General features: G+C 38.5%; 1 long non-coding RNA gene across 1 annotated transcript; it reads right to left on the reverse strand.

Annotated features, from left to right (window-relative positions):
- Window positions 1-22,106: 22,106 nt before the first annotated feature.
- Window positions 22,107-52,002, reverse strand: LOC121400395. The gene is made up of 2 exons (XR_005965711.1): window positions 51,300-52,002; window positions 22,107-22,284 (listed from the first exon to the last, which is right to left on the reverse strand). It is a non-coding gene; the product is annotated as an uncharacterized LOC121400395 (long non-coding RNA).
- Between the last annotated feature and the right edge of the window lie 20,087 nt (window positions 52,003-72,089).

Consider the following 72,089-nt stretch of genomic DNA (forward strand, 5'->3'; position numbering starts at 1 on the left):
TTAAAAATCATTTTATGTCCTTGTTTTTTATTTGAATCCGCCAGTTTCACATTCAAAGGGGTTTTTCACCTTAGCATTTCCTTTTATTATGATAAAGACAATGGGTAATAGTCCTTCATATTTTAATTTCTGAAGCCTCAGAGTCTATAGGGTCATGTACAGAGTAGAGTGCAAAGGTACTAAGGGACACAAAATGCAGCGTTTAGTAGTGATGGGCGAATTTGCGGCGAATTTATTCGACAGGCGCGAATTCGCGGCGAATTTTTGCGATTCGCCGCCAGCGAATAAATGCGCGGAATGCCCACAAAAATTCGCCCGAAAAATTCGCCGGCGTCAAAAAAATAATTTTTTCCGCGGCGTCGAAAAAAACGGACGCCGGCGTCAAAAACGGGCGTTTCGCAAATTTCGCGTGAAATTCGCAAATTTTCCGGCGAAGCGAAACAGAAATTCACCCATCACTAGGTTTAGTAATCATTCAATGAGTATCAATGAGTATGTCAGGGGTCTGGCTGCTCCCCCCACACCCAGCGCAGTGCTGGTGGGTGTCCTTACCATCTAACAGGGCTTTGTTGTCCCAGGTATATGGGGGTTACTTATGTCCCTCCTCCAGACCAACAACTTTGCTGAACACAGGCAGAACTATATCTATTGGGGCAAGCAGTTCTCTTAACACCATTGCAGTCAACAACTCAAAGCTCAGAAATGATGGCATGGCCTGTGTTTTTGCACCCTACTCTGTACTGGATTAATGACCACTTGTAACAAAATAAGTTGATTAAATCCATCAAGTTAAACCTTTGATGCCTATATAAAACCTGTCTGCAAGCTGATCGAGAGGAAAACAAAACATATTTTTCTGAAGCTTCTCCAATTTGTCTCGGAAGGGGAAAAATTCTTCCTGACTCCAAGGGGCAGATTTACCTAGGGTCGAATATCGAGGGTTAATTAACGCTCGATATTCGACTGCCGAATTGAAATCCTTCAACTTCGAATATCGAAGTCGAAGGATTTAGCGCTATTCCTACGATCGAAGGAATAATCGTTCGATCGTACGATTAAATCCTTCAAATCGAACGAATTGAAGGATTTTAATCCATCGATCGAAGGATATTCCTTCGATCAGAAAATTGTTAGGAAGCCTATGGGGACTTCTCCATAGGCTAACATTGGTCTCGGTAGGTTTTAGGTGGCGAACTAGCGGGTCGAAGAATTTTTTTAAAGAATTGAAATCCTTCGACTTCGAATATCGAAGTCGACGGATTTAGCGCTATTCCTACGATCGAAGGAATAATCGTTCGATCGTGCGATTAAATCCTTCGAATCGAACGAATCGAAGGATTTTAATCCATCGATCGAAGGATATTCCTTCGATCAGAAAATTGTTAGGAAGCCTATGGGGACCTTCTCCATAGGCTAACATTGGCCTCGGTAGGTTTTAGGTGGCGAACTAGGGGGTTGAAGAATTTTTTAAAGAGACAGTACTTTGGCTATCGAATGGTCGATAAGTCGAACGATTTTTATTTAGAATCATTCAATTCAAAGTCGTAGTAGTAGTCGAAGGTCGAAGTAGCCAATTCGATGGTCGAAGTAGCCATAATCGACAATTCGAAATTCAAAGTATTTTTTCTTCTATTCCTTCACTCGAGCTTAGTAAATTGGCCCCCAAAAGTTCCTGTAAGTATGAAATTCAACTTTTGAGCCAGTCTATACATATATATTTACATATTAGACATATTTAAAAATATTTAAGTGAAAATACATGAAACTCATATTCTAATGATTTCATTGGGTTGAGAGCATGTATCACAATCTGTGCCAGTGTGTAACTTACTGCAATAGATTCGGTGTTGGACTGGCCCATCGGGATACCAGGAAAACTCCTAGTGGGCCCAGGTGTCAGTGGGCCTCTTGCTTCTAACCATTTAGCCTATCTCATGGTCATTCCTTATTTCTTAATGGGAAAAAAAGCTTAATAATGGAAGAATATAGTAAGTAGATATAAAAGACTAGAAGAATAAAAAGGCTGAGTGAGGAGAGGAGGAATAATAGTTTGGAGAGTGGGCCCACAGTCTAAGGTTTTCTGGTGAGTCCCTGGCATCCCAGTCCAATACTGAGTGGGGAAATGGGGAATAAACCCGGTGGGCCCGGCCCTCATGAGCTCCACAAACCCAGGACCATTGCCCTACCTCCTTGCTGGACACATGGGATCTCTGGAGATCTCTTACATGCCGCTTTTCAGATCCTTTGGCACAGAGTATTTCAACTGCTCAACCACTTCTATCACTCTTGTAATTCCATCCCTGTCCCCCCTGCTGCACTCTATGGAGGAAAGGAATGTGGCTGATTTACGGAAAGAAGTCAGAAAAATATTGCAGCCAAAGCTGGTGACAAGACATCACAGGAGGCATACTTAGCCAAGGGGCATCTTTAGATTTTCTCATGAGCTCATTATGGTAATTTATTTATTAATGTAGCTCCATCCAGTTCCAAAGTCTTTACCACTACAATATTAGTAAAAAGGGTGCTCAGAAGGAATTAACAAAGGTTACAAAATTAAGTCAAATGACTTCTATAGGGATCACATTCTATCTATTGAGTGAGCGGAGATATTAAACCACTTAGTTCCAAAACTAAATCTATGAGCAAATACCAGTTATACCGCACCCTGTGCTGCACTTTCCCATTGTGATCAGGTACCAGAAGCATTAATTACCCCATTCCACAATTTAGCAGAATGATACACTGGAGTCCCCGTCCCTCCCCTCAATATTCACCATAAACATATTTATATTTATTTATTTAATTAACAGCTGATGATCCAGAGGAAGGCAAAAAAAAACCCTCCAGTGCCAATGGCCAATCAACACATAAGGGAAAATAATCCTTCCTGACTCCAAATGGCAGTCGGTTTTACCTGGATCATGACCAGGAGGGATGGCAGAAGAGGGATGGGACAAGCAAGGAGCAGGAGGGACTGCAAAAGAGGGATGAAAGATAAGGAAAATAGGGATGGTATGATAAGGAGCAGGAGGGATGGCAAAAGAGGGTTGGTACAATTTAGGAGCAGGAGGGACAGCAACAGAGAAATGGTACAAACAAGGAGCAGAAAGGATGGTAAAAGAGGAATGGTAAGATAAGGAGCAGGAGGAACGGTAAAAGAAGGATGGTAAAATAAGGAGCAGGAGGGATGGCAAAATAGGAATGGTAAGATAAGGAGCAAGAGGGATTAAAGTGCAGGATAAATATGATGAGATGGTGCAGATCTTGTGATATTAATCTCCCTAAAAATGCCAGCCATAACAATACTTATATCTGATAAGGCCAGGACCTGATGAAAGCCATAGACTTCATTCTTGGGATTGTAGAAGAATTCCAAGCAACTCAATCTATTTTGCAGTTTTTCAAAACTTTCACAACAGGCAGGAGAGTTTCTCACAAATTGCCGCATTTATTAACACCTATCTGAATCCTTGCTCCTGATGCATATCACATGGAGGGAGAAGAGATTCAGCCACTGGTATGACTCCTTGGCAATTAAACTTACTGGCACTTGAAAACTGGCCCCTATTAACTCTATGGAGCTGGAACTCACTGTGCTTAATATAAATCTGTGTAGTTCTGGATGTTGTAGTTTAACAGTTGATGCGCCACCAATTGGACAACTCCGAGTTGTAGTCCAGCAATAGATGTATGGCCTCAGGGTGAATATCCATGATGTAAATATTATGAATAGTATAGAGCAGGCAGTCAAAGAGCAACCTCCCATACAGACATCTAGTGGGTTATTTACTAAACTCTGAATGCAAAAATGCAAAAATCCCCCAAAAAAATTTGATTTTTTTCTTATAAAATTGGACTTTTAAAAAATCTAGAATTATTCAGAATTTATTAAACCCAGAGGATGGAAAAGTCAGAATTAGAAAATCTGGCATTTGAAACCTGTCGAAGTTGCATATAAGTCAATGGGAGAAGTCCAAATGTTTTTTTGTTATGCACTGGGTTTCGTGCAATACCTGGAAGTTTTTGGCCAAAAAAGCATAAGAAATCGTGGAAATCTGATTTTTTTCCCGCAAAGCAAATTTTCGGCAAACTGTAATAATAAATAAGCGTAAAATACCCGAGCGGATTTGATAGGAGTTTGTAGCAGAAAATGTTGAGATAAGATCGGACTTTGATAAATAATATGTAATGTAAAATGTAATATCAAGATGCCATTTATATACAGGAACACCTCTAAATAAACGACACCCTGATTTACATGGCTGTGCGGGAGATTGCTTTTTGAGTGTCTGCTCTATATCTATATGGTAAGATCCACTCCCCTGAGACTCATAATGGTGTTCCTGGGCCTCCTCCATTATGTGATGAGTTATGTGAATTGTTTATGGACCTTTCTTATGTTTTTCACTATTGTGACTGGATCTTGCGTCAATAAATTCCTTAAACATCCAGTTAAACCGAAGAAGCTGCTTGGATGAGTGATGAAACATTTTCATGAAAACACATAAAATCCAGTTGCTTTAGACTTATCACTACTGGATTCTAAGAACTATAATCATTTTATTGTATAGAATTTGAATTGTTCCAATGACATGTTCTCGCCAAGGTTTGGGGGGGCCCAAGGAACAAGTCCTAAAACCCAACCCAACAACTCAGAATAAATAAAAGAAAAACAGATTTGCAGAAACTGTAGGGAACATGTTGTGTATCTGTAGGAAATTGATATTCCATTTCTGTGCGGTGTTCATAGCTCAAACAGAAATAACAGCAATTTCCATTTTCTATATCACCGCCCAGTAATCCAGGTTCTGAGAATAGGATATGGAAACAGAAGTCATTCTTTCATGATATGATAAGCTGGGCCGGATGACAAAAATACAATATTTCTCTGTCTTGAAATTGACATTTTTTCAACATTTATTGAGTGGGTATAACATATTCCACATACATCTGGCAATTTCATGCTCACACACAAAACAATTAAAGTCTAACAAAAAACCAAGGGCATCTCAGGTAAGGTACATCCATATCTTGGTCTTTAAGCAACAAATCTTTCCATCTGCCATTTTTGGTGTCTTTGTTACACTGACAATAAGAACGGTTTCATTTTATCTTGCTCTGTACATCACTGCCATAGAAGATATTGCAAATAATGGGGTACTTGTACTATCATCACACATAATATTTTAATAGTTTAGAGATGCTGAAACCCTGCATTTTATTATTGCATGCTTGTTTTCATCTTGGCATTATTTATTAGAATGACACAATAAAGCACACATTTGAAAGTTCTTGTAAAACATGTTAACTTTAATGATGTGTTTTTATTACATTAATGCTATGCTTTATTAATATAGCACTGACACATTATAAAAGAAAATGAGTACTCATCATTCATAATCATATTCCCACACATACAAGGGTCAGTTTAAGCAGGAGTAGTCTATTAACCAACCTACAAGTAATTAAACTGTTGAAAAATCAGGGGACATTCACAGAAACACTTGGAGAACATACAACCCCAAGCAGATAGTGTTCTGGCTCTGCAACTGAGCAGAGGACCCCATCACCACTTTTCAGATGCTGCAGGCTTTTTTTTTACCCTAGGTGCAGTTCCTAGTGGGAGGTGCAGGAGACACTGTTATCCTAAGTTCTCAGTAGTGATGGGCGAATTTATTCTCCAGGCGCGAATTCGCAGCAAATTTGCGCGATTCACCACCAGCGAATAAATTCGCAAAACGCCTGCGAAAATTCGCGGCAAAAAACGACCGTTTCGTGAATTTTTCGCCGTTTCGCGAATTTCGCGCAAAATACGCAAGTTTTTCGGCGAAGCAAAACGGCGCAAATTCGCCGATCACTAGTTCTCAGCTCTATTCCAGTACCTGTTTCCTGCAAGTCCTCAAAACCCTACATCAGTGGTCCCCAACCAATGGCTCTAGAGCAACATGTTGCTCTCCAACCCATTGGATGTTGTTCCCGGTGGCCTCAGAGCAGGTTCTTATTTTTTAATTTCAAGCTTGGAGGCAAGTTTTGGTTACATAAAACACAGATGTACTGCCAAACAGAGTCTCCTGTAGGCTGCCAGACTACATAGGGGCTGCCAAATAACAAATCACAGCTCTTAATTGGCACCCCAGAAACTTTTCATGCTCATTTTGCACCCCAACCCTTGTGTGGGATGTGAGCGAAGCCGTCGCTGGTGTTTTTCCTGGAGCTTAGTGAATTTGCCCCTATGTAACTTTAATACAAACAAGAATTTTCAGGTAGGGACTTGGATCATTAGTTTTAAAAACATTGTTGTAAAGTTAGCTCGAATCACAACCAAAAGGGTGGAACAAGTTGAACAAAGTAAATATTACACTTGCATCTAATCTCAAATATAAACTTAGTACTTAAACTTTGTATTCTCCTTAGTGTTAGATTCTTAAATATTGGTGGTGAAATAGGCACTTTGATTTATTTTAAAGCCCATTGAATTTAAAGTAGAAAAACACTAGATAAACTGTACCTAAATAATTCACAAGGGTTTTGAATAAGCCATAACACATATACATATTAATGGTCTTTGTAATATCAATTGGGTCTTTTATGAATTTTAAAAGTGAATAAATCCCTTGAGCATATGAAGTCCCCTTGGATTTCCTTGACCTGTAGAAAAGGACCTGACCTGTAGCCTCTTCCTTTTATAAGGTCGTGGAACTTATCGATTTCTAAAGTTCTTAAATTTCAGGGGTACATTTTCACTTTATATAATGTGTCACATTCCAACAATCAACTAGACTGCATAATAGATTAATAAGCACAGGTGCAAATTTACACCAATGTAGTAACTCACTGTGGGCAGTTTATTAATTATTTGCATTTAATTTGTTTAACTGCACAGATTCCAGCTTGCATAAATTCCATTTACAGTAAGTGATCCAAATATGCAATGAGAAATAAGAAACAGAGCCAGGAACAAATATACTGTACATAATACAAAATGAAATACTGTTACTGCTTTTAAAACTATTAAAAAAATACAAAAAACCTTTGCCAATAACAGAATGCATTTTATTTAAAGTAAAAAAGACAATGTGGATTAAATATTGCTGTCTGCTATTGATTAAATGCTTCCTGGCAGCCTTCTCATGAAATAATCATTGTGCTTCCCTTAAGTCATGTCATTAAATAAAGGAAACAAAGCTTTGCTCCTTAAAAGAGAATTAACTTTCAAATTATTTTAGTCGTTTGTGTTCTCTTCTTATGAAAAGCTGTAAGATATAAATGATTTATTTTCAATAATGTATAAAACTGGTGCCAGACCAGCTGCTGGGGTCTGTTGCACTGAGCATTGGAGATGCCCACTAGTCTGGGCTCTTAACAGGTAGATTTGATGGCCCCAACTGATGGATACAATTGCATCTTGTGTATTCCCATTCTTGCTTCCACTTAACAGGTTTGTCAAAGTTATTTAAAGAGCCAAGCAATAACCAGGGGTGCTTCGCCAATGAGGCAAGTTGAGGCTGTCGCCTCAGGCGGCAGCGCCCCACTAGGTAACAGGGGCAGCAAAAATGCTGCTCCTGGTACTTTAAGAGCAAATTTCCGGCGGAGGGGAGGCAGCAGCAACTGCTGCTGCCTCAGGTGGCGGAGGGGCCAGGATCACCCTTGGCAATAACTCCAATGATACAAATGGTCAATCTAACCAGCTTCAGACTGGCCCATTGGGGTATTAGGACCAACTTTGATGGGCCCTGGTAGCCTGGTGTTTGTGGTAGCAGTTGTGCGTGACTTGGTGCCTAGACTCATCATACTGGCTGCTAATGAAGAACTACAGTTGGCTTGGTGATCTGATGCTCTACTCCTAGTCTCCTGCAGTTGGCTTGTAGGGAACTACAGGCAGCTTGGCTGATTGGAAATGTGAGGTGGGAATTACCTTCTGTCTCTGTCATTCTAGTAACCTGTTCCTTAAGTGTATACCTCCAACATTTTGGAAACAAAAAGATTAGGCGCATGGAGCGGGGCAAACTTGTTTGACCACGCCCATTTTGTGGCCACACCCCATAATTACCATGTTCATTTTACAAAATTTGCCAGGTTATGAACGTTTGAACGCATTTCTGTGGTTTTAATGTGTTATTACACTTTTGCTAATTAAGGTGAATTGCCCTTTAAGATGTGAGTCCATGTTCTCCCAAGAGACCTCCTTATCTTAAACTGTTGCAAAAGTATCTATTCTGGGCTCTCTTCCAAAAGCCAATTAAGTTAGAAACTTTCTATCTTTTTCTGGCTGTTCAGTGCAGGATATCAAAGAGAAAGTCAGGAGATTTCAGTAACAAACCCGGGACTGCGGGCTGAGCTGTAAAAATCTGACTGTCTCACAAAAAAAGGTAGGTATGATTAAGTCGGTAGCTGTAGTCTATAAACCTAGCCAGAGCCAGCTAAGGTCTATAACCCCATCAGGGGCACCTTAGCCCTAAAAATTCCTTAGGAGCACATCAGGCCTATATACCTCTGCAGGGGAAACTCAGGCCTATATAACGCCTTAAGGGCTCTATAAACTCCTCAGGGGAACTTTATGTGTATAGACCTCTTTAGGGCACCTCAAGTCTATGCTGTCTGCAGGGAGCACCTCTGGTATATACACTCACATGGCAGGGTTGGACTGGCCCACAGATGTAACAGAAGAAATTCCAATGGGACCCGGGACTGGTGGATTGGTATTGGCCAGAGTGGTGGGCTCTTCATGTCAAGGTTCTCTGGTAAACCCCAGGTAGTCTGGCACTGCATCTAATATCTGGAGATGTCAACATAAACAGAGCTTGATGAAACCATTTTTTTAAATAAGCTGGAATGCAAATTGTTTTTTTTTTTTTTAAATTGTGCAGGGAGTTAGTTGACAAAAGCCAGCAAAGACCAGTTCATTTGGAATGTTACTTTTTATAGAAGTGAGTCAGCTTGTGATAGGCAAAAATATTAGCAGATGTTGTTTGTAGCTGGCTTTAAATAGGTCTTCTTGGATTCTGTTGGACAAGTGTCTGTTATGGCCCAGCTGTAAACAACAAACCCTGCATCTATCAAGCTATCCCTAACAGACATAAGCCCTAATGTGACCATAAATACTGATCAGCTGATGAACCTAACACCTGCATTTTGTGTGATTTTGTCTTTAAGGTGGATGAGCGAAGAACGTGTGCTGTGGCACATACAGTATGATATTTTAATAGCTGTAACCTGTAGCAACATTCTCCCTAAAATCACATTCAACTGACCTGAATGGGAAGCATTACAGGTCAACCAGCACCTGCAGTTATTCCTTCACATCCATTAAGCCCTCTTTTCCGAGCCTGATTGCAAGTTCTGGTTGGCCAGAGTTCCACACATAATAATAGTCTTTGTTTGTTTATGGATCTTTATGGGCCATCAAAATTCCATGTGTCATAGCACTTTCATACCTCGGATCAGTCAGGAAAAGAGATAAAAAAAAAATAAACATCTCTATAACTGTTTTGCCATTTCCATAATTAGAATTTCCTTCGAGAACCATCCAGGTGCCATATATTGTCTAAACAAGACATTTAACGACATAATGTATTTTATTCTAAAATGAATTGGTCCATTAGGTTAATGTTTTACAATGACAAGTGCCTGCAGCTCGTAAAAACCTTATCTGCTCAGTGTATGTAATGAAACGGAAAAAGTGCTTTCAGCAAATGCTCTTGTTTGAATTATTTCAAAAGTTTTCTTTACAGTTCTAAAGTATTACCTTGTCAGCTCAAACACAATGCAGACATATACAGATTGGAAATCAGCGTGTGGTTAAAAAAACATGACGTTAAACAGATGTGCCGTATAAAATAATGGCAAAGATGTGAGTGATGGGGGTTCATTAAAGAAAAAAATGGTTTCTGGAACAAAATACTATAAACTATTATAAAGGTATCTGATTTTCCAGTTATTTTACTGTAAAGTTGGTAAAGTATGGCCTGTAACTTGATGGTGTCCAAAGTGTATTTGATGGCAATTTGAGCATGTCCTTGTCTTTTCCTGGAAACCTTCTGCACGCCCCTGCCCCCCCATCAGAGAAAAAATTAAATAACAACAAATTCAACAAAAGTAAAATCAATTTTATGTCTCTTCTGTGCAGAGTAGGCAAGGGGGTGATGGAACACAGTGGTTTTCAAAGTTCCTAGGTTAGGGCCATTTTGCTATCCGCCATTTTTTGTCCATTGACCCTTAAAGGAAAATTCAACCCTTAAAAGGCATGTAAAGTCAAAAAAATAAAATCCCATTTTTACTTTCTTTAATGAAAAAGAAACCTATCTCCAATATACTTTAATTAAAAAATGTGTACTATTTTTATAAGAAACCTGACTGTATGCAGTGACATTCTCCCTTCATTTACTGCTGTGGATAGGAATTGTCAGACGGTCCCTAACTGCTGAGCAGGGAAACAATCATACTTATGAACAGCAGGGGGAGCCCCCGCCTTACTTCCCAGCCATGCAGAACTCAAGCAGCTTTGTTTATGACGATCCCTAAGCAGCCCAGACCCCACTGAGCATGTGCACAGTCTTGGTCTTGCAAAGATGTTTATTAAAGTTACAAGATGGTGACCCCTTGTGGCCAACTTTGAAAGCATAAATCATTTGTTTGATTAGTCTTGTGGTGCAGTAAGTTCATGTTTATGTTTAGTATACAAAATACAGCATTTCTAGCCTTATTCTATTTTAGACTTTACATGCCCTTTAACTATAAAAAAAACCCTACCCCCTACCCTACATAGACCCCCTCCCCCCATCCTAGCTGCCCCCCCCCCGGGAATTACCCCTAACTGTTTACTTACCCCTCGGTGCAGATTCAGGGATCACTGTTCACGGCAGCCATCTTCTGGGTCTTCGTGTCTTCTTCAGGTGCTTTGTCAATTTCCTTCTATTTCGGCGCATGGGCAGTTTTCTCAAACTGGGACATTGTCGGAAAGAGTACCTGGTTAGCCCATTCATGGCTGCTTTAGCAGTTATTGTTTCCTTAAAGGGATTCTGTCATGATTTTTTATGGTGTAGTTTTTATTTCTAAATGACACTGTTTACACTACAAATAATTCACTCTACAATATAAAATTTAATTCCTGAACCAACAAGTGTATTTTACTAGTTGTTATATTTTTGTGTAGGTGCATCTCAGGTCATTTTGTCTGGTCATGTGCTTTCAGAAAGAGCCAGCACTTTAGGATGGTACTGCTTTCTGGCAGGCTGTTGTTTCTCCTACTCAATGTAACTGAATGTGTCTCAGTGGGACCTGGATTTTACTATTAAGTGTTGTTCTTAGATCTATCAGGCAGCTGTTATCTTGTGTTAGGGAGCTGCTATCTGGTTACCTTCCCATTGCTCTGTTGTTAGGCTGCTGGGGAGGTGGCGGAGTGTGATATCACTGCAACTTGCAGTATAGCAGTAAAGAGTGACTGAGTTTATCAAAGCACAAGTCACATGACTGGGGCAGCTGGGAAACTAACTACATTTCTAGCCCTATGTCAGATTTCAGCTCTTTTGAGAAACGGATTTCAGTGCAGAATTCTACTGTATCGGCACTGTTAACTGATACATTTTGAACAACACATGTTTCCACGACAGTATCCCTTTAAATACAAATGTATACAAATACCTATATTTCACTTGAAATGAGTTTGATCATTTCAGTAGTTGGAAAAAGTTAAGACACCAACTGGATTCATTGACTTGCGTAATATCTACTTAAATATGCCAATCAACAAACAAACCAAAATTGTTCTCGCCCAACTTCATTCCCAGATTAATTGCTTGCAATATACCTTTCTGCATGGCTAATTTCCTTATTAATTGCAAAGCAATTAAGAAATAAATCACGAACATACAGGATGTCACGTTACAAGCTTGTAGGAAATCATAATAACTTAGTCAAGGATGTGTGAAGGCAGTAAGCAAAGGAAATATATTTATGAAGAACCGAGGTCTGGTAGATATCTACACAGTATAAACCTATTTCTTGGAAACTTAAGGGACGATAAACACATTTATTAAAACATTGTACTTGAATATCATAAAAAAATTTATAGGCTACAAACCTCATGGAAAGCTTCAAAATGAAAACACTGGGCAAGTATATTGTTGGATGGCGGGGTACCAAGCTACATTGGGCTGAAAGAAAGCAAGTCATTATTTAGAGCAACAAGTATCAATAAGGGATGGCAAGGGCAACATAAGGGCAAAGATTGGCCATGAAAGAAATGTTAATTGCTGGTGATCTTAATACCTGTAGTCAAACTGCTGCTTGGAATATTCACTTAATATTAATGTAACAGCAATGATAGTGCAAATAGAACCAGAGAAAAACAAAATGTTATCTATAAACCATCCATATAGTAATAATAATAATTACTAATTACTAACACATCCAGCAGGTTGGGGTTAATCACATTTTGGGCCAGATTCAAATTTTGAGAAAATCTTATGAGTTATCGTATGAAAACTCTATGGCGAAACTAGGGACTGAATTGGAGAGTTGTATTACAGGTATGTTATCTGGAAACCCATTATCCAGAAAGCTCAGAATTAAGTCAAGGCTGTTTCCCATTATAATCAAATAATCCAATTTTTTTTAAATGATTTCTTTTTTCTGTGTAATAATACAACAGTAGCTTGTACTTGATCCCAACTGAGATATAATTCATCCTTATTGGAAGCAAAGCCAACTTATTGGGTTTATTTAATGCTGACATGATTTTCTTATGCCCAAGATGGCTCCTAAAGCGAAGAAGGAAGCTGTTCCTCCAAAGTCTAAGGCTCTTAAGGCTAAAAAGGCTGTTTTGAAAGGAGTAAAGAAGGTTTAGCCAAACAACACAGGTCAGTGTAGCGGGGATCTCCCCTGCACGTTTATTTCGTCAAATGATGTAACGTTTCGGGGGCGTGCCCCTTCATCAGACATGTTTTGAAAGGAGTTCACAGTCACAAGAAAAAGAAAATCAGGACCTCACCAACTTTCAGGAGGCCGAAGACATTGAGACTGAGGAGGCAACCCAAGTATCCTAGAAAGAGCGCCCCCACAAAGAACAAGCTTGATCACTATGCTATTATCAAGTTCCCACTGACCACTGAGTTGGCCATGAAGAAGATTGAAGACAACAACACTCATCGTTGATGTCAAAGCAAGCAAGCAGCAGATCAAGCAGGCAGTGAAGAAACTCTATGACATTGACGTACAAATAGTGAACACCTTGATCAGGCCTGATGGTGAAAAGAAAGCATATGTCCGCCTGGCTCACGATTATGATGCCTTGGATGTTGCAAATAAGATTGGCATCATCTACACCTGCATCATCAAAAACTGTAATTTGGATGAAAGATCCATTATCTGGAAAACCTCAAATCCTGAGCATTCTGGATAACAGATCCCATACTTATATTTGAATCTGATATTTAGGACCATGTTCAGCTCAATGGAAAAAAAAACTTACAGGTTCATTGAGCAAGATTCAATTTAAGGAGAAAAAATCTCATGATTTACTTGAAAACTCCTTTGCAGTGTATAGAAAAATTTGGAATTATTTCAAATGAATTGAATGTAGCAAAATGTAGCCCACTGGGCCAGTTTCAGTCCAATGAGAAAACCTCAATTCCAGATTTTCCCTTAGGGCAGAGACACGCTGCTATTTCGGGATATTAGTCGCCCAGCCACAAATCGCTTCTTCTTCGGGCGACTAATCTCCCCAAACTGCCTTTATGAGGTAACTTCAGGCAACTCTGGAAAATGAAACATTCTTCATGTGGGATGGCACTCGGAACGCTTAGTTTTCCAGAGTTGCCCAAAAGTTGCCTCATGAAGGCAGTTCGGGAAGATTAGTTGCCCGAAGAAAAATCGATTTGTCGCTGGGTGACTAATCTCCCAAAATAGTAGCATGTGTCTCTGCCCTTAGACTTGGAGCTGTTGCTTAATAACCCTTGAGATGAGCCAGATTCAATTCAAGGAGAAAATGTATCTCCTAATTTAGACTTTTATTATTTTTCATGACATAAACCATGAAATAGCTTATCTCCTAATTCAAATCCAGATTCCCATAGAGCCAAATGAAATTCAATGTGCAAAACTAATGTCACTGTTTATTGCATAAAATCGTTATTGAAGTTTATGGAAAAAAAAACTTGAAGTATATTAGGAAACAAGTTTTTTCAAACTGAATCTCACACATACATTTTTCATGGAATAAACCTTAAAATGACCCAAATGGACACAATCAAATCAGTGAGAAACAGTTATCTCACTATTTATCACGTGAAGACTCATTGACAAGATTCAATTTGAGGAGAACATTTTTCTTCTCCTAATTCAGTTCCAATTTTCTCCCAGACTTCAATAGAGTTTTCAGGCCAGTGAGAAAAAGGTTTATCACGTGAAAACTCATGGACGAGATTCAATTTGAGATGCAATTTAATTCTCATGGTTTATCACAAGTAAACTCTACTGTATTGAAGTCTATGGGAAAAACTGGAACTGAATTTGGGGAATAAAATGTATTGGATGCTATGAATTCAGTTCTCTGTAAAACAGATTTAATAAGAGCTTTGATTTCGCAAAGATGAAGAGATAAAGAGATGTCACTGCAATTCTAGAAGGGCAATTGTCATATTTTGTACTTGTAGACAAGGTAATACAAGTTGCTTTTAGGAAAAGGTACATAGATTTCAAACAGATTATCACTTTGCACATATTAATACTCTGGAAATAAGTATTTGGGGACTTATCCACAATGAATGGGGAGTTCTGTCTTATTTCAAGATCTTTGCCCTTCCTGTGCTTTGGAACCACATGCCTAGGCAGTAGCAAAAGCTTTGGCGAATTGCAGCTTTTGGAGAGACAGTTAAGGTGACCATAGACGTAACAATTACGATCTTTCTTGGAAAAGATCTTTCCAAGAAAGATCGTAAGTTTCAATACACACGTGTAGAGCTGAATCATCAGATATACAGGTTGATATCCGGGAAGAAACAATATAATTCCACCTGTATCTGACGATTCAGCACTAACAATGGCCGATGTTTGGGTCCCTTCAAAGGCACCCGATCAAAATTTTCCGTCCAGCCCAATCGACGAGCCGACCAATATCCAAGTCTTCTGCCGATATCGGTCGGCTCTTTTTCCACCATACACGCAACGAATATCGTACGAAAATTCGTTTTGTACGATATTATCTGTGCGTCTATGGCCATCTTTAGGAGCCACAGCCACATTACTAACAGTAAATACATTTTGATGCTTATGTTCCTTTAAATACCTGCAACAGTTCTTAATTTTTACTGTATTGTGGTCTGAATGATAGAGTCTAACTTGCGATATTATCCCATTTATACAGTCTTGTATTTGCTCCGAGCTCTCCTTGCCACTTAATATAAGCATTTCATTTCTATGCAGCAAACCTAAGTGGCATTGTGCCGGTTTAAGATCATTTTCACCTTGGTTTTCTGCAGAAAATCGGAGTCTTGATGATTCTCCTTTATATTTGTATGCAGTGCCAATCGCAGGCCAGCAGACAGTAGTGTCTGGAAGTCACAAAGAGGCCCTGCACGTGTCAAAGAGATGGATTACATCTGCAGTGTCTGCTTATCCCAGCACCAGCCTCACCTTAATAATGAGAGGTTTAGAAGCTTTTTAGAAGACAAACATGTTCCAGAACGCCAGAATTCTAATGGACTGAAAGTAATTCAACAACGTTGTCTCTATTTGATAATTTAAAGTGTTATTTGCTTTTGACTAGAAGGTGGTTCAGGGTGTTATCGAGTTAAGGAAAAAGATTCTGTTGTTATTATCCTTTTATATAGTGTCGACATATGTATGAAGCAGAGATAATATTTTCACTTCAGTCCCTGCCCCATTGAAGCTCGCAGTCTAAGATCTCTATCACATACTTGGATCAATTTCAGTAGGAGCTATAAAGTATTACCCGGAGAGCATGTTATATGTTCAAATCGTCATTCTGTATTTATTGCAGGAAAAGCATGCACAACATGTTTCAGCATATTTGCACCTGATGAAGGTGAATGTCCCGAAACATGTTGTGCATGTTTTTCCTGCAATAAATACAGAATGACGATTTGAACATATAACGCATTTTCCAGGTACAGGTATGGGACCTGCTATCCAGAATGCTCGGGACCTGGGGTTTTCCGGATAACGGATCTTTCTGTAATTTGGGTCTTCATGCCTTAAGTCTACTAGAAATTAATTTAAACATTAAATAAACCCAATAGGCTGGTTTTGCTTCCATTATGGATTAATTATATCTTAGTTGGGATCAAGTAAAAGCTACTGTTTTACTATTACAGAGAAAAAGGAAAGTATTTTTAAAAATTTGGATTATTTGGATAAAATGGAGTCTATGGGAGACAGCCATGCCGTAATTCGGAGCTTTCTGGATATCGGGTTTCCGGATAAGGCATCCTATACCTGTAATACTTTATTGCTACTTGGAATTTTTGAATCCTGACATGGGGGCTGCAACCTGGGACACAGAATTGGAAACACAAGGACAATCCATTTTTCAATATTGACATTCAGTAGGAGCTAGTTAACCTGCCTGTTTGCTTTTGGAATAGGTATGAAAGCCTACACAAGCATAGGAAGATAATCCAAACCCTAAGCAGGTATAACGCAAGCTGGAATCTGACAAGAGGCCCACTGACACCTGGGCCCACCGGGAGTTTTCCTGGTATCCCAATGGTCCAGTCCAACACTGCAAACTTCTTTTCTGAGGGACCATTAAAAACCATGAATTTTAATGTTTAAATGTTTTTACAATTAGTAAGGCATGGTTCCTGGAATTGCTGAAATATTCCTTATTGAGAAGCCCCAGGTCCAACGCATTCCATATAATAGTAAGTGATCTTTGTAAACACAGGAAAACTCATATACGGTTATGAACAATAATTCCTTTGTGGCAAAAAATACTTTGAAATACATTGTTGTTTACTCTATGAACCAGCAAACGAGAACAGGCAAGACTGAACCTGATGTGAAAATGTGACCAATCCTATGAAATAAAAGGGACATTTTAGTGACGAAAACCAGTGGAAAGTGGAGTTACAGGTTGAAAGAAGAGATATGATGGTAATCATATGTACTGTGTAACATGTTATGCTCTGTGTACAGGACTACACGCAAACAGGATTAAGTGGAATTGTTCCGTACAAGGGTTTAAAGGTCAGCGATAACTTGGAAAGCAACTTGTTGGCACAAAATAAGTGTAAGATTTGAAGAGACCCTGAAGTTTAGGTATGGTTTTACTCAGGCACCTTGTATTTGGGCACCTAAGTGGTCCTCTGATTTACCCAGGCAGCTACGCCCCTTTCCCTAGGTCCATAGTAGTTCAAGGTTTTGCCCAGGAGGTGGCAGTGTTTAAAAGTTTAGAAGAGAGAACACACACATGCTCAGGGTTCTTTCTTCCTGGATTCGACCTTGCAGGGTGGTGGGTACCACAGTTAAAGACCACACAGACATCAGCAGCACTAAAAATGGTAACCCCCCCCACACATAAGTTATAAAAAGCCATTGATGGTCAGGGCCCCCCATAAATTAAAAAAAACTGTGGTGCCAGGGCCCCCCATAAAATTTTTTAAAAAAATCATTGGCTCCAGGGACCCAATAAAAGTCTTTTAAAAATAATTTTTACAATTTAAAAAAACATTGGTGGCTTCGGCGCTACCAAGGGGGGCCCAGCTATTGCAAAATACAGGAGAGGGTCTGAGCAGTGACAGACCCTGGTTAGGGAAAGTTTATTTATAAGCAGTAGTTAATGAGCAGCTTTCTGGCTCCAACAATGAGAGTAGTTGGGGTTAGTACCCTTGCGGTGATCAAGTCGCCAAACAGGGACATGAGTGGGTGAGCTCACATACAAGGAGCAAGCCCCCCCCCCCCGTAGAATCCCTAGTACTGGGGAAAATCTCCAAGACAGGTTGCACAACCCCTGAGAAGGATCTACTTGCAATACCTTAAGATGTGAAGGTTTCCCCATTGCTGTGAATGTACTTGAAGATCTATATTGCCTTGATTGCTGTGAACAGTTCCACTGCCTGCCTGTTCAATAAAGAAGATTATCTGTTTGAAGCAACCCCTGGACTGCTGTTACTGACACATCCAGGATCCACCTGAGGATAAAGTGCTTAAAGGGGCCACTACACACTGCTGGGAGTTGCAGGGTGCCCGGCAGCAAGTCACACTATTTCCACACATTTCTGGCCCACCCACGGGTGAGCTACAGATAATTGATGTACTGTACAAATTTCCATGGAGACAACAGTATGAATCTCTGAGTTTCCTGACACTCATTTTGTGCCAGACATACTCCTCTGCCAAATATATGTGCAATTCTGTATTTGCATGTGTACAGCAAGCTTACCCAAAAAAGAGTGCTTGTCATAGTGTATGTGTTGATTGATTGTATATCATATTAATTTTCTTTAGTAGCTTTTCATACTAAAATATGTCCTTTGTACTACAAGACCATCCTTATACAGTATTTACTAAAGATTATACCTTTTTTTAAATTTCACCCCCTTTTTTATTGAAGTGAACTATTTTTATATCTGTGGTAGTAAGATATGTTTATACTGGATATTGCTCTGCCCTACAGAATCAGATTAGATACATTTGGCATACAGAGAACCATAGAATCTACCTATACAGACTCCTTGCCGGTCTACTGAAAATCTGGGATCAACTGCACTGCATTATACAGGAGGTACAGCTCATTGACCCCACTGCTCCTTATCTTTAAGTCTTTTAGTCCTTCCCCTGCCATTGTCTGTTCATCATTTCTCCCTTCTCAGATCATGCTATTGGTATACCTTGCTGGTTCTTTCCACTTGTCGGTCTGGTATTCTTGAGCTTGGCCTAGGAGGCACAACACATTTTTTTCCCAAAGCCTTGCATCCTTATCATAGTCAACACCTGCCTCATCTATTTGAAATAACGTTACAGGGATAGCAATTTTATACTGCATCCAAAGATGAACTCCTATACATGACAGTTAAAGTGAAATAGATTGAAAACCTCAATTGGCTTCATAAGTAAAATAGCAGCAGCTATTGAGGAGCATGAAGTCATCAAGGACCTCACCAAATCTGCAAGCTTTCCTTACAAGTCAGCCTGGTTTCCAAGATAAACACCAGGCTCACAAACCGTATTGTTATTTACCATGAGTAATCCTTTGGAAGAGATAAGTTTGTTGAATTTATTTTTATATAAGGCACAAGCTAAAATCAGCACATTAGTATCAAGGCACCAGTGGCTGTAGCTAACGATTATCAATGAAGCCATTCTTATTGAGTTTATTTGTTGTTACCCAGTTAAAATCCACTAGAAGGATCAATTCACCCACAAAAGAACTCCTACCATGACAATTAGTGTGCAATAGCTTGAAAACCTTAATTGGTTTCAGTAGGAAAAGTGGCAACAGCTATTGGGGCGCAAGATGTCATCAAGAACCTCACCAGATTTGCAAGTTTTCCTTACAAGTCAAACTGGTTTAGAAGATAAACAGCAGTTTTATTGTCATGCACCATTTGTAACCCCTTGGAAGATAGGGCAGGTTTGTTGAATTTATTTGGAAATAAGTCTTCAATCACAAGCAGAAATCATCACTTTAGCATCAAGGCACTATTGGCTTTAGATAACTTTTAATCCATTCTTATTGAATACCATAGTTCTCAGGAATACCTTAGTTCTCAAGATTAGTACAGAACACTATATGTAGCTTTGATCTATGGGTCTTCATTGTCATAGAGCTTCACGTCACCGTGAGCGGATTCAATTTATGATATATGGTAACTTACCAGCAGTTGATCCATTCTTCTCTGCACTTATTTATGAGACTGACGGCCTCATCTCCACCGATGTCCCAGTGATATAACATAGATAAGGCTTCACTTTGCACTAATTAAAAATGCTGACTTGTGGGGATTCTGTATCCAAAAAACATGAAGCTCTGTTTATAGGGTTAGCACAAAAAAAGTAAAGAAAAACACAAGAGAAATTTCAATAAAAGCATTAAAAGGAGGCACCATGGGGTGTACTTTCAAATAACAAATAAAAAAGGGGTCTAGGCTCCCAGCCAGATCCTTCCAACAACACACAGAACAAAATAAATAATCTGGATGTCATGCAATGATGTGTCTCTTTTTTCTTTGTATTTATTTGCCTTCCAACCATCTGGCCTGAGGTCCAATATGGTGAACCCACACATAAAGATTTAGCGTGATAGGGCTGTATATTCATTTATGGAAATATTATAGATGAGAACATGCTGTAAGCCAATTCTATGCAAAAGCAGGGTTGGTCTTAATTAGTTGTTGCTATAGGCCATTACAGAATATTGTGCCCCCAGCTGTTGGGATGTCATCCAAATTCTTATCCAGTCAGTCTAGCTCCACATATATCTCTCATGTCAGTCCTAACCTGAATCGTGATTCCTGCAAGATAAAAAAGTGTTATTAAAGACAATAAAATATTTTATATTACTACCTATTTAATAGTAAGTATAGCCATGGTTGACAAGGCAGAGTATGGCACACACAGAGTGCAGAAAGCAGGCAGAGTATGGCACACACAGGGAGCTTAGGGCAGGCAAAGTATCGCACACACAAGGAGCATAAGGCAGGCAGAGTATGGCACAAACAGGGAGCATAGGGCAGGCAGAATATGGCACACACAGGGGAGCATTGGAACCAATGGCAACCCCGGCAGTAGTCACAATTTGCACTCTACACCACTTTGTTATTTCCACAGCAAGTGTACCCATATGCTTTGCTCTTAACTCTTCATCGGATATATAATTTATTTGGAGCCATTAGGGTACCTTTACTTCCATTCATTTGTCTGAGCAGAAACCCCCAAAGAGACTGAATCCAAAGTTCTTGTGTTTAACGTTTACTGTAATGAAAGCTCTTCCCACTATTACGTTCAAACAAAAAATAATAATTAAGGTTTTCAGAACAAAAGCAGCATTATATGCAGATAGTCATGTTAAGGGACAAATGTCAGCGTTTACAGTAAGGATCAAATGAAAGCATTTGTTATTTTGTCACGCATGGGGTCTACACAATGGTTGAGCTAAGCTATAATCAGCCTGTTTTACTTTTTATATTGTCATTTCTCTTAATTATAGAATTACACCAAAGGACGCGCTCATGCGTAAAAAATAGCAATGTGTCAGAGAGCCAAGTCTCAGAAATAGTAGGACAAGTCTCATGTATTTCTTTTCATACTGGGAAAGTATATTATCTTCATGTATAAGGGGCCAGGATAACAGCCATGGTTGCCCTATGGGGGGTAAGAAAACTATGAAACTTGAGTAAAACTCCCTCCATGCTGGCAATACAATCTACAAAGTGGAATATACAGCAATTTTCGGATATATTGCCTGTTTTCTAGGAACTGCCTGATTTTTAGACATGTGAAACCATTCTCATGTTCTGAAATCTTCCCAATATTAATATCTCACTGCTGGCAAAACAGTTTGCGGCCGCACGCGAAAATGTACAGGCATTTTGCAATCCATTCAGTGAAATAATTTAGAGTTAGGAGACTTGCTGCCTTGAGTTGGGTTTCAGTATGGAATTTCTTCCCCTTGGTAGGGTTAAAAAATAGTGAGCGCAGTGAAAAGGTGAACCATGGGGCAAATGAGGTTAGAGAAGGAGAGATATAGAAGTGGAAAGTATAGGAATTGTCTCTCTGTTGTTAGGGGCCCAAGTCATACTTTAATCTCACCTTGGTAACCCAATCGTGGTTTGGTGAGAATTAGACTTACACAAGCACAGTAGAATAAAGTCTTGACCTTTAAACTTTTAGATTTATAATTTGAATTGATATGTTACTGCCCATACAAGGGTAGTATCTTCTACATTGTAATAGACTTGAGCAGATTGGATTCACTTATATATGAAGATACAAAGGGCACTTGTGTAAATGAGGCTTTGCTTTAGCCATCCTTACTCTATTTCTATAATCTGAGACCTTAACGTTAATTATATCCCAGTGCTTTAAAGGAAATCTGAAGTCCGATTGTCTCTGTGTCAGATGATTTGAATGCACAAGACCCAGCTGGATAAGCAAAAACATCAAGGAACATTTATTGGATTCATAGTTCATTGGACATTAGAGCATGACTTGCAATCTATTGGAAAATGAGGCTCTTAGTAGGACGTTTATAGCCATGCTCCCTTTCTCCTGCTATAATTAAACAGTAGCCAGGCGGGGATATTCATGAATTGGCTCTTGATGAACCTGAGGAAACAAAAATAAGGAAATGTAATAAGCACTTACATTTTTATAAAGGCTGAGAAGCCTAGCGTAGAAGACAACCTTCATATTTTTTCATTTACATGCACATAATTTATGGCCAGGTGAATCTATATGGTTTTGATGATACAGGGGTGGAACCAGGCTACTGTTATCCACCATTACTAAATGTGTATAATAACTCTTTCCCAGCTGGCATACCTCTTCTCCTTCATTTGAGGCTTTTCACTGCAGCCCTCTGGATATATGTACCTGCCAGATCTAAGGCTAGATAAACCCTTAGCGTAATAATTAGGGAGATGGTGGTAGCTCCAGGGTCCCCCAGCCTCAATATGGGCACTTGCACTCTATTCATTCAGGCAGACTTGATTTACAAGAGGAGGTGTGGTTTTCAGGAGGAGGCGGGACAGACCTCCCCCCCAGAATTGCACCATAATTTTGACCGTAAGGTGTTGATTAGCCAGATGCCTTTGCGTCCAATGTATTCAAATATATGCAATTGTACAGTCGTAGTAGGAGTTAGTTTTCAGGATATTGTCATTTCTGGCAGTTGACTTTAAAATGATGCCTGTGCCCAAAGCTTTAGCGCAGGGGTGCCCAAAAGTTAGATTGGGATCTACCAGTAGACCTTTAGCTGATGATCAGTAGATCTCAAGACACTGTCAACAAACAGCTTGTCTAAATCATCCTAGTATTTCCTACTTTTCATTCAGATATTTATTATTATTATTAAGGTTACATAAGAACTAGTTGTTTGTTAAATATAACAATATAAATTTTCTCATAAATCAATATTTAAGTAATATTTTTCCATGAAACAGAATGCTAACAATGCTTTTATGGATGTACAGGGCCTCCATCAGGGGGGACAGGGGGAACTGTTCTCCTGGGCCCGGATGGTTTGGGGAGCTAAGGGGGGCCTAGCCGTGCTGCACTTACTTGCATAGCCGGGCCCCTGCCATCAGTGAGCTGCAGACTTCGGAAGGCAAGGCTGGGTGGAGTTTCGATGGCTGCTTCTTGCTTTGTACTCTGATTCACCAGTATAAGTCCCGGGAAAGCTGCATGGGGATTGGATGGGTGAAGTTTGAACCTCCCCTTTACTTTATCCAATCGCCATGCAGCTTTACCAGGACTTAAATTTCACTGGCGAATCAGATCATAGTAAACTGAAGATACCAGCTTTTGAGTTCCCTGTCTAAGGTAAGTGCAGTTTTCTTTTTAACTTATAGGGGCCCTGGCCAATTGTTTTTTTTAAATAACTTGTAGGGCCCTGACCGATTGTTTTTTTTTTAAATAAATTTTAGGGGCCCTGGGAAATTTTTTCTTGTTTTAATAACTTGTAGCGGGCCTGACCACTAATGCTTTTTAAAATAACTTGTAAGGGGCCCTTGCCACACATGTTTTTTTTTTTAAACTTGTAGGGGGGGGGCTGGGCACCAAAGTTCTTTTTTTATCTTAAGGGGGCACTTAATGTTTTAACATTTGTGTCTTGTGTGGCCTTAATACTGATGGGTGCCCAGAAAAAAATTTGTTGTGAGGTGCCCTGTGATTTCTGATGGCAGTCCTGTGGATGTAGATCATAATACGTCAACATCACTAAAAGTAGACCCCACATTAGTAAAGTATGGTCACTCCTGTTTTAGCGGCAAGTTCATTGTGTCAATTGATGCAGATTGCTGGGGGAACCCTGGTGCTACAGCCATCTTCAAGGATTGGGGTATCTCCATGGCTTCCTTTCATTTCCCCTGATTTTCGGAACACATGAAAAGCTGCACAAGAATGCCATTTGATCATGCAGCAAAATGTGCCCACCTGGAGCTTCACTTGTAGTTATAAACCAACCCTTATATTTTCTAAAGGTCATTTTTTTCATATATAGGGGTAACAATTTTATAGAAGCAAATTCTAAAACCAACCATAATAGGATGTTGGTTCATACAAGTAGGCATCAAAATATGTTTGGATAGGATTCATAAACTCTTCCGCTACATGCACTACATGCACTGCCAATCATATATATGCTAAAACCCCTTTTTTTTTGGTTGAAAATGGCACAAAATTGTAACAAACTGGTGAAATCAGGATTGCTGTTTGTTTAAGTGCAGCTGGTTTATGGCATTTTGTTTGTGTATATAGATATTGGTTGAGTATCTCACTCATGATCCCAGCATTGGAAAATGATCCCAAGGTTAAACAATACTGGTTCCAGTAATATGTTTTTTGCATGCAAGGCATTACTCAGAATGCTAATTGAGTTTGAACCATTGGAAAGAATACATAGTGGAAATTAAAGCAGTGGAGAAGACCGTGGCAGCATGCCCTTATTGTTCCTACTTAGCTTTTGTCATACTCTGTATACATTAAAGAAATGAAAACCAAAATTTAAAAACTATTTACTTTGACTCTGTCTCAAATATTTATGATTAATTCAATTGAAAATAAACCATATTAACTGGCCATATTTGCACCATATCCCGTTTCAGGATTTAGAAATCTTTAAAAAAAAATACTCCTTTGGCAAATAAACAAGGCACTGAATACAAAATCTGTGACTTTCCCCAAAAAGTGTGATCAGTAAATGAGAGCACTGAATAATGAGTATTTTGCCAAATTTCTACAAAAACAAATATAACTAGCTTAAACATTTCCAAAGAAAGGGGGTAGTATTAGAAACACAATATTTAGATTCCTTTTGACTAAAGACATTTCTATTTTATATTATAGACATGATTGATACTATTAGAAAGAGTTTATCAGAAGGTAATTTTCATAAACCATTTTCTATGTTGATCCAAAATGATGGAGACAACCCTGCTCCTCAAAAACAGCTGGCAAATTAACCTCACAAGGGGGAAATGCCCCCAAGTTGTTTTTTTAAAGATAAATATAGATAAACAAAGCCTTAGGCTAGAAATGTTGTACCATATCCATACACTACTACTCTAGAGGTATATGAACCCTTTGATGGTGAATAGTTATACTATCAGATTTGTTCCTGGAGATCTTTCGGAATCATTGGCTTTGTGTTAAATTCTCAGTGGTTGTATACTGATTACTGACTAAGAAGGAGCCAAAAGATGGGGAGCGCAGAGAGCAGTGTTACATCCATCTAGCACTATTTTTCTACTCCTGAAAACTCCATTAGAGCATGTGTTATACTGGAATCACTTTCATAATAACTTTGCTCTTAATTTAAGAAAGCAGCACTTTGTTTCTATCATGCACTGGCTCCGCTAATAGGACATGATCTGGAGTAGTTATGTTTCCTTCTATTATAATGTATCTAGGCAATTCTTCAAGGAATTCACCACCACCCTGAGAAAACACACTTGAGTCCATATACTGGTTAAAGGAAACAAGGGCACTAACTGTCTACACCATCTACTCTGTAGGGATTCAGGCTTCTGTATTGAATAGTCCTGTCTAAGCTACTCATAAAATCTAGTCTCCTACTGGCTAGTCCTCATTTATTTGCCCCCTCTTGTAAAACCTTCCAAGAGGTCTGATTTATTTTTTTCTTAAGCCCATTATACCTAAGGGTTATGTTACCAACAACCTACATACATGAGAGGAAACCCAAGTTAACTAACATGGCTACCCACCTTCCTTATGTAACACAAAGTTGAGGTGGGTAAGAAAAGACTTGTCTTTAAGGGTTTTTAAGCTAGCTGGGACAGACAAAAATTAAGCAGGAAGGGGTGGAACCCATAATATCAGAGGGGGGTCAGCTGGTTGATGAGAACAAAGAAAAAGCAGAGATTCTAAACTACTATTTTCCATCTGTCTAAACCAGGGATCCCCAACCTTTAGAACCCGTGAGCAACATTCAGAAGTAAAAGAAGTTGGGGAGCAACACAAGCATGAAAAATGTTCTTGGGGTGCCAAATAAGGGCTGTGATTCGCCATTTTGTAGCCCCTATGTGGATTGTCAACCTACATTGACGCTTTGTTTGGCACTGCACCTGGTTTTTATGCACCAAAACTTGCCTCCAAGCCTTGAATTCAAAAATAAGCTCCTTCTTTGAGGCCACTGGGAGCAACGTCCAAGGGGTTGGAGAGCAACATGTTGCTCACGAGCTACTGGTTGGGGATCACTGGTCTAAACGAATAAGTACCAGCTAATGAAGGTTTCCTTCTTTATAGCCCCATTACTTGTAATAAAACAGATGATACATGGTTCGCGCAAGGGGAAATTCAAAAGAGATTAGGACATGTAAAGATAAACAAAGGTCCGGGACGGGATGGTATTCAAAATACTAAACAAGCTTAACTCTGTAATTTCCAAACTTCTTTACTTCATTTTTCAGGATTCATTGAGGTCTGACATGGTGCCGAGAGACTGGCGAATTACTAATGTGGTTCCGCTATTCAAAAAGGGATCCCTGTACTTGGTCCTTTGCTTTTCAACTTGTTTATTAATGATCTGGATGTGGGCATTGAAAGTACTGTTTCTATTTTTGCTGATGAGACTAAATTGTGCAGAAATATAAGGTCCATGCAGGATGCTGCCACTTTGCAGATTTCACTGAATCGGAAAACTTGGCAGCAAACTATAAAATGAGGTTCAGTGTAAGGTTATGCACTTTGGAAGACATAATATAAATGCAAATTATACACTAAATGATAGTGTGTTGGGAGTTTCCTTAATTGAGAAGGATTTAGTGTTTTTTGTAAATAATAAGTTGTTTAATTCTAGGCAGTGTCATTCTGGGCTACTAAAGCGAAGTTCTGTCTTACATAAAAAAGGGCATTAACTCAAGGGATGAAACATAATTCTGCCTCTTTATAGCTCCCTGGTGAGGCCTCATCTGGAGTATGGGGGCAGTTTTGGACTCCAGTCCTTAAGAGGGATATAAATGAGCTGGAGAGAGTGCAGAGACTAAGTGCAACTAAACTGGTTAGATGGAGGGAAGAGTTAAATTATGAGGGGAGACTGTCAAGGTTGGGGTTGTTTTCTCAGGAAAAAAGGTGCTTGCGAGGGGACATGATTAGACTTTACAAGTACATTAGAGGACATTATAGAAAAATAGCAGGGGACCTTTTTACCCATAAAGTGGATCACCGTACCAGAGGCCTCCCCTTTAGACTAGAGGAAAAGAACTTTCATTTGAAGCAACGTAGAGGGTTCATCACAGTCAGGACAGTGAGGTTGGGGAATGCACTGCCGGGTGATGTTGTGATGCTGGTTCTGTTAATTCTTTTAAGAGTATTTATTTTATCCAAATAATCCAAATTTATAAAAACAATTTCCTTTTTCTCTGTAATATTAAAACATTACCTTGTACTTGATCCAAGCTAAGATATAATTAATCTTTACTGGAAGTGAAACCAGCCTATTGAGTTAATATTTACAAGATTTTCTAGCAGACTGAAGTATGAACATCCAAATTACAGAAAGATCTCATATCAAACAAGTGAAAACTCTGCTGAATGGTTCTACTTTTATTAAGAAGCAATATACTCATGGCTGGTTAGATATTTCCTATTTTTCCAATTTCATCCATCACAGTTCACCAGACACCATCCTGCTGCCATGTTTGGAAAGGCACAAATTTTTAAGACTCACTAATCAGAGCAAAATATGCCTATTTTATAAAATCAGCCAGTGACTGTGAAAATGGTTGAAACATTTATGACTTAATTGTGAATATACAGTTGTATTCTCAATGATCTTTGTTGTTGCTTGTATTTGTGTGTACCATAGTAAAAAAAAGTCAAAAAATCCGAAACAGATTTCATTATAACAGCTTCACAGTTGGAAAAAAATACTCAGACACCTTAGCTGACCTTGACTGCAGATGTTACAACAGATTATAACATCAGAGAAAATGCCTGCTCAAGTCTAATAATGATAAACAATGAAAATGCAAAACATAATTGTCAGCATACTAAATGCAGCATCAAACTAAGTGGTTAAAGCTGGCAGCTCATAGATCACTATGAAGTACTGTACCACACAGAGAGCTTTGACAGATGCAGTTATTATTTTTTAGAACTGAAAACTATTATACATGATATGGAATTGAGCTTAACCTTATATGGTCTGGGTGGGATCTGGGGAGTGACCAAAAAGGTCCTAATTTTAAATTCTGCAATGCTGGGAGGAGTTTTTTGGCTGCCAACTTGTTCTGGTGGAAAAGAGAGGGTCAAGATTGTGTACAAGTGAGGACACATATTTTAATTTATATGGCATAGTGTGTTTTGCTGGATGTTGTTGTTGTGTAGTAAATTCCAAAGGGACCAGATGTGATCAGTAAAGACGCTCAATATGTATGGGAAATATCCTGATGAGCCCCAATTGTGTTGGAACCTGCCACCTGCCCACAAGTCAGCCACCAGCTTGCAATTTTGGAATGATTTCTAAATTAAGATGTGGAATGCATGGCCATCTTTAATTTTTTTCTTCTGGAGATGGAACAAAGTAAGTAAGTAGTGGAGCGGGAGTGGGCAGGATAGCGTGCAGGTGGGTGATGGGCCCTTGAGTCGGGTAACTGGTGGACCAGGTAGTTTTACCTCTTTGTTTTCTACACCTTGAAGCAAAACCTTGTTCTTTGCCGACAATTGTGCCATACAAAACTAAATGATGACTATCGTGCACAGAAACTCTGGACTCTTCCCAAGAAATTCTTTAAAATGCCTGTTTATATAGCATGAAGATAACGTATGAGTCCCACTGCTCGATTTCAGTTTTTTGGTTTTATCATAAAAAGCAAAACTGAAGATAATTCAGGTAAGCAAAGGAATTTGCTTGAACTCATTAAAGGGCCACTATGAATGCATAATTATTCTCCATTTATTTTGTTTACCAATTCCCCGTGATGTTGTCACTAAATCAACCAATAGTTCTTGACTAAGCTGACACTGACTGCAGAAAACCAGCCTTATAACATTCTAGAGTTCTCTTTCATAGTTTTATAATATTGTCGTGGATCAGGTAGTGTGGCCTTATATTACTGAGTACTGGACAACCAAAAGTAGTTGGTAATGAAATCATACAGGCCCAGCTACAGCAGAAATAACATCCAGCCATATGTTAGGGTATCAAGGCCATTTAGGCCAAAATGTTTCGGATCTACATGGATCCTTTTTCAAGGTCACTTGAAAAAGGATCCATGTAGATCCGAAACATGTTGTGATCCGAATAAAATTTATTGCAGCAGAGTCTGCTTACTGTGTGCTCCATCCTGTACTATTTTGAGTGATTACATGTTGGTCTGCTGGTGTGGCCCGGTTGGAAAGTGAGCACTCTACACAGGTGGAAGAGTTGGACTAAACCTATTGTATTAACCAAATTTAAGGGGCAGTTATGTGCTGCTACATGTACATCGAAGTATGGCCTGGCATCTTGCATAATAATATTGCTAAAGGCCAAATTGGAGCCAACCTTATATGTATTTGTAGTAACCACTACTTACAATTCTGAAAATCAATTATACATATGATGGGCTAAATTAATACACACATTTTTATAATAAACTTTATAAATTGTCGTAATTGTTTGTTACATTGCTAGTCTGGTTAGCTTTAACATAAAAACACCAACATCAAACCACTAAGTCTAATAATTTTTATTGTGTTGTGTAAATTATTGTAAAAATAGAGGCAACTCACTATGCACTGCACACAAGGCACTGTTATTTACCAGAATTCTATCCTTATAGCCGAGTCCTGCTTTTGTGATTACAAATTTGAATGCATATTAGCTTCCACGTTGTTAAGTGATGTGCAAGTTGCATTTTGCTGGGATCAGTGTGGATACAAATAATGTCATCTCTGTTTTGATGTTAGCCGTACATGAGTTCCTTGCATGCCAGCAGTCATTCCAATGCTCCATTGCATCTATGTACCCTGTCCTTTGCCTCTTGTGCCTAACAAAGTAAAGTAGGAGCAACCAGCATACTGGTGCAAGGGACAAGTATAGCAGAATGTGTATTGAAGCAAGTACCTTTGTGAATTCTATTTTAATGAATACAATGTTGTGAATTGCACTGCACCTGGCATCAGTAAATGTGCCCTAATCTCTCCAATAATAAGGCAATTTTCAATGTTTCATTTCTTCCTTCCTTTTATCATTCCTTCCGTCATTCCTTCCTTCCTTTGTACCTTCCTTCTATCACTCCTTCTTTTGTTCTTTCCTTCTATCACTCCTTCCTTCCTTTGTTCCTTCATTCCTTCCTTCTATCACTCCTTACTTCCTTTGTTTCTTCCTTCTATCATTACTTCCTTTCTTCTTGTGTTCCTTCCTACCTTCCTTTTTTATTCCTTCTATCACTCCTTCCTTCATTCCTTCCTTCTATCATTCCTTGTCCCTTCCTTCCTCTCTTCCATAACTCTTTCCTTCCTTCTATCCTTCCTTCTATCCTTCCTTTCTTCTATACTTCCTTCCTTCTTTTTTTCTTCCTTCTATCACACTTCCTTTGTGCCTCCGTTCCTTCCTTCATTCTATCACTCATTCGTCCCTCCCTTCTATCCTTCCTTCATTCCTTCCTTCTTTCCTTCCATCTTTCTTTTTTCTCAGTCTCCTCTTCTGTGGGCAACTAATCTTATTCAAATGCTTCCCCACTGTTGATAATGTAAATCGCCTGTGGTAAAACTTATGCAACACTTTGTTTTTACAAAATCAGACCCTCACCTCAGACGAGATTTAACGCAGTTGACTTTGCCTTAAAATAGTGATGAAAAGTAAAAGTGTCTGGGGTGAGCAGTTGCATCATTGCATACCAAGACTATTTACAAAGCAAGTGTGATGTCAAAAGTACCAAAATTGTTAAAAAGGACCCTGAGATGTCTTGTTATCCCACCAAAGATGTACAGAAAATGTGTCAATCTGTTAAATAATACCACTTATTAAAAGACAGCTGTTGTTAATAAGCTGTTAATAATATTCCATTGTATACGAGTAAAGGCTCCATTTATTACTCAGGCATTTCATAACTCATTGGAAGGGGGTTAAAAGTACTACAGAAAAAGCATGTATTAACATTGTCTGTGGGTATTTGCTATCTGTTTCTGTATTTGTCTTTCCGAGATATACTTTGTGACATTGAGCGTACATTTCCCTCGTCTGCCTGTTTTTATGGATATGCATGAGATCACATTTGGAAAGGCTGCAATGCAGTGTTTCCAAAAGATGATCTGGCCTACACTGTTCTGTGCTGCCGTCAAGAGGTGGACGTGTTCACATCATAAGGCCCTTGAGGTCCATATTTTATGGCTTTGCAGTCAGGCCATGGAGCAGTGAAAAGTGTGAAGTTTCAATGAGGGTAAGGAAAGGCCTCGGGATGTTTGACAAATATGATAAGCTTATGTTAAAGTGTATTAATATTATTATCTGTGTAATGTACTAAATGAGACAATATTCTCAAAGCCCAGGCTGCTTCTCTTGGGCAAATCGTTCCCATGGGCTTACTATATTAAAAAAACAAAAAGACAAGTTGACAGTGCCACAATTCCTTAAATCTATGGGTCCCGTGAACTATACCAGAGATGAATGCACATACTGTAAGTAAATATCTGTCTAAAGTTCACAATACAATATTATCCATTCTTCCTTCTATTTTAGCAAGATGACCAAGCCCTGCTGAAAAGAAGCTCCACAGCACCACCCTACACTGCCATACTTCACTGTAGTTATGGTGTGTTTTCTTTGTCATGTGGTGTGTGTTAAATTTGAACTTGTACAAAAAAATCTATCTTGGTTTCATCTGACTACAATGACTTGGTCACGCTCAAGCTTTTAGGAAAACAATATGGTCCTTTTAAAGTGCCATCCTTTCATAAAGGCAAGTGTTATGCATAGATCTCGATGCTGGTGATTCATATTTACAGTTAATGTAGGTGGAATTCACTTGGAGCTGTTTTATCAAAAGATATAATCTCTTTTAGTTTGCTAAAAACTAGTGATGGGTAAATCTGACCTGTTTTGCTTCGCCAAAAATTCACTAAACTACGAAAATTTTCCAAAAAGCATTCGTTTATAGGTGTCAAAAAATTTTTTTTATCAGTTTTCTTGTGGCGCAACACATTTTTTCACCATGTGGGCATCATTTCTAAAGTGAAACACGGCAAAAACTAAAAATGGAAGCTTGGGTGACAGTGAACCCAAGCACAAGGCAAATGTAACCCTGGAGCAGCTCAAAAACAAAAAGAAGAATATTGACATGGCTCAGTCAAAGTCTTAATTAAAAGAACTTGCCATGATATGTACTGTGTGGTGTACCATTAGTATATAGGAAGACTCATCACTGGTTTTTCCAAAACAGAAAGAAGGCTGGTTTATCTTCAGTTGTATCAATGTGAGGTTCCTAGTTGGTTTATCTTCAATTGTACTGCTGGTTTTGGGGTTGAGCACAAAGAGAAGTTGCTCTGGGGCATCTACAGGGACTGCTCTACAGGGAAACAAACAAAGCTGCTTGAGTTCTGCATGGCTGGGAAGTAAGGCGGGGGCTCCCCCTGCTGTTCATAAGTATGATTGTTTCACTGAAGAGCAGTTAGGGACCGTCTGACAATTCCTATCCACAGCAGTAAATGAAGGGAGAATTTCACTGCACACAGTTAGGTTTCTTAAAAAAATGGTACACATTTTTTAAAGTATATTGGAGATAGGTTTCTTTTTCATTAAATTGGATTTTTTTTTTTTTGCCTTTACGTGCCCTTTAACTAACTGTATTTCTTTTCAGATCCTCTCTTACTCATCTTCCATTCTAACTTCCAAAATTCTACCTGGTTGATGGAGAATAATTAAACCCTTGCAATTAAAGATGGAATTCTAATCCAGAGAGATACAGACCAACAAATGTTAATGTTTCCAAAAAAAATAGACAAAGGGAAGACTCGTTTTGCTGGTTATCTAAGAATCCTGTTGATGGCTACATCATATAAAAAGTTAATTTTACGATGAATTATCTATTTAATGTGCCTGGTACCTGGATCTGCTTCTATATCATAATATAAACTGTATATACATTCTGTGGCTACCTGTGCTTCTAACAATATAAATCAGCATAAATAACATGATTGTACTTATTATTAATTATTGTATATTAAGGTTATGTACAAGCACATTCATTATGTTAGCATTTAAAGAAAACCATTAACAATCAGAAGGTTCTGTGTTAAAGAAACCTGCTTCGTGGCCTTTTGTGGTGTGATTGCAAAGCAGGCAACATGTATAGATCATAATTACCGCTGACACCCAAATAACATTAACAAAGCCTATTGGATTTCTAGAAGTAATCAAAGGTCATATTGTTAAATGCAAACAAAACATTCTTTGAGCACAGTAATAAATCACATCCAGAGCACGGGGAAAAAAACAAGGTCTTTCAAGGAAAAAAAGAAGCCATTTGGAAATGGCTTATTGGCTAGTGTCTTCTTCTTTAAGAAGAAATAAACATAAGTAAATCTTATTTTAGCTCCCTGGATAACATATTACCATTACACATTTGGCCTTTCTATCTGAGTATATTTATTGCAAGCAACAAAGAAACAAGTGTATCCATTCATTATCATGGAATAAATATTTTTACATCATAATTGGCGGTTACGTTAGGAGTTCAGACGGCACAAAGTAAACAGAAGAGAGTTTTTAAACACTTTAAATCTTATGTATCAAACTGTTCCAGGATCTTCAGTCTGTTCTGTTTCTGCCACACTGTGGAATACAGAGGAAAAGTAATTTTCCTAAATCAGCACTTTATAAACATTACACCAGTTACTGCAGCTTTTCTTATAGTCCAGATTTGCCTATTCCCACATAAAGCAGAGGGCAATGCAAGTATCTCTAGGAATCCTCAGCAAACCATTGGCCACCATACGTGCAGGGGGAGACACCCTAAGCAACTGAAGGGTAGATGCCACTTCGCCAGGCGAAGATTTGCTAAAACAACAATAATTCACTAAAATGTGGAGTTTCGTCATGGGCGGAGTAACGACCGTTAGCCAGAGAGAATTCTTGCCTGACAATAGAGTGCGAATGAGCGCTAGCGGCTATCTCTTTCACTAGCAAATTAATGCCTGCGCCCGTTAGTAAATCGTCAATGTCCTTGCGTATGGTAGCTCTTGCGAATTGTCGCCAGCGTATGGTACTTCGCCCTTCAGTAAATCTGCCCCTAGGGGTTGTCGCCAATGGTCAAGCAGAAAATAAAGTTCACCTGTCAGAGAAGCTGTTGCAACATGGCTAGTTATTCAATTCTGATGCACATTGCACTGGATTTTCATGAGAATCTGAAGTAATCACTAATCTGCCTTCGATCCATTTATTTTCTATATATACAGTATAATGAGAGTTGGTCCCTAAGTTCAGGTAAGAAAAGGAGATGGAGACTGGGGCATCTTTGGAGACTCAGATCTTCACTGCTAATGGGCTGTGGTCGCCTTGTGCTGGTACAGAACCTTTCAAACATAACATGCAGCACTTCTGGCCTTGCTCTTTGTTACGCTTTAGTTTTCCTTTAAAGATATTAAAAACATTCCATTCCATTGTATCTTCATCTTTCTGCGGCCATCTTTGCTAAAATGTATTTTATAGCTCATTTTCAAGTTTATTCAACAGCTAGTATTAGCAATGACAAGCCTGACAGTAATTTTCTGTTTCCTTAAGAATGTATTCCCAGTGCTACTACACAACCATTACTCATGACTTAATATAGGACAGGGCTTATATTCATTATTCATTATTCATTAATAATTGCAAACTGACAATCATATAGAATTTTTCTGAGAGCTACAGCTGTTCTCGAAGTCGGGGAAATGTGTTGGTCTCTTGGAATCTTATACATTGATGTTATGGAAACGTATTATAATTATTTTAACACCAAAATTAACACAGCACCCAGATCCCTAATTTGCCATGAGCTGCGGAAATGTAAGAGTAACGTGAATGTTAAATTGGGTGAATTGTGATTTTTCTTGGCATGAAAAATCCTTTTGGCAATAAAATATAACATTTGCGAAAGACAATGATTAATATATATACAAACGTTTAATCTATAGAATGACTAAAGTAATTTCCGTTATGGTATCTCTTATCCAGGAAACCCATATCCAGAAAGCTCAGAATTACAGGAATTCCCAAAGATTTCATTTTAAGCAAATAATTCTGATTTTTCAAAATGATTTCCTTTTTCTCTGTAATAATAAACCAGTAGCTTGTTCTTGATGGTAACTATGGTGCATAAATCCATAGTGGCGGCAAAACAATTCTGCTGGGTTTATTTTTTTAAAATGATTTTTAGTAGACTTATGGTATGGTGATCCAAATTATGGAAAGATCTCTTATTGGTAAAACCCAGGTCCTACGAATTCCAGATAACAGATCTCATTCCTGCTCTACTTAGTCTTGTAATATCATATTTTTTTACTTTCTTTTTCCAATTTTGTCTTTTGCTTCTCCCATTTGTTTGCATTATAGCATTTACCCACAAGATGGCTCTACCAAGCCTGACTTGATTCACATTTTAATCACTGCACAGAAGTAGGTTTGATGTTATTCTCATTAACTAGTATAAAATTCCCCAATCAATGGTGATTTTAACAACACAATGCTATGTTAGTTTAATGACATTTATGAAGACATATTTGCCAAATGTTGTTTATAAATGACATTTTAGGCCTCTAGCTTTTATAAAATACAACTTTGAGCAAGCTCATTGAGCCAGTTCTAGCATATCATGGAATGCACATTTCCTATTTAAGCAAAATGGAACTGACTTGGGCCATGGACTTTAATTAAATTGGGGGGAATTCTTATAACACAGGGCTGTAGTCTACTTCATGCTCAGCAGAAAAGTCTCTCCAGGTTCTTTCAGTTTTTCAGTATGCAACATGGTTTTTTCCCACCAGGCAAAACATCACTATTTTATTGGACTCACAACATGCAACAGGGTCATTACCAACTAATACCAACAGACATACTCACACCCCCTCTAGGACAGTGCCTTAACCAGAAGAAATACATGGATCCAGGTAAATTAAGCTACGTCAGTAGATAGGGTTGCCACCTGGCCGGTATTTTATTATTATATAATGTTGCATTATTGCAATGTTAAGTATAAGGAAAAACCATAAAAACATAGGATGACTGGTATTTTTTTCTAGAAAAGGTGGCAACCCTATCAGTAGAGGAACACTTGTTTTAATTCACATCTTGCACATTCACTAAGGGGTAGCTCACTTCTTGGTGGAGCACAGGATTGCTCATTCCACAATGACTGTATAATAGTTAAGCCTAGACATACACGATGAGCAAGAGGCTATGAACAGAATCAAGAAGGAGCTGTGGCTTCTCTTATTTGCTTTTCTACAGATACCCATCTCTATTTACCAAGAAGGGGTATTGGAAGATGTGATTTTAAGCTTGGATAGACTCAATGCAATTCAATAGGTTTGTCAAAACAGCCTCTTAGGTCCCATACATACTAAGATAGACAGGCAATAATGCTGAAATACTCTCTAACTGCCCTATTGAGTTTAACATGTACAACCACCTTAGGACTCTTTACTTGATGGTGTCCCTAACTTGGCTGACTACACACAGACAGATTTATAATACAGTCCCTTCTGACCAGGTTAAAAGTGTATGTGGCTGTGTATGGGCCCTACCCAGCTGCAGGTTGAAAATCCCAGTTGAGTGAGGACCACATAAGCCTTCATGGGTCCCCTATTTTAATCCAATTCTTGGCACAGGAGCCAAACAATTGGATCAGCATGGTTTGGTCCATTTGCCTCACCGAACAAGTAGATCTCTATGTGTATGTCCGGCTTCTCTACTTAAGGAGTGGCACAAGGCAACTGCCAAGGTCCTAACTATAAATAGGTTCATTTTGTGAAAATGTTCAGTAAAACATATTGGCATACGTTGTATCGCACAGGCAGTTTTATCCATCAGCATAGTTATGCTTTTTTTTCGGGAACCGCAGCTGACATTTTTCTCCTGACAACGATACCTCTTGTAGATGCTCATAAAAAGCAGAGAACGATGGTCACAATTTCATGAAGATTGACAGAATGCTTGTGTGGTCTTACTGAGCAATAACTAATGAACCAACCTTCAGACATGGTGGGGGATGGGGTGGCAATGTTTGCTGGTCAAATAAAGCACGATTGGCTGCTCTAATGTACTTTAAACTTCCATGACGAAGGTGAAATTTTAGTACTAAGGGAATGCATGAGTAATGCACAAATGTAATCTCTGGCTCCAATTCCATTGTATAAAATATGGCCATGACTTATAGCCAGTACATTCATATAGATTTTTTTTAGAAAGATAAAGTATTTATTTAGTTAAATCATTAGGGGCAAGCTTATCTTAACATACATTTCAACAAATTTATTTGTAGGATGAATTTAGGCTGCCTGAGGCTAATGTATATATAAATATGAAAAAGTTTCTTTTTTTTTCTAACTCCATCTAATTATCACATTACTTTCATCAGTATGATCACAGCATCGTCGCTGCCAATTACTATGCTGCAGATGCACACAATGTTCTCTATAATAACATATATTATGGGCGAATTTATTCGCCAGGCGCGAATTTGCGGTGAATTTGCACGATTTGCCGCCATCTAATAAATTTGCGAAACGCCCGGGAAGATTCACCTGAAAAAATTCGCCGGCGGCAAAAAATTTTTTCGCCTGTGTCGGAAAAAATGAGACCCCGGCGACGTTTCGTGAATTTTTCGCTGTTTTGCGAATCTCGCGGGAAATTCGGGAATTTTCCGGCTACGTGAAACGACGCAAATTCGCCCATCACTATATATTAGTATATTATTATTATTATTATTATTAATTATATTAATATTTATTTTCTCCGGTGAAGGTTATCTGCTAAATTTGTGTTAGAAAAGTGTAAATTCGTTACAAGAACTATAGTAGTTATGAAGTAGTCAGACATGGTACTAAAGTCATTAGAGATTTGGAAAATAGTGGCGTAATGGAATAAAAGGTACAAAATTTCCCACTGGTTTAATTCAGGAATGCACTGAATCCACTATTTTGGATTTGGCAAACCCCCAGATCCTTTGCGAAAGCTTCGGACAAATACCAAAGCGAATCTGAATCCTAATTTGCATATGCAAATTGTGGTGGGAAGGGGAAAATACTGCAATATGTGGACAAACAATCCCTGTTTTGTTTAAAGGGTAAGGGATTTTTAGTAGCTTAAGGCACACAATGTTTCAATTTCCTTAATATATTGATAATGGGTTGAGTGCAGAGGACTCTTGTCAAAGTAATTATTTTACCATTTGCAATTTCGTCACAGGGGGCACTGTCTCAGTACTTCCATTGATTTATAAAAACAAGAACGTGGATAGTGGAACATTACAAAGTAATAGAAAAAGTAGAAATCTGAATTAAAATAAATGATTAGTGCTAGTAGTAAATGAGGACATTTTAGACTTGAAATATTCTTTCTGTAGCAATTCTAGTCATGGAATGGGATAGGGAAAGCAAATGCCTTTTATATCTCTACTGTAATTACTCTTGCACTTCATGATACCATCTCCCAGTGGCAACCATTCTTGTGCTGGACCATCCCTTGTCTCATCTGACACAACCAGCTCTTTTTTAAATCCTATCATGGCTAAGGATTATATATGGTATCTTCTAGGCCCTTATTATACCCAGGACTAACCAATACATATATTAGTACTTACAGGTCTATATAATTCAATTCATTCTTGAATTACATCTGCTTTCATCCAGTTCATAAGTAAACATGAAAATGATGGAATAGCGAAACAATCTTCTGGATGAAACTGATTTAAGGGCAGGGGCACACATAGGTACTTGGGGAAATTAGTTGCCTAGCAACTAATCGCTTCTTCTTCAGGTGACTAATCTTCCCGACCTGCCTTCCCGGTGGCTAGAGTGTAAATCCACTACAATCGGAATGCTTTGGTTTCTGCAGTTGCCCAAAGTTTCCCCGTGAGGCCATCGTGCCGGCGATTTAGATTCTAGCCGGTGTGGAGGCAGTTCGGGAAGATTAGCTATTGGGAATAGAAACGATTTGTTGCTGTAGCTTTGTGTGCCCGTGCTCTAAACTGTGAAATTTGGGGAGATTTAGTCACCCGGCGTCAAATTGCCTCTTCTTCGGGCGACTAATCTCCCTGAACTGCCTTCTCGCCGGCTAGAATCTAAATCGTTGGCAGGATGGCTCTAGGAGCACTTTATTTTCCGAAGTCACCCAAAGTTGCCTCATAAGGAAACTTTGGGCAACTTCAGAAAACTAAACACTCCAAGTGCCATCCTGTCGCGATTTAGATTCTTCCCGAATCTTCTCGTATGTCTCTGCCCAAATGGATATCTGGATGTCTGCCATCTGATACAGGTGTTTTCTGTCATATTGTCAGTGCCGGTCAAGCAAACTTTGTATGATGTCAGCTCTATGCATAACTACTATGCAGATACACAGACAAGCATTTATATTTTCTATTTAATAAGGACCTATAATGAACTCTCAAAACTCTGAACTCTCAAAGCAATTGCTTTGAAAAGATTGACTTTTATTGTCAAAATAAATGTACCTATTTATAAAGCACTTGAAATGAAATTAATATCAGAAGTTACATTAGAAATTGCTTTTACTTTTATATCATTTTAAATACTTTTAGTTTTTGATAAGTAGTAAAAACAAATTTGTTTAGAAAATCATGGGGTTTTCTTCAGGTATGGAATGCAGAATACATTTCATTGAAATTTTGTTTGAAAAGTATCAACAATTGTTATCAATGGGCTTAAATGAGCTGAAATATTAATTTTGCCAAAAAATGTTGGGGAACTTTTTTTTTTCTTAGGAAACTTGATGAGGTTTCACCAAATTTGATCAGTTTTGCCCTTTTGACTAATCATAATTAATGTATTATTCTTAGTCATTATTTCATGGTATGACATAAATTATTACTTTACATTTTTTTAATGAAACCTTTATTTTTTCCATGGAACAACACTGTAAGCTGTTTTTTATTTTACTTAGTTTTTCACTCAGCTTATTTCTAATTTAGAAAAACAAATGCCATGCGTACAGGGTCTACTGAAATAATTGCAGCTTCATAATTGATTTTAAGTCCTTTCTAATTCATAAAACCTAAATACATGTTTCATCTTCTCTCTTCCCGTTCTACCCTTTACTTAATCCACACAGATGTTAAACGTATTCTTTGTATTTGCTTCCCAAAGCCATTCATTAAGAACAGCAACTGCTCAATAAAATTTTTATAGAATTCAATTTTTTTAATTCTTTTATCCAAAAAAAAGTCACACCTAGTCTTAACGATGTCATTAACGTAATGAAATTAGCCTTTCTGAAATGTCGTCTTTGTTGTTGATACCATCTTCATTTCTTTATAAACTTTTCACAAACCAATGCTACGTTATCGTCTCATGTGCCCTTTTTGAACATCTGCAATAGAACGAGTGTTGTTTGTGATGGTGAAGTAAAATATAAACTTTTCTAGCTGAAGTTTCTATCATTTCAGAGATAAAATCTTCTGACATCTAGGGGCAGATTTATCAATGGTCGAATTTCGAAGTGATAAATACTTCGAAATATGACCCTCAAATTGAAATACTTCGACTTCGAATATCGAAGTTGAAGGATTTTTCACCAAATTTGGTCATCGACCAATCGATTAAATCGTTCGCATCAAAGATTTTAGCGTACGATCGAACTATTTTACTTTGATGTGTAAAGACTTAGAAAAATGGTCTAGAAGGTCCTCATAGGCTAACATAGCACTTCGGCAGGTTTAATTTGGCGAACTATTGAAGTCGAAGACAGTACTTCGATTATCGAATATTCGAACTATTTTACTTCGAATTGAATTCGAACTAAATTTAAAGTCGTAGTATCCTATTCGATGGTCGAAGTATCCAAAAAATTACTTCGAATTTTGAATTTTTTCACTTTGAAAATTCCCTCTAATTCACTTCGACCCTTGATAAATCTGCCCCTAAATTTAAAAATACATATTGGCAGTTAACTAATCAGGCAATGAGGGTTCTTGATTAACAAGTAACAGTTTTTAACATTCTTTAAATTGACTTATGAACCATTATTAACATTTCTAATTTTATTAACATTTCTACATAATACATCTTTGCTATAATGAGATTCAATTTATAAATTATTTATTTAAAATATTTATGAGGAAACAGAATTTTATAAAGCTTTTGTAGATATCAGAAATGATTATTAAAGTTATGTTATGTTTTACTAGTATAATGTTAGTAAAATTCCACAATGTTTTAACATTGTCACAGTATTCTGTGTGTTCTTGGCTTTTTTTTCTTTTTTGCCAAAAGCACATTTTTTAGTCTTCCATAGGAAATAATTTTATGACAGTTGAGAAATCTGAATTTTTGTTTGAAATATTTGCTAAAATCAAAAGTCATCAAATGAACTAACCTAGCAGAGCAGACTGAATGACATGCATATTTCAAATAAAGGAATGGGTGCGGCTCACCAAAAGTCTTTGTTGGTTTAATTCCACTGTTTATCCTGTGTTCGATATCCCAAATCAATGTATCAATAATGCAGTTGGTTGTGAAACAAACCCAAGGCAGCAAGTTGACTGCAATACTCTTTATTGGGAGGTAGAGTTACACAACATGTTTCGGGCGGAGCCCTTTGTCAACAATAACAACCTCCCAATAAAGAGTATTGCAGTCATCTTGCTGCCTTGGGTTTGTTTCACAACCAACTGCATTATTGATTGATTGAATGACATGCATGTACAGGTATAGGATCTATTATCCAGAATGCTTGATACCTGGGGTTTTCTGGATCTTTCGGTATTTTGGATCACAAGTACTGTTAGTAAATCGGCAAAGTGCCAAAATGACGTCCTGCTGGCGAATTTTCGCTAGTGCCCTTTAGTAAATTTGCCCCTATGGGAGATGCACCAGTAGTTAAAAAGAATGATAGAAAAAAATACAATTTTGGCACATGAATATTTCAAACAAGGTGTGAACATGTTGTCAAATATTATTAAACAATAAAAGAATCATAAAAACACGATCTAAATATTACAAAATGAATACAAGGAATGAACAGAATAGTTATCAAGCTGCAAACATTGCTTGTTCGGTCATGAGGGGAAGAGCCTGTGTGTTCCTACGAATCAAAAGTGCAAAAGGTATTCTGCGAAGTCTGGAACACAATGGACTAAGGGCTAAGGGTACAATAACTCCTGAAAAGAAATTGTGATTGTGAATGAATAGAAATATGACAAAACAAAGATGTCAATGTATCATTCAGGCTTGAGAAGTGTGGAGGACAGGCGGCACAGCAAAAAGAACAAAGAATTGAAAAAAGGAGATTCTGAAATATAAAAATCAATAATATCAATTAATAATATAAATTACATCAAATTTACAGTATGTTTGCTATAATTAGGGCCTCTTTATTAAGCCTCAGATTATTCTGGTGGAGTTTTTAAGGGGAAAAATCCACACTTTTAGAGGGGAAAAACCTTGAATTTTTCAAGATTTATTAAGTTGCTAAAAGTCAAAATTCGAAAATACTCCAGTTAAAACCTGTCAAAGTCATGTAAAAGTCAATGGCAGATGTCCTTTCTGTTTTAGAGGGTTTTGGGCAGTTTGACAATGGTTTTCATTTGAAAATTCAAGTTGCACATTTTGAATTGTCGCACAATTTTTTCTAGATTTTTCCCAAACGTACAATTTTCATTCAGATTTTTTAGTAAATTAAGCCAAATTTTAGTATGAAGTGAAGTAATTTTTTTTATTTTTAAAATTATGAGAAAATGTTGTGCATTGTGAAACTGTAACTGATGATGAAAATGTTTCACTAGACAATGACTTTTCTCTGTGTATAATGAACTTTGAATCTCTGCATCCCCCTGAAAGCAGAAAAGGAAATTGTGCATCGGAAACAGCTGAAGCATATATTTTTTAATTTTGTAAAATATAAAACCATTCATGTGTTTCGAATGATCTACATTCAGAACGGGTCTTGAGGATGTACTGTCAGGACCCAAGATAGATGAGTTACACTAGGGGGTGTATTTATTAATATTGGAGACAACCATCACTGGTGATGTTGCCTATAACAAATAGTGGACTGATGGACAATGTAAGGCAAATTAGGTTGGGCACCGGTGGCCTGTCTAAGGTACTGCCAGGGCACTGGAAGGGATATGTGAAAAAATATAATAAAGTATCATGCACAGATTATCCATGGCTTTTTGTAGAAATACAAAAAGAAAGCAGTGCAGTTGAATCTATCAACAACTTATTGAACAAAGCGCACTTGATTCGAGAATGGAACATATGCACCATCTTCTCCAACTGCCAATATAAACCAGTGTCCAGTGTTGGGAAAGATCTGCATATTTATAATAGGGATGCATTTAATTGGGGACACGATGAGGGAACCCTCAATGAGTAGTTTAAACCATTTTGTCCAGCTCTTGGTGTAACTTTGTGTAATTATAATAAATGCAAACTGCATATATACACATATTGTTCTGTGTAATGTATAGTATTGGCTATATCCTAGCAGTTTTGTTATTGGAAGATTTCATATTGGATCAAATTCCTTGGGTGCCCCACGTAGACACAAAACACATCAGTCTTTTGTTTACACTATGCTAAAGGGTGTCAGAACCTTTTGATAAAATAATGTAGAGCATTTACTGAACTAAGGTCCACTTTGTGCTGGCTCCTTTATGCAGGAATTGTTCAGTTCTAGGAGACATCTTTGAACCAAGTAACACAATTTAGGGGGTTATTTACTAAACTCCGAATGCAAAAATCACAAATTTTTCTGAATTTATTAAACCCCGAGGTTGGAAAAGTCAGAATCTGAAAATCCGGCATCTCAGACCTGTCGAGGTTGCATATAAGTCAATGGGAGAAGTCCCAATGATTTTTTGATGTGTGCTGGGTTTTTGGCAATACCCCAAAGTTTTCGGAGTTTTCGGGTGAAAAATCCGAAAAAATCGTGAAAATCAGATGAAAAATCAGAAAAACCCTGTGAAAATCTGATTTTTCATGTTTTTTTCCCCGCAAACAAAATTTCCAGGAAAGTATATTAATAAATAATCCCAAAACCCAGCGCATATCAAAAAATCATTGGGACTTCTCCCATTGACTTATATGCAACCTCGACAGGTCTGAGATGCTGGGTTTTCAGATTCGGACTTTTCCAACCTCGTGGTTTAATAAATTCGGAAAAATTCGGAAAAAGTCAGATTTTATTAAAAAAAATCACAAATGTTTTGTGATTTTTGCATTCGGAGTTTAGTAAATAACCCCCTTAGTGTAAATGATCTGATATGGGCTAAATGCAAACAATTATACATAAACTTACCATATGAGCTCATGGAAAGTAAAAAGACAAAGTCATTAGCAGAAGAATGAGCAGAAGGCTGAAGAAAGACTTGGACAATTTGCAAGCAGCCCAAAAAGCATTCTAAAAAAAGTAATAAAAGCTCTGGACATAAAACAGATGTCTGTTCCACTTGCCCAACAAACCTGTCTGCTATCTGTCTCTCCGTTCCCTAGAGTTCTGTCCTTATTCTTGTTCAGCATTTATTACATACTTCATAGACATCTAAGAATCAGTTTAATACAGTTGTCGGAATATCAACCTGATTCTCCCCAAAGTTGGTACTAAAACATCATCATAATTTATTTGTATAGCGCATATAAAAATGACATCCCATCAATAACGGTATAGTGTTATGGCATACATAACTGTGCTCAAGGTAGCCTTCTATAACAAGCATCGTTTTCAAACACTATTTTAAGATATTGTGCCAAGACTTTTCACACAAGCAAACTATAGACATAACAGTTTTTTAAGCAAAAGTCAGAAATTGTCTAATGACATTGCCTGTTACAATTATTGTATAGGCCAAAAAGTCAGTTTACATGAAATTCTAAAGGGTAGATGTCTCAGCCTTCAAATCTGAGCTCTGCTGCAATTCAACATTCTTGCAGGAATAATCTTGCGACTTTCAATGACATTTTCAATTTTCAAGCTATTTTCCAATCCGAGTTTTTGAGAATTATTCAAAATACATAGTAACATAGTAAGTTGGGTTGAAAAAAAAGACACACATTGATCAAGTTCAACCTGTTAAGTCTATATATAAAGTGTCTAACTGCCAGTTGATCCAGACGAAGGCGAAAAAAACATTTGAAGCCTCCAAGGGGGGAAAATTCCTTCCTGACTCCAAAATGGCAATTGGACCAGTCCCTGGATCAACTTGTACTATGAGCTATCTCCCATATCCCTGTATTCCCTCACTTGCTAAACACCATCCAACCCCTTCTTATACCTATCTAATGTATCAGCCATTACCACTGATTCACTTCCCAGCTCTCCCTGTAACAAACCCCTTCCCAATATTTAGTCGGAACCTCTTTTCTTCTAATCGGAATGGGTGACCTTGTGTCAGCTGGAAAGACCTACTGGTAAATAAATCATTAGAGAGATTATTATATGATCCCCTTATATATTTATACATAGTTATCATATCACCCCTTAAGCGCCTCTTCTCCAGCGTGAACATCCCCAACTTGGTCAGTCTTTCCTCATAGCTAAGATTTTCCCTTTACCAGCTTAGTTGCCCTTCTCTGTCCCCTCTCTAATACAATAATGTCCTGTTTGAGTGATGGAGACCAAAACTGTACGGCATATTCTAGATGGGGCCTTACCAGTGCTCTATACAGTGGTAGAATAACCCCTCCTACTGCAAATCTATGCCCCTTTTAATACAGCTCATGGTTTTGTTTGCCCTTGCAGCTGCTGATTGGCAAACTTATTGAAAATGAAGGCTATAATGTGATGTCACTGTGTTTTAGTTGTTTTGTTGATGTTTTTAAGCCAGAGTTTCATTTTTCTCTTAATTATCAAAATTTCGAAGTTTTTCGAATTGTAAAGAAATAAAATGCAAAAATGTAAATATTGATCAATCTGCCCCAGACTGTCACAGGAGAGGATAAAATTGCCTAAATAGGTAGCAAACAAGCTACTTATGTCTAGCCATATTAAACAACTGTAAATTTAGTGAAATGCAGTTCAAGTAAAGTTTTTGGTTTGGTAATTATAAAATATCAGCAGTTTTGTGTGGCCTTTCTGAAAGATGAACTACAGTATGCATGTTATAAATTCTTCCCCCTTTGCATTATGGGTTCATCTAGCAGCTTGGCACAATCATATTACCCTCCGGAAACCAATATCAATAAATCAGGTCTTTCAATTGGTTGTTCTGAACCAGCCCAGTCCATTCCTGATTACTGACGACTATGGGGCTAATGTACAGTATTCACCACTTCATTGTATTTACAAGTTTAGTAGGAGAACATTCAGCAAAACAGAAGCATATACTTGTGTTAAGACAAACATTTAAGTATTTTATATGAACAAATCCAGGAAGCATTAGTTACATCTAGTGATGGGCGAATTTGCGCTAAAAATTAGCAAAATGACAAAAAATTCGCGAAACGGCGCCGGCGTCTCGTTTTTGACGCCGGCGCCCGTTTTTTGACGGCGGCGCCGTTTTTGAGAAAAAAATTTTTTGACGCTGGCGAATTTTTGCCGCGAATTTTCGCGGGCGTTTCGCGAATTTATTCGCGGGCGTTTCGCAAATTTATTCGCTGGCGGCGAATCGCGCAAATTTGCGCCTGGCGAATAAATTCGCCCATCACTAGTTACATCTAGTCGCCTCTTTTTCATAATTTGGGCGCAGTTTGTTAACTCTTCAGCGAGGTGATTGTGAAACTAAATTGCCATTACATGCAGCATAGATTTTTATAGAGAACCTTATGAGCTGGATGTATCATGGTTTAGTAGGACACTGACCTATTTATATGGTGGCATGTAATTGTAGGCACGGAATGCATCGCCCTATTTTGCTTGGAAGCATTATGGACACTGGCCTGAATTTACACTTTAATTGTGTTTACATTTAACAGTCGTTTAGTATTTTACCAGCTGTAAGAAGTACCCCAAGATAACATCAGTTACATTTACTTCATTACTCAGACCCCAGTGTTCCTTTCTCAGGCCTCGTTTCACCAGCAAAATGAAAGGAAATGTTCTCTGTGATTACTATGGCAATCACATGCTCCCATTCAGTCTATTCTTCCTCTTTCCTGGTTCTCCCCCTCCGCCCGCCTGGTGAAATTATAGATCTTTTGACCAAGAGTAAGGTTAGAGTATCATCTGCAAATACAAATCTGTTTTACAGCAGAAGGAGACTTGTTTTATAGCATACATTTATTCAAAAATCTGCAATACATTTATAATATATTATTTTTATCTATCTTGCCATGATTGTTCTTTTATTGCTAGTACAATTCTGGCAAGCTATCAAGCAGTTCAGGGAAGCCCTACAGCGATGCAAGCTAAACAGATGAAGTCTAAAAAGATATAGATTAGGTTTTAGACGCCGGCTGTAGCTATACATTACTGCATATACAACATACAGCAGCCATAATGTCAGGAGCGCTTCGATCCTGGCTTCAACCCTACAAGAGCCGCTAGGCCCTAATAGTCAAAGTCCAGGCAAGAGGTTTAGGCAGTCCTATATATTGTCCTACACATGAGCCCAGTGTATAGTTTATGTGCCATATGTTAGGAAATGTAGGGGGGAAGCCGGGTACCCCAAAAAAAATTTACAATCTTTTGCAGCCTATCACCCTGGAAAATGTAAAGTCTCTAGCAAAATTAGAAATAGAAAAATGTTCAACTATTTTTTGAGGAACTCCTATCTACTCTATTGCACTTCACCTGGTCTGAGGTGGTGAAGGCAAGTCTGGCACAAGAGGTAAAATCCACATCTTAGTGAATTTGCGTAGTTACGTCCCTTCGCCAGTGCGCAAATTCGCCAGGCGTAAGGGAGCGAATTACCGCTAGAGTCTATCTCCTTCGCTAGCGGAGTTACACCTGCACCCATTAGTAAATAGGCAAAGTAACAAAATGACGTCAATCTGGCGAATCTTCGCTAAGCTTAAGCAATTCGCCCTTTAGTAAATCTACCCCATAGACCCTTAAAGGGAGCCTTTAATGATAAAGTTCTTAGGCAAAAGGTTGAAGCATATCTCATTGCCGTTTTTCCTGAAACTATGTGCAATAAGATGTTTGTGGCAATATAATCAAGTGTTATGACACAAGTCCTTTAAATTATTTACATTTGGTAAATATGGTATTTCACTATTTCATACTACTTTCATACCCCTGTTTTCTGAAATGACATGATGAATAGTCTTGCTTGAAGGCCCAGATTTGTGGAAAGACCATGGCCTAGGGCAGAGGGGGATGGCATGCTGCCCAACCACACCCGCATTAGTTCAGAAGCACTGGGGATTCGCAGGAGATATAGTTTTTAAAACCTCCTGTGCACCAATCCCCAGTACTCTGGACCTGATGCTGAAAATTTGTGCATGTGCACTAAGGAAGGTGATGGGACGGGGTCGATGAACGTCAGGGGCCTAGGGGTGCCTGCTATGTAAATCCAGCCTTGCTTTCTTGAATAATTTTGTTGTAGTTCTCATCCACCTATATGCTGGCGAACCCTGGAGTTACCGCCACCTATAAACCAGATAATAGCTCCAGGGTTCCCATAGTGACCTGCATCAGTCGCTGCATAGCAGTTGCACCGGAAGAACAAGTCACATTCAACACTTTGTACAACTGTAAATTTTTTATAACTGTGTTTTTAACCCCATTGCTGGGCTTTGGTTTAGAAGGGTGCACCTCAAAGAAGATGCATCTCAAAGTAGATGCAAATGCCAGTGGCGTAACTAGATGTTGCTGGGCCCCACAGCAAATTAATTTTAGGGCCCCCAACATATGCAGTGTTGGTCCTGTTTTACCAATATATATTCAAATTGCTCATCAATGAGAACCTCATGGGGCCCCCTGTACCTCCTGGGCCCCCCTGCAGCCGCAGGGTCTGCTTCCTCTGTAGTTACGCCCCTGGCAAATGCGGGGATTATGGGCACCCTGTGATCACCTCAGATTTACTATGAGACCAGGGCCAATTTCATTCCCACTCTTTCATTTCAAAGGCAAACCTGGCAATTTTTGAAATGATCTACAATTTTGGTGACCTTGTGGGTAGAAGAAACTGCTAACACTATATGGTTCCTGTTCAGGCAATCTGAAAGCATATGAATCCTTTACTATTTAAATGGTGGAATTGATGAGACCAAGTCAACTAAGCTTTGGATAAAATAAATTAACCATATATTAATTTATTCCCAGTAACATTGAGACAGAAGACAGAAAAGCATTACATATAATAAAAATAACAATAATAATAAATGAAATAATAATAATGAAAGCATGCTGCAGAACTGCTTATATTGGTGGACCCTTGAGCATAATGGCACATGGGGTGTTTGATGACCACACCCCTTTCAAGAGTGCAAAAGTCTAGTTGCCATAGGGCAGTGGAAGTAAATGATAGTCATTTAGAGGTGTGTTGATTCCCATGGTTTTCTTTGGGAGAACATCAGCTCCGTTTACAACGCTGAGAAATGTTGGCACTCAAAAAATATGTGTAATAATAATAATATTTATAATAATAATAATGTGCCATAAACCAACACTTATATTGTTCCATAAATGTATGAAATGTTCAATAAATGTATGATGACCCCAGTTCTTTCAGGGATGCAAAAGCCCAAGTGGCTGCTGTATGGCAGTGAGAGCGAATGATGATGAGAATGAGAATAATTGGTATTTTAACTAGGGATGCACCGAATCCACTATTTTGGTAACCCCCTTCGTGAAAGATTCAGCCGAATACCGAACCAAATCTGAATCCTAATTTGCATATGCAAATTAGTGGTGGGAAAAAAAAGTCACACAATTTCCCTCCCTGTCCCTTATTTATATATGCAAAATAGAATTCTGATTCGGTTCGGCCGGCCAGAAGGATTCAGCTGAATCCAAATCCTGAACCTGAATCCTGAAGCCGAAACCCAAACCGAATCCTGGAATCTCTGTGTATCCCTAATTTTAACCCATGGTTTCTTTGAGAAGACCATGTTGATTAGACAATTCCATGTGCCGTAATTTGACACTTATATTCCCACATTATGTACGATAATGTTACGACTATAAATAGGATGAAAAAGTCCATATAATACTTCCTTAAATGGCACAATGTCATGCTATAGAGCACTGAGAGCAAGACAGCAAGCGACATTATAAACCCCATGATTTTATTTTAGAGGAACGCGATACATAAACTGGCACTTACAGTAAATACCCACTTGAATGAATAATCTTACAAATAAATTACTATCAAGAGCCAGCCACAGCAGAAGAAGGTAGATTCCTTTTGTTTAGTGGACCCTTGTTGGAAAGCCAGGACATTTGACTTTTTCCAGGTTTTTTTACTAATTCCGTCTCTTTTTCCCCAACAATAAAGAACAATAGTAACCCAAATACCACAAATGAAATACTGACACCAATTTGGTGCACGATACCCAAGCATTCTTGGTATGTTTGATGAAATATAAGCAGATATTGGGTGTGGAACGTAGAATGTGGGCAAGTTCCTTGTTTTTATTTTTCAGCGGGGACGGCTGGGGTTAATATTTCTGTCTGTGACAGTGAAATTGAGGCCAGCTGTAGGTCATATTCACGTCCCAGTCACAGGAAAATGAACCTGTGAGACAGAACCTAATTATCTGCTAAACCAAAAGCCAGTCTCAGTTCAATAACTTACGACAGAGCTGGCAGCCAGATATAGTGTTGCCATGGAAACCTACAAAAAAAAATCCCTCCGCTGCAGACAAGAACAAGCAGCAAAAGGAGACTTTAACTCTTTGGTCATCAGCACCATTTCGCTCAATCCCCCGTGACGGTTTTTTAAAGAAAAAAAAAGCAAATATTTCGACATTAACATTTAGAACAAACATCCCAGAGCACAGCGGCTCCTAACTTTATGATTGGGGATTAACACTGTAAGAAACCTGAACAATAGATCAGGTTTGGAATAGAAAACGCTTACCTGTACTTGAAGACAACATGGCGTTAGGCATGTGGCTGTATAAATGATGAACAAAGCCCATTTAATATTCATACAACCATCTGATATCTCAGTCACTTTACATTTTTTTGACCTCGATGGTTTGGGTCCCTTTGTGCCATGTCCCTACGAGAAACAACTGAATTGAATGGTGTCATTTTTAAAAGGCAACCCTAAAAACCTTCAAGGAAGAGGGAAAGAAAAGGAGCGTGTTGCTGACCCAGTGGAAATTGTAAAGAGTATCGTCTTCTGTCTGAGATTAGGGTTTATTTCTAAGATAATGTTTCCATCCGAGAAACACTGTTTCCTATGATTCCTAAAACCTTAAAGAAATCCATGTGAATGGGAAGCCTGCAGCCAATTTAAAATCTAAAATTTCTGCTGTCTTGATCAGTTGCTGAGCTACAATGGCTGTCAGGAACACTGGGAGCTGTAGTTCACCTGGATACACCTTCACCCCCAGTCAACAGCAGCAATCTCTGCTTAACACATACCCTGGCCTATTAATGAGTAGGTGGGACCAGTCCATTTCCAGACCCAGTTTTAGGCTCTGTAATAGAGGTCCTAGTAGGGGAGGAACATAGACTCACTACGCATTGTATATATCAAAAAGGACCAAGTGGCTGTTGAACTGGATTCTGGGCTGTGGTTTAAGGACATATGGAGGGCCATACATTGGAATCAGGTGTCTCTTCTTCTCTTGCAGTCATTGGATATTAATGACAGGGCTGAGCACAATAATGGACCATATAAATTCACTGTGGTGCATACAGCACTTGGAAGACCTTCTGATCTAAAAGGATAATCTAAGGGAACAACCTGTATCTTTTCTGCTGCCTTGAAATGCATTATGTCTGGAGGCCTCATACATTAAAAAGAAGCCTGTGTACCAACAGAGCCAGAAGTTTACCAGTAGATAATAGCACTAACCTTGATGTCATTCATCATTGTACAAGTGGCAAACAGAACTTGCCTGGTCTTCATGGCACACCAACACCATCACTTTTAATGGAGATAAAATGTCTATGCAAAGGGTAGATCTTCATTTAAATCTGTTCCATCTGTATTTAAGAAGATAGTGGTCAAACAAGTTAGAGATTTTCTATCAGATGGAAGAAGTCACAAAGTAATAGGTGATGCTTTCAAGAAGTCTTGACATTTAAAATATAGTGCAGGCTTTAAACCAAAGGTCTTGTGAATTGGACACATTAAACATCTGAACCAATGGGAAATGAGCTTTGATAAATCAACAGCAAGTAGAAAAAAATCTGATTGGTTGTTATGTTGGTGTATGCTGCAACTAGTTGCATTGTGTTATACAGTAAACTTTAAATCCTGTTGCATGTGGCTTCATTTTAATGTGGCTTTGGCTGCCATTGTGGATGAGAAAGAAATTGATAGAACATCACACACACACAAAAAAAGACGGGTGTAGGGGTGAAATGGGTCAGTATTCATTAACAACCAATTCAATTGTTGACATACAGTAAAACATACTTCCATATCAGCATATCAGGCCTCAATATATATATATATTTATAATCAAAATCCCAAAGGTGCACACCGTTTACTGTAGAATTACCTGTGTGCCCGCAAAGTTAGGGTAAACATATATGCAGAGAATAGCTGTACTCACAGGGTTTTTTTGTATGCAAAATTAAAAATATAAAAAATAAAAATATATATATATTTTTTTTTATTTTGCTGCCGCTATTCTCTGCATATACAGGTATAGGATCCCTTATCCGGAAACCCGATATCCAGAAAGCTCTGAAATATGCATTATCCAAATAAATTCAAATTTTTCAGAATGATTTCCTTTTTCTCTGTAATAATAAAACAGTAGCTTGTACTTGATCCCAACTAAGATATAATTTATCATTATTGGGAGCAAACCCAGCCTATTGGGTTTATTTAATGTTTAAATGAATTTCTAGTAGACTTAAGGCATGAAGACCCAAATTACAGAAAGATCCATTATCCGGAAAACCCCAGGTCCCGAGCATTCTGGATAACAGGTCCCATACTTGTGAGCTAAACAAAGGACCAGCCTATAAATGTATTGCCTTTAGCAGGACAGTTACCTCAACCTTGTAAGTCCCGTTTAGCTTGAAAGAGATATAATGGGGGTTACTGGTGACACTCAGCACATATAATGCAACATTACCCTTAGGTTTGCCACCTGTGCGGATTTCACCTGGACAGCCCGGTTTTCGGAAGGGCTGACCAGGTGAATAAAGCCTGTCTAGATTTCCAAATTGGGAAATCGGACAGGACGTTGAAGTTAATGACATGGTGATCAGCCAATCACTGATCGCCACATCATCAGTGGTGTGTGGGTTTTTTTTTCCGTGCATAATACATTGATGTCAATGGCCAGTTTTTTCACACAAAATGCATTAAAAGTTAAAGATTTTTGCTTTTGTTTTGCAGAGGTTTTTGAGCTCTATTTTCCTCACATGTTTTAGCAGCAACATTTTGCAAATGTCCCTTCTACTACATAAACTAAACCAGCCCACACTCACTCAAGCTTTGCATACACCTGTGCTCGATAGCCGAGCATAACTGGAAAGGTATGTCCTAAACAATACCAGACATGTGCAATAAGATGTGGTGCACAATAGATATGGAGAAATGGCAGAACTGTGTTACGGTCATATTCATTTTGTCAGGGTTTTTGTTGCTTGCTATATGGATGAGGCATCTTTTTCTTCTGAATAAGTGCTATGAAGTGCAAGATCCCAGCAGTTGATGTCACCGAGGCAGATATTGTCTATGTAAAGTCTATATTTTGGGTACCTAAGTCTTCAGTGTTTTACTGTCAGACTTGACAGTAAATGACTCTTGCTACATCTTTACAAGACACTGTTTTCTTTGTCTTTGTGTCTATTCACTTATACCGCTCTTTCTTTCACTTCCTCCATGTTCTCTTAAAGGGCATGAAAAGGCAAACACATAAAATCCCATTTTTACTTTCTTTAATGAAAAAGAAACCTTTCTCCAATATACTTTAATTAAAAAATATGTACCATTTCTATAAGAAACCTGACTGTATGCAGTGAAATTCTCCCTTCATTTACTGCTGTGGATAGGAATTGTCAGACGATCCCTAACTGCTCTGCAGGGAAACAATCATACTTATGAACAGCAGGGGGAGCCCCCGCCTTACTTCCCAGCCATGCAGAACTCAAGCAGCTTTGTTTATGATGATCCCTAAGCAGCCCAGACCACACTGAGCATGTGCACAGTCTTGGTCTTGCAAAGATGTTTAATAAAGTTACAAGATGGTGACCCCCTGTAGCCGACTTTGAAAGCATAAATCATTTGTTTGATTAGGCTTGTGGTGCAGTAAGTTCATGTTTATATTTAGAATACAAAATACAGCATTTCTAGCCTTTTTCTATTTTAGACTTTACATGCCCTTTAAAGACAGCATACATATAGAAATGAGCAGGCACTCAATGATTCCAACGTTGACAGGTTCAAATTAAATGAAGTTTATCTTTATTGAAGTTTACATGTCCATTGAAAAGCCATACACGTGTCATGCTAAGAGCACTAAGAGCTAAGCCAAAGTGTTCTTGGCACAAAATGCATAAGGCTTTTTTTATGGACATGTCAACTTCAAAAAAGATAAACTTATATAACATGTCAACATTGGAATCACTGAATGCCTGCTCATTTTGTAAATATGGCGCAATATGTTCCCTCTGCTGTAGTTTTGGTACTTTACACTCAAACCAATTGTTTTTACTAGTGAGTGTACATATTTAACATGTATAGGGCTATCCTTTCTCTCTAAGATGCTCTTAAAAGACATGCCTAAGCCAATATGCTCTATCATATTTTGTAGGAGAATTACCACTGACCTGACCTTCAGGCCCATAACTGAGATTCTAATAGAGGTTTACATGGCAATTGCCTTTACCTGCCATAGATTTACTGGAAATCTTGGCCATCAAACTGGACTCACTAGAGGTCTTGGCTGCTACAACTCTATTGGACCATTTCAATTTTACCTTTTCAATAGCTATAACTATTAACAGATAATGAGGACCATTCCTTTCAGGCCCAATGTAATAGAAGTTCCCGTTCCTATCAAAGGAAAGGTCTTTTAACTCGGGGTGGCAAAAGTTAGGCACCCCCAAGTGATTGCATGTACTTACCTTAAACTCCAGGCCATTGCACCTATTAGTAGAAAACTGCACCGGTCCAGGGTTTCTTCCAGTGAGCACCATTCAAGTTCAGCTTTTTGTGCTACTGCGCATCCATGAGAAAAAAAAGAAGTCAGAAGACGATCACTCACTGGTGCTCACTGGAAGAATCCCGGGCAAGTGCAGTTTTCTCCTTACACTGTAGGTGCACCGGCCCGGGAGTTTCAGGTAAGTAAATGCGATCACTTGGGGGTGTCTAACTTTTGGCATCCCAAGTTAAAAGACCTTTCCTTCTCCTTCAAACAAACCTTTAGTGACTATAGACAATTGTGTAACCCAATTCTCATATGTCCATCAAAATGCAAAATGTAAAGCATGCATATTTTATTTTAATATTACTTTACTAGTTCTATCCAGTGTGTTCCAGCCTGATACTACTGACTATAATAACGTTGCCAGAAGAAGCATTTTTATTCTAAGATAAAATTGCTCTCTTGAACCTGGAATTACTTTTAACTTTCCTGGATCCGAAAACTCTCTAATCCTTATGCAATCCTGAACAATCACACACAACACAGTGTTCTTATTTTTTATTTCATATCATTTATTTGGTTCAAGGAGCTCAACAATGCAGCAGACCTAATGTTCCAAAGGAACTCACATAAAGATGCAGCGCTCTGGGCTTAAAGGAACAGATGGGGGGGGAATAGGATAAAACAAGATGTCCTGCCTTTCAGTTTTCATACTTTTATCTCTTCATTGTTATTATTATCTTATTTCTAATAGGCCATTTGCAATTGCACTCAGATTTGCACAAAAGATTTTTCAGGCATATGGAACCCATGTAGGGTAAAGTTTAGTGGGTGGGTTTTACTAAAATATACCAATAGGATGACCCATAGCTAAATATTATTATAGTGTAATAATGACTACTGGCTAATCCAAAACAGATAAATGCAGCTTTTTCAGCAGAATGTACAGGGACTATCTGATATGTATTGTCCATTACATTCTAGTAAACATGCACATTATTGAGGTTATATTTGAGATTATATTTTGTACATTTAAAATGGTCTCAATCTAGCAATAGATAATAGAGTATTTTCTAAATATGTGTACATGGAAATGTTTTTCTGCAAGAAAATTAAGTATGATATTCTTTATGCAGACAACCTCCAATTGACAACACTATACATTTTTGCAATAGCTCACAAACTGTTCATGCTCTCTTGTCTCTATCTCCGACTATCTCTTTTCCTCTCTTAGGGTCAGGGCACACACTCAAGGAGATTAGTCGTACGGCAACAAATCTCCTCTTCTTCGGGGCGACTAATCTCCCCGAACTGCCTTCCCGCAGCTAGACTGTAAATTGGCAGCAGGACGGTCAGAACGCTTTGTTTTCCTAAGTCTCTCGAAGTTTCCCTGTGAGGCAACTTCGGGCGACTTTAGAAAACAAAGCATTCCAAGTGCGATTTACATTCTAGCCAGCGGGAGGCAGTTTGGGGAGATCAGTTGCCCTGAAGAAGAGGAGATTTGTCGCCGGGCGACTAATCTCCCTTAATCTGAGTGTGTCTCTGCCCTTAATGCTATACTATTCCCACCTGTCTCTGGATTTGCTTGCCATTGCCTCTGCCCCAAATATTCCCTAAACTGCCTGTTTAAAGCATCCTTGGATTATCAGACAACCGCCAAGAGTTTTCACTAGTTATTTTCAACAGTTCAACCCTTTAGAATTGAAGCTCTACCAGGGACCTCTAACACTTCTGTTTCATTTTGTAAGGTCTGCATGTTAATTTATTGTAAGTACATGTTTTAAATGATACAGAAAATAAATGTATACAGTTTTATTCAATTTATATTCAGAAGAATCAGAGGGCTTCACAGAGACAGTAGACTGTGTGGGAAAACAGGATTCATAAAGAAAGGGTTGGGTGAAGGAGAAAATCCAAGAGAGGGAAGGGAGGTCCAGGAAAACTTGTCACAATGTTTAAGGAACCATCTTATTCTTGATGCCAAAGTTGAAAGTGAAGCTAAAAGCATAGGGGTGAGGTAGCCTAAAGTTCTAGGGATGTCTGGAGTCCAAAGGGTATTGTGTCTGCTTAAAAAAACAACATACAGTAGCTAGACATGCTGTATTCCTGCACTAGCATATCTATAACAGTCTATAGCAGTTGTTGAATATGATCAAAGAGAAATTGAGCTTCATCTGTCATATAATCTGATGCTACAGGGCAGTTGCTATGGAATGAGAATCTCATTGTATAGTCACTTTTATATTCTATATATATATATACACTGTATATTGTAATATTGTGAGTCAGACCCTAAGGCTGGTTGGTAGCTTGAGCTGGTACAGAACCCCAAAACGTTGGTAAGCTTTAGTTCTCCTTTAAAAAATGAAACTATTATGGAAGTTGATTCACTCTTTGTGCAGAACCATCTGTTGTGGTTGGAGGGGTCATTCTTTCACTGTATAGAGCACTGGTAAGGCCCCCAGTTTTGGTCTCCATCACTCAAACAGGACATTATTGTATTAGAGAGGCTACAGAGAAGGGCAACTAAGCTGGTAAAGGGAAAATCTTAGCTATGAGGAAAGACTGGCCAAATTGGGGATGTTCATGCTGAAGAAGAGGCGCTTAAAGGAGAATTTAACCCTAAAGTAAAAAAAAACCCTACCCTACATAGACCCCCTCCCTCCTCCACCCCAGCCTAGCTGCTACCTGGGAAAATGCCCCTAACTCTTTACTTACCCCTTGGTGCAGATTCTATCCAGCGGAGTTCAGGGCAGCCATCTTCCAGCTCTTCAGTAATCTTCGGAATGAGAGCGGCGCTTCTGCAAATTCTGTGACTTTCGGCACATGCGCAACAGAAAATTGCTCCAACTGCGCATGCGCCGACACCGCACCTACTTCCCAAAGATTACCGAAGACAAGAAGATGGCTGCTGTGAACTCCGCTGGACAGAATCTGCAGGGGTAAGTAAAGAGTTGGGAGAATTTGCCCGGGGTAGCAGCCAGGCTGGGGGGGAGGGGGGTCTATGTAGGGTAGGGGTAGGGTTTTTTTAACTTTACAGTTGAATTCTCCTTTTAAGGGGAGATATGATAACTATGTTTAAATATATAAGGGGATCATACAATAATCTCTCTAATGCTTTATTTATCAGTAGGTCTTTCCAGCTGACACAAAGTCACACATTCCAATTAGTATAAAGGAGCTTCTGCCTAAATATCTGGAAGGGGTACTGGCTGATACATTAGATAGCTTTAAGAAGGGGTTGGATGGTGTTTAGCAAGTGAGGGAATACTATGTAAATTAGGAATCTTATACATGCTCAAAAACAGATGCACAAATGGACTGAGACAGACAAATGCCCTGCCCTAGGTGAAGATGTCATCCAAATTGCCTCTTGAAGGTCTTTACCTTTGACTTATTATTAAAATAGTATATAGGTTGTAGCATTTATAGACCAACCCAAGGATGTCCAACAAAGACCTTCCTGAAGTGGGAGTGAGGAGGTGGCAACATCACCTAGTTGGTATCAGAGTTGGGTATCCCTGTTAAGGGACCTTTATTATTCACACTGCATCCAGTGTAAAGGTTAATGTGGGAGAAGAAACCATCATTGTGCAGCTTTAACTTCCTTTCGAGAGATATTGATTCACTTGCCTTTGTCTCTATGCACTGGAAGGAAGAAAAAGGAGCTGGCTGTCAGAGGCTCACCAGAAGGGAATTAAATCCAACACAGTGTACTTCAGTCTTTAATTATTAAAAAAAAAAAAGCGGTAACATTTCTATAAAAAAGAAGTTATTGCAGTGAGCAGACTTGCAATAAATTAATATTATTGGCCATTTACAAAACCATTAATTGCACAGTAAAATGCCTTAACGAGATCTTATTAAAATATACTTAGGGTTATAAAAATTGGTATTATTACATATAACTACCAGAAAATAATTTAGTAATCCAAATTCCAAAAACCACGATTGCAAGTGTGCTAGTGGCTCGGCGTCTTGTTATTTATCATGCAAATATTATATATTTATATATTTACTAGAGTCTGAGCAAAAAACTGTCTTCCTTTGTGCAGTTTCTTTGCAGCTTTGTATGCTCCTGTGGATTGTAACCTCCCTATGAAATATCTATCACATACAATGTGAGCGTGCTGTTGCCTCTCAGAAGTAGAGTTTACTTTCTCACATACCCGGCACCAGAGCCTTTCAATGATTTACTTGTCTGTCAGTGCAGAAAAAAGAGAAAACATCTGTTTATCGGGTCACAGAGGTGCCACCATCTTTGCTAGACAAGACTTAGCCACTAGAGACAAAATTATCCAAAAAGGATGGATAGAAAAATGGATGTTCTTTTGCTATGTGTTCTCGAAGTCTTCCTATTGGTTTCTAAATAACAGCATCATTGTACTCTCTTTGCAGACAGATATATATATATATATATATATATATATATATATATATATATATATTTACACAAACAGACACACAGATATACAGTTACTAATATAGCTGCAAGTGACAAGTGCAAAACATACAAATAATGGAAACAGAATTGTGCCAATTGTCCTCATTCAACCTACAAGAGGAAGTTGCAGACTAGTGTAATGTATTCTCAAAGTCTTCTTCTTGGTTTCTAATTAATAGTATCATTGTACTCTCTGTTTCAGGGGCAATTCTAAGGCAGGAGCTTGCGGCTGCCTTCCCCTGGACAATTTAAATTCAGGCACATGAGTAGTGACGCAATGAGGAAGAAGGTTCGGCGTTCTCTATGTCCAGGTTCTTGGTCACGTATTTGGCAAGTTTCTTGGGAATTTTGGCTTCGGTTTTTCTCCCGTTTACCCAGCTTGGTTGGACGGATTTTCTAGGCTTGACCCGGCGTGTCCTGGCATTTCTCACTCATTGTGGATCCATTTCTCAGATGGTGCTCCTTAGCAATGGCTCAACTCTCCTTCCTCCTGAACCTGTGTGAGTTAAAAATTATCATTTTCTGCCTGGACTATTGCATCAACCTAAGTGGGGGGCTGACACCAGTGGTTGGCTCCTAATTCTGAGACTGGATACTTACCCAAGGTCGCAACGGTCCAGGATTATTTACCTCTGTGAGGACTGTTGTTTCTGTCTGGCTGTGTGGAGTTTCACCATCTCTTCCCGTACGCAGGCTAACCCGGTGCAGGATTTACTTCACTGAGTACCTGTAGGAAGAGGTCATCATTAAGACCACCTTACTCCCATTGGAAGCATTTCCCGCTACAGCTATACTTTCCTGGAAGATCGGGCCATTCTTCTGTAGGAGTGTGGGTCATCGCTCTCCAAGGTTCGTGAGGACTCTCTCTGTTACCAGTACCTGAAGAACAGAGACTCTAGTTATTCTCAGGTACGTATAATTGTTTTTTTTGCTGCTTAACTTCAGAATTCCCTGCATTATTACATTAAATTCCTAACAATGAGGCAGCTCTTGCAATGCTGCCCTCCCTAACCCCCAAGCGCTTACCTTTCCTGCATTGGGGGGAGGACGTATCGATAGTGCAGAGAGCGCAGTTGCTCTTAAAGGTACAATGAGTGACTTTTTGCCGCCAATGGTAACCTGCTCGGCACTGCTGCCTGAGGCGAGATTAATTGTGAGCATGTTTCAATTGTCTTGACACAATTCCCTACATTGTGCCATTTACCCTACATAGGGTTGTCACCTGTTCAGAACCAGACAACCTGTTTTTTGGAAGGGTTGTCAAAACTGCCTGTTTTCTAAATTAGGGAAAACGCGCAGGATTCCCTGATGTTGACACAGTAATTGCTGCTCGCTTGCCCCAACATCCGTAATGACTCCCTGCCCCCACTACCCCACACTGTGACATCACTGCCCTGCCTGGAGTTAGAGGTAGGGAAAGGTGGCCCTCAACCTACATAAGGTGCAAGACAGAGAATAAAGGGCTTCCTTTACATGCTATGTCTCCTATAAAATATATCAGGTATAAATCAGGTGCACTTGAGAGGCTTATAAGCCTATGTACTACTTGCCCACAAGTCAAATGCACATCTGAACTTAACTTACTGACCGTTTCAGTTATTTGTACTCCAAATGATCTGGTTCAAAATTTTTCAAAGGGTTCTGGAGTTTACCAAAGATGTTTAGTGACCCAAGAGTTACAGGGTTTATTTTCTTTACAAATACTGCAAAAGTGCGCCTGAATAAATGACACACAGGGTTATAGTTAAAGGGCAGGAGAGGCACACCTACATGCCTACACTTGCAAATACAGCACTGCCAAATGCAGGCGATGCTGTATTCATGGGTAAAATGCAGGTCTCTATATTCCATTTCATATACATTTTTGGGACTGAATACAAAGATAATGGATAGCACACCCAATTTGAAAAAGTAATAAATTTATTACAAAAAGGAAAAATATACAAAAACAATATACAAAAAAATTAAATAAAAAAGTTAGCCCAACGCGTTTCGACCTTAAGGGTCTTCCTCAGGGGCAAAAAATAAATAAAAAATCAAAGAGGCCTTTTTGGATTTTTTATTTATTTTTTGCCCCTGAGGAAGACCCTTAAGGTCGAAACGCGTTGGGCTAACTTTTTTATTTAATTTTTTTTGTATATTGTTTTTGTATATTTTTCCTTTTTGTAATAAATTAATTACTTTTTCAAATTGGGTGTGCTATCCATTATCTTTGTATTTGTAACACATATGGAGACCCTTATGGGGAGTCAGGAGATAGAGAACAAAGAAAAGGGACCGCTACTGCTCACCGCTACTCCTGACCAGGTGCTCTGTCAAGCAGTGTCCCCACTGCGAACATCCAATGAACTCAAAACAAGCAGATGGCACTTCTGGAAAGGGTTTTATTGGGGTTACTGCTGTAGAACCTAAGGTTCTACAGCAGTAACCCCAATAAAACCCTTTCCAGATGTGCCGTCTGCTTGTTTCGAGTTCATCTTATGGGGAGTCACCTATGGATTTAGCACCCTGTAGTTTAATTTTAGGGTGTGCGCCTTCTACCTTCATTTTGTACATTTTTTGGGACTGGACTGGCAATATGGATATTCCGGTATTTGCAAGAAGGCTGCTAAACCATTAGACTAAAGCTATACTGGGTCAGATGAACAAAACATACTTGAAAACCAGATAATATCAAGAGTGCCTGAGTTGCATGAGGAAAGTCCTACCTCTACAGAACAACATCATTGAAAAACTAGAAAAGGAAGCCACACATGGGTGCCATATCTAGAAGTTACCTAGACAAAGAGCCCTATGACTATGTACCATAGACACACCACGCTCAGCCAGGGTAACTAGTACAAACCCACGGTATACACAACAATTCAGTCCTTACACGGATCCTGTAGCACTTTTTTCAGTTCAGTTGTTTTCAGATTGTTCCCCAGAAATAAAGACTTTTTCCAATTACTTTCCATTATTTATTTTTAACAGTTTTTCCAAAATCTAAGTTTAAAGTTGAATGAATGAAACCCAGGGATTCTGCTCAGCATAGACAAAGATTAGAAATGTATCAACTAAATGTTTCAATTTAGAACAGTTTACAGGGTCGACGACCCCCCTCCCAGAGCTGCTTTAGAAGTTGAAAAATGACACTTTACACTTCAATATTAGTGACAGATAGAAAATAGAAATTAATTGGAAAAAGACGTTATTTCTGGTGATCTATCTGAAAACAACTAGTCGTTTGAAGGCGAACAACCCCTTTAAACTTCGATTTTGGAAAAACAGTAAAAAAATAAATATTGGAAAGTAATTGAAAAAAGTCTTTATTTCTGGGGAACAATCTAAAAACAACTGCATTGAAAAAAGTGTTTGGAAGGTGAACAACCCCATTAAGCTCAACTAATTACAGGAGCATTGCATTTGTATAATAAAACATTCTGATGTAGGTGTACTAAACACAGATACCAAGACACAAAAACATGTTATACGTAGTTTAGATCAGCTGCTGCTTAAGCAAACATATATCAGAGTCTAGCAGCCCAGTGACCTACATCCATTAGGACTACTGGTTCCAGGTGAGCAATAGCCAGAGGAGATGACACTGCAGAACAGAATAGGAACACACTGCCTACCAACCCACTTGCCTATATCCATTAGGGATGGACTATCTCTGTAAGTAATGACACGGAGTCCGACAAGGGAAAATAACTTACATCTCATTTATCACCTGCCTTGCCTGCTGCTTTCACTCACTACAGGATAAAGCCTCCTAAGTCCTAACCTTCTCACCTTGCTACAAGGCCCTACTAGGAGTTGTTAATTAGATTAGCAACTGTACACCTACCGCACAATCCTGCTGAGTTCTATCACATTTATTGTATTAAGCTGCTCTATAATTAGTTCTTTTTAACATGTAGGGGCCGATTCACTACGGGGCCGATTCACTAACTTCGAGTGAAGGATTCGAAGTAAAAAAACTTTGAATTTCGAAGTGTTTTTGGGCTACTTCGACCATCGAATGGGCTACTTCGACCTTCGACTACGACTTCGAATCGAAGGATTTGAACTAACAATCGTTCGACTATTCGACCATTCGATAGTCGAAGTACTGTCTCTTTAAAAAAAACTTCGACCCCCTAGTTCGCCATCTAAAACCTACCGAACTCAATGTTAGCCTATGGGGAAGGTCCCCATAGGCTTTCCTAAGTTTTTTTTGATCGAAGGATATTCCTTCGTTCGTTGGATTAAAATCCTTTGGATCGAACGATTCGAAGGATTTAATCGTTCGATCGAAGGAATAATCCTTCGATCGTTCGATCGTACTATCTGCGCTAAATCCTTCGACTTCGATATTCGAAGTCGATGGATTTTAATTCCCAGTCGAATATCGAGGGTTAATTAACCCTCGATATTGGACCCTTAGGGGTAAATTTATCAAAGAGTGAAGTTCCGCCACTAGAGTGAAATTCCGCAGCTCTCAATTCATTTCTATGGGATTTTGAAAGGCGTATTTATCAATGGGTGAAAGTGAAAGTTCATCCTTTATTAAATGGGAGTTTCCTCAAATGAGAAGGATCTTGGGGTCTTTGTAGATAACACGTTGTCTAATTCTGGGCAGTGTCATTCTGTGGCTACTAAAGCAAATAAAGTTCTGTCTTGCATAAAAAAGGGCATTAACTCAAGGGATGAAAACATAATTCTGTCTCTTTATAGGTCCCTGGTGAGGCCTCATCTGGAGTATGGGGGCAGTTTTGGACTCCAGTCCTTAAGAGGGATATAAATGAGCTGGAGAGAGTGCAGAGACTAAGTGCAACTAAACTGGTTAGAGGGAGGGAAGAGTTAAATTATGAGGGGAGACTGACAAGGTTGGGGTTGTTTTCTCTGGAAAAAAGGCGCTTGTGAGGGGACATGATTAGACTTTACAAGTACATTAGAGGACATTATAGACAAATAGCAGGGGACCTTTTTACCCATAAAGTGGATCACTGTACCAGAGGCCTCCCCTTCAGACTAGAAGAAAAGAACTTTCATTCAGTTAATGACTATAAGAGGGACTTGGATGATTTCTTGGACAGACATAATATCAAAGGCTATTGTGATACTAAACTCTATAGTTAGTATAGATATGGGTATATAGAATTTATGTGAAAGTAGGGAGGGGTGTGTGTATGGGGCTGGGTTTTCATTTGGAGGGGTTGAACTTGATGGACTTTTTCTTTTTTCAACCCAATTTAACTATGTAACTATGTAAATACGCCTATAAAAATCCCATAGAAATGAATGGAGAGTGGCGGAATTTCACTCTAGTGGCGGAACTTCACTCTTTGACAAATATACCCCTATGAATCCACCACTGCAAATGCTCCAATATGGACCTCAAATGCTTTCTAATAAAGGATCTACTGTATTTCTTTTTGGAGCTGCCATAAAAAAGGCTGTGCATTTCTATTTTCCCATGCAAGGGCAAATATGTATTTTACAGAATGTATTATTTATCAATGTTTGAAAAAAAAATGTCACACTCTTTTCCTCTCAGCTTTGTTCCACAACTGTGAATGTGAATTTAAGCTGAAACCACTAATGAAGGTTCTGAGAAAGTAAATACAGGATATATTTAACTATGATAACTGGTGACACTTAAACCACAAATGTGTTTTTCCCACACCCAAAAAAAACTGAATAACAAAATTCTAAATTGATTTATAAAACTGAAATTAAACTGTCTCTCTCCTTGGTGGAAAATAGCCCTTACCAGCTACTGTCTATGTCACACTCCTAAGGGTAGAGTCACACAATGCTATTTGAGGGAGGTTTGTCGCCAATCGACAAATTGCCTCTTTGGGTGACTAATCTCCCCGCAATGCCTTCCCGCCGGTGATTTCTATTCAAACCGGCGGGAAGGCATTGCGGGGTGATTAGTCACCCAAAGAGTAGCGCTTCATTTTCCAAAGTTGCCCAAAGTTTCCTTGTGAGGCAACTTTAGGCGACTTCGGAAAATGAATCGCTTCAAGTGCCATCCCATCAGTGACTTACATTCTAGCTGTCGGGAAGGCATTGCGGGGAGATTAGTCACCTGAAGAAGAGACAATTTGTCGCTGGGCGACTAATCTCCCCCAAATAGTATTGTGTGCCTCTACCCTAAAGCATGCTATGACAGTTGCTATCCTGTTGCTCAATACAAGGCCTCATCTTATCTCAGGATTCTACTGAGTCTTCTTGTCTTAAGCTGACCATAGATGCAAATATATAGTCGTATGAATCAAAGTTTCGTACAATTTTTGGACCATGTGTGGATAGTCCCGACATTTTTGGTACAATGGCAATTGGTTGTTTAGTCGATTGGACAGGTGAGAAGATTTTTGTTGGCTTACGATGACAATATCAGTTGGTGCTATCAATGGGTGATTTGTTGGACATACAATTGCTGCCATGGCCAGAACATTGCCTGATTTTTTATTTTATTAGTAATCTGAATATTCAGAAAATTGGGACATCCGAATGTTCGTCGTATACAAGGGTAAAATCTGCCCGTCTAAGGCCAGCTTAAGGATCTCCAGCAGCATCCACTCCTCTATTATTTTTGACCAGTCTACTGTATATAGCATATTGATTTTTTGATCTTTGATTGGTTTCTATGGGTTACTGCAGTGGTTCAAATGTGTCCAGTGAATCTAATTATGTCTATGGAGATAGAGATGGAGGAGCTTTTTTGATGGCACCTACTGGGATGATTCTGTAATACTCCATGCATAAAAATAATCCAGTGCAATGTCTTAATAGAACACTCTGGGGGGAATATTATTATATTGTTTTATTACTGTATATAGGCCTCAAAGTATGATCCTTGTCTAGAAACCCATAGCAACCGATCAAATATTTGCTTTTTTTTTTATAGGAAATTTGCTGTCTGCTGATTGGAAACTATAGGTGAATAGACAATGACTTTTATGAACCCCTTTGCACCTTGTTCCAAACATTTATATTAAAATATGTTTATAGCGTTTTAGTGCATAGTCAATTCTGGACATGAAAGATATCTATATATTTTGTAACATTTAGAGCATAGAGACTGGAGCTGTTCCAGAGTTCATTCTCTTGGGACCCCTAAAAATCTACCATCACCTCTGAAGCATCGGAGAGTGTAGCCTAGAACTAAAAGTTCTGTAATGTTAGTATCGAAGACACCAGAAAACAGCAAATTCTTTAAAGGCAGCTCATACAGAACATCTGTCTTTTCATTCAACACATGCAATACAAAACGTTTTTTTGTAAAATGATTGAATATAACAAAAAGTTTTAAAAAGTACTTTGTATATATATATTCCTTTCAATCCATAGAATCAGTTCAGTTTGTACAAAAAAAAAAAAAAATATATATATATATATATATATATATATATATATATATAGACACATACAAGAGTCCTCTGCACTCAACCCATTATCAATATATTTAAGACAGAGACATTTTGTGCATACTGATACTGAAAAATGCCTTACCCTTTAAACAAAACAGGGATTGTTTGTCCATATATTGCAATATATTTTAGCTGAACAACTACGTCAAAGTCATCCCATATCTGGCCAGTCCTAAGCTCAATTTTCATTTGATTCATTAAGAATTCTATTGCTTCATTATACATTTTATAAAGGGACTAAGTTTTACCTGCAACTTACTTGCTGCTTTCAAAGTAAAACTCCCAAACTTGGTTGCCCTTTTATTAGACACCAGTGGGATCACCTGACTATAGCTGGGAGGGGTGGGAGCTACAACATGGAGCTGGTCACTGCTCCTGTATAACTATAACAAACAAGGGAAAGTTGTGCTTGGCCAGCTTAAATATATTGCAATATATGGACAAACAATCCCTGTTTTGCTTAAAGGTTAAGGCATTTTTCAGTAGCAGTATGCACAAAATGTCTCTGTCTTAAATATATGGATAATGGGTTGAGTGCAGAGGACTCTTGTATTTGTCTATATGTATTTTGTGGTCACACCCTCATTGCACCCCCGCCTAATGGTTTTAAAAATTTGTGGTGAGCTCAACTTTTCCTTGTTTATGTACATATATATATTATATATATATATATTTGTCCTCAAAGGCAGGGCTATCCAAGCTGTAGTTTAAATGTACCTTCTATCAGCCATATAAATCTGAACCAGATTAGTCAGCAAGTATGTAGACCAACAATCGTCCCCCAGCAAAGGTCCACTCCAGGGTCAGCAGCTTATAAGCCCTGTATGGGCCTGAAATAGCAACCTGAACGACCAATATCTGGTCTGGGTTCATCTAGTCATTTACCGGGTAGGTTTAAATATCCCAGATTGGTCATCTCCTGATGGATCTAATTATGCCCCATCATATTGTGTTCTGATCACTTCCCTGCCTGCCCGAGATTAAATGAGCCTCATTTAGTCCAACACCAGAGTGACCTTATCAGGTAAACATCTGCTTGTTTGGTGACCTCACCAAACCTAAAGATCTCTCTATATATGACCAGCAATGTTCACTTTGTACAATCATATAAGGGCAAATTCTGGACACCTATTTATTAATGTATTCCCCAGAGGAACACCCAGTGTAATTAAGTAATCAAGGAGTTTTCTTTGTTTGGCAGAAAAACATGAATAATAGGTTCAGGATGGTGCTAGATATTCTTTGATCCTAATGGAGTAATTACTCTCTTCAGTAATGCACTTCTCTTCTTTTGGGAAACAAAGAAAAAAAACAGGCAACACAGGTTCATTTTCAGATAAGGCCTTTGATTACCATGACTAGAAAAAGGCAACAAGCCTGTATATGCCAACAAACTGCTTTTGTTTATGAATAACGTTAAACTCATTCAAAATGTTTAAACAACATATACTGGAAAGTTGCTTAGTATTTCGGTTTTTGAATGGACCCTCCACCCCTAGAGTAGGACAACCCTGATCTCAGGTAAATTACCAATTTAACACATAAGATGACTTCTGATTTTTTTGGACCTCTGTCATTTGTATTTTAAATTGAAAGGGCATTCTAATATTTAGTCTTTAACTACGGTGCATGAGATGAAGTGCCCATGACTATGGTTGAAGTACTCTGCTCTTAATGCCATTGTATTCAGGAAACACTTAAACATAACTAATGGATTAAAAGCACTTGACGAATATTGGTCTTGCTGTACCATCGACGAGCTATATCTTATTCCATTCTTTTCCTTAAAGGTAAATTGTAATCTCTAGTTTCATACTCAATTTATCTATATGTCAGACTATTAAAGTAGTTTGCAGCCTCAGTAATTCTTTACTGAAAGCATCTTGTGCCAGATATAAAACTATATTAAACTATATTTTCCTATTGTTCCCCACCAAAAAGAAGCAATCTGTATCTTTGTATGTGAATGAGCCAGTCTGAAGCCAACACTTCTTTCTCTTACTTTCCTTCAGCCAATGCCCTGTCCTGAATGCCCACCACCGAGGCTTGAATGAAGGAAACTAAATTTAAATGACATGTCTTAAAACACTGGTCACTGGTGTAGAGATTGGGGGGGAGGTCACTGAGGTAGATTGACTGGAGCATAAAGAAGCAGTAACAGCTGAGCATATGGGAAGCAAAGCCGAGTGCATTAGTCAGGAGGCTCTTGGCAAGCAAAGTGCTGTAGAATAAAAGCAGATTTGTTGAGAAGAAATCTGGTAGACCACAACTGTGTTTAGCAGCCTGCAAAAAAGTACCTACAGGATGTATCCAGCTGTATTTATGTAGCCTAAAGCTGGCCATAGACGCAAAGATTTGATTGTACGAATCTCCATTTCGTATGATTTTCGGGCCGTGTGTGGAGTGTCCCAACATTTTTCGTGAGATGCCGATCGGTTGTTCTGTTGATCGGACAGGTTAGAAAATTTCTGTCAGATACCGATAATATCTCTGCATGTATTGCCGATCTGATGATATCAGTGGGAGACTGTCACCGGCTTTTGTCGGACATAACTTTCGTACGATTGCTGTCAGGGGCAGAACATTGTCTGATCTGTTCTTTCACCACTTTATTTGATCTGATTGGTTAGGAGATGGCACCAAACAGATATCTGTCCGATATGAAGGTAAATCTACACGTCTATGGCCAGCTTTAGTATCCACTTAACAAAATACTGACTTAGCATTGCCCTTAATGCTTGTATGCCCAAAAAGTAAGTGATATTGTGAAAATATCACTAAAAGATTCTATTCATTCATTATAGCAGTGAAAAATGTCCATAATCTCACATGATGTTGCACCTAAACAAATCTTGCTTTATCCAGCCAAGGGTCCTAACAAAGACTACTAGAGGGGTTTATTGCTCCCAGTGTCTACCACCCAAATAGTGCACTAAGCACAAAGGTAGTGACGGATCTCAAAGTAGAGGTACAGGGGTGCTGGAAGTTTAGCAGTAAAGAAACACTAAGGGGGTTATTTATGAGAATTCGAAAATATCGGAGTATTTTCTGAAAACTACTCCAACCAAATCTGCATGGGTTTTTCCCCCTTATTTATCAATACATTTTCCCAAAAATGTCCTGTACTGGAAATATTTATTGAAAAAATAGTGAGAAAATTGTATGAATTTTTCGGATTTTTGAACAAAACCCAGCGCAGATCAGGATATCTTCGGGACTTCTCCCATTGACTTCTACAAGAACTCGGCAGGTCTGAGTACTTTTTTATTCGAACTTTTAACAAATTTTTGGCTTTCGACTTTAATAAATAACCCCTAAAGCTCCATTTATGTACAAACCCATATGTTATGTCATTAAAGGAGCACCTATTTTAATGATAATTCATGGGAATACATTTATGATCTCCCAACACCCATGATTTTAATCTTACAAAGAGCTGCAATACGCCAACCCCAATCATTTTATGCATATCTGAAATATTGCCAATAATTACTGTATATAGTTTTATTATTTTTCATGTATTGTATATTTCTGTGCTGTATACAGCCACTGCCTACTCTGATTTTATTTGTATACAAATATACTGTCCCTGTGTCATTGAGATAACAGAAAGAACAAAGGAATATCTTTCCCTGCTGCCAGGATTCATTGATTGATCGTCATCGATCCAGAACCTCTTTGTAGATGAAGGTATCACACAAAGTATATTCTTGTGTGTTGAGCTGAAATGCAGGCAGTGCATCACGGTTCCATCGTTGCAATACCATATGAGATTTGCATTGCGAGCAAATGGATCCGTCCCTAATATATCATCAAATAAACAATGGCTTGCTTGCTTACAACCTCTGATAAAGGCAACAATCTCCTTTGCCTTGCAATACACTGACTTAAAAGCTTTACCATGCGTCTTTTATTTCATTTCTAGAACTCTAAAAATACCTAATGAGCTTGAAAACATTAAAAATAATAATTATAGCTGGGTTTTCTAGAAAATGATTTCATATGATTGGTTAACCTTGCAGGACAGTATTAGCAGAATATTCGTATTGGGTTGGCTCATATACAGTACGCAAAGCAACAGGATTTATAATCAGCTAAAACCATTCTTTTGCAGATATTACAGGATGAATTCACAAGTTATAAAACCACCAATGGGTAGAAATTGAAAAAGGTAGTGCAGGACTTAAAAATTAAATTGATTACCATTAAAATCCGGTACCTAATGCTAGAGGCACACAATGCTATTTGGGGGAGATTAGTCGCCCAGCGACAAATCGCCTCTTGTTCAGGCAACTGATCTCCAACAATGCCTTCCCGCCGGCTAGAATGTAAGTTGCCAGTGGGAAGGCATTGGAAGGAAAACTTCGGGCGACTTCAGAAAACAAAGAGCTCCGAGTGCCAAGGCAGTTTGGGGAAATTAGTCGACCAGGCGTGTCAGACCAGGTCATTACCAGACCATGATTTATATCCGAACACAGAAAGATAATACTCAGGTGACTGTCTGGGTTTGTATTGCCGGAGCCACAAGAGCTGCAGTTCAGGAATATAATAACGGCAATAAAAGCTGATATCCCTATGTGTCCATGAATATACAATTGTAATGTCATCCTTCCTTCCAGGGGAACAGTCATGTTCATCAGAGTATCAAGGTATGCTTTCAATCCATGGAATAAGGTAAGTTTGTACAAAAAATATAAATATATATATACACATTCATATTTATACATGGAAGTTCAGAT

The sequence above is a fragment of the Xenopus laevis genome, chromosome 2S, assembly GCF_017654675.1.
Source record: "Xenopus laevis strain J_2021 chromosome 2S, Xenopus_laevis_v10.1, whole genome shotgun sequence".
Classification (NCBI taxonomy): domain Eukaryota; kingdom Metazoa; phylum Chordata; class Amphibia; order Anura; family Pipidae; genus Xenopus; species Xenopus laevis.